Genomic DNA, 72,089 nt, shown 5'->3' on the forward strand with positions numbered 1-72,089 from the left:
AATACGGACCGACTCGGGGGCTTGGTCGCCCACCCCACGAGCCTGAGAAGGTAAGCCAGAAGCAGCCGAAACAGGGGTTATCATCTTGACGAAAAGAAGAATTCATTCACGAATGTGCCCCCACACCCACCATGGAGCCACAATTAGAGGCAGGACACCCAACAAGAAGCTATCGCCGATCTTGTCGGGGCCTCCTAGGGGTGCGTCGTGAGTATACGCCCCACAAACGCCACCTTAAGAAACCGACAGTCCTTCGAGATCGGGTTCAGTGACGAAAGGGGGATTGACAATAAAAGGTTCCCCTCGCTCTCGACGTCGGGTACTACAGTTCTACGGGTGCAAGAGTATGCCTCCTCAAGCACCCGGGCATCAAAATAGAAGAAGTCCAAGGGAAGAACCAGAATGAGCAAAAGGTCAGCAGGAAACGGCAAGCAGATAGGAGAAGAGGGGGGAGAAAAACGAAACAGAAGGAAAAGGAAAAGATGACCAGCAGAATTGGAGAGGACGGCAGCAGGAGCACAAGGCTAGAAAAGGACAGAGGACTGTCCCAAGGAGCATCAAACTCTGGCAGCCGCCCACTAAGCCCCCACACGGCGACAACGAGCTGAGCGGGGAGGGGGTTGACAAAAAGAGCTTATTGATTACTGATACTTTAATACGTGAATTTCTCTAAAGTGATAATTTAAATACAAGGAGAAGCTGGTGATCCTTGCTTACACACCTCTGCTCTAATCTCCTGCGATGAACCCTACCCGACTTTCCAAGGTAGAACTACCACTCCACTGCATGTTTTTGTAACACTGTAAAAGGTGTTTGGTTTAGCTGTATTTAAAATACATAGAGATACATGAGTCACAGACAGGGATTTGAGAAGGCGCCAGTTTGTCGGCTGGAAAGTCATACCTCTAAGCGTTAATGACCACCAAGTGACCTGAGGTCAGATCATGCGAATTTCACCTTGCTTCTGCTAATCTTATAATTGGAGCCTGGTAGCCTTCAAACATGCCGATGTTTAAGGAGTGGCTTGGTAGAGTGCCTGAGGCTATCTATTTGTGGGCGGAGTTAGTTACTAGGTTCCCCAATATATACTCGGAGAGCTATCGATTCGAGAGCATTAGAAGAACAGGAGCCAGCAGAGCAGAAAAGACGGCCTAGCAGGGAGGCTGTCGGCCGGCAGGGCGGGACAGTCTCTGTCAGCTACAGACCCTCCCCCCCCCCCTCTATCCAGCTATAGGCAGACACTTGGTGAGTTGAACATTAAGGTGACTTGGTCGTGTTTACATATGTTGTGTGATGATCAGGGGCAGTCAGTTGTAGGGTTCTCAAATTCTTGGATGATGGTTCACTTTGAATATTAATCTTTAACATTTTAATTGGATTGCTTAAGTTATGATACTTATCATGAAAAATATAATTGTTGAATTTATTATTTAAATGGACTTTACTTTGTTCCCTAGAGTTTTTGAGTTGAGGTAGAAAGTCTCTGTGGTTACTGGATTCATGATATTAATGAGTACAAGTTTGGAGTTAATACATGGTAATAACATCTTTCGGGAATATTGTGATACAGACAAATTCCATTCCTTGTCTCGTATGTAATGGTCTTGAATGGATGGTGGCAGCATTTCTTCTTCTACTATCTTCTCTTCTACTTCTACTATCTACTCTTCTACTTCTACCTATCTATTCCTCTCCCTCCACCCCTCTCCGAACTTTCTCTTTCAGCTAATGACCCTCCTCGCTCCTCCCACCTCTCTACCTCTCTCACCCCAAACCCTCACTAATTACTTCACTAGTCTTCTCTTTCCTTTCGTGTCTCTTATACGTTTGTGGCAGTGAAATGTATTCTAGAGTTCTCTCTAGGGTTTCGGGTAGCTGATCAAGTTATGGCGCCTTGTAGTCTTAGCACCTAGGTAGTCAAATACCTAGGTTACAAGGTGTTGATCGAAAGAGGTTGCCTTAGGAACTCTGGAGGTGTTCTAGAATAGTTAGCAAACTGGAGACGGGATAACGGACTAGAGAGAGCTGTTTCCCCCGGCCTCGTTAGTTAACTGGGGGGGTGGAATAATGGACAAGATAGAGCTATTTCCCCCACCCCCCGTTAAATTTGTACAAAGGCGTATTCACATTACCTTCAATACAAGCCACGTATCTAAACGTCTTAGACTGATAAAAGAACGACAACACGCAGCGATGGTGTTACTAGGCTGGGTTTTACTGCCCCAAGTAAGTAATTATCAAAAGAAGGAACCAAAACCGGAAGGCTATGTAGCACCATCAAATATGCGGAATAATCAGAGGGCGCTAAATATCACCAAGGATGCCAATACGAGAACAAAAACGCATAAGGCGAACGATATCAAAATTATCCGAGTCACCAAGAATTCCATTGAGGGACAGGCGACCGCGAGGGGCGGTCGGAAAGCGGGACACAAGCTCGTCCTGGAAGTCAGGACATTCAAGGACATGCATGACCGTAAGAGGGACAATGCAATTAGGACAATAAGGAGCAGGGCAGCGCTCCATCATGTGACCATGGGTTAAGCAAGTATGGCAAATACGCAACCTCGCCAGAGCTGTTTCCCATCACCGGTTACGGTGGCAGGAGGACGGCCACGAGGAAACACAACATTTAAGAGTACGAAGTTTGTTACCAGTAACAGACGACCAAGAAGCCTGCCAACGGGTAAGAATGGAGGAATAGATAACCAGGTAAAAGTCGGAATATGGAATACCTATACGAGAGATGGGACAGGAGCGGACAGCTTCCTTGGCGGCAGCATCCACACGCTCATTTAAAGACACACCAATATGGCTGGGAACCCAACAAAACTCAACCGACTTAAATTTACTGCGGACAAGAAACAGCCAACGCTGGATCTCGACAACTACTGGATGAACCGGATTAAAGGACCCGAGAGCCATGAGGGCACTACGCCAGTCAACAACAACTACAAAGGAAGACTGACAACGAGAAAGCAGGAAAAGAAGAGCGTAGAGAATAGCATAAAGCTCCGCTGTAAAGATGCTAGTCTCCGGAGGTAAGCGACACATATAAGTGCGATCAGGAAAAACAACAGAGGAGCCAACACCGTCCGCAGACTTAGAACCATCAGTGAAGACAGAAACGGAGTGGGAGTGAGAAGAAAAGTGCTCAAGGAAAAGGCGTTTTAGAACCATAGGAGGGGTAAAAGCTTTAGTGATGCGGGTCAATGATGTACAAAACTGCGGAAGGGGGACTCTCCACGGGGGCAAAGAACAACAACACGAGGAGAAACATTAGAAACACGAACGGAAAGAGAATCCTGTAAGCGAGATAACCGGACAGAAAGAGGGAGGTGGTGAAGAGGAACAGGAACCGCAGGAGGGGTAAAAGTTAAAGCACGACAGAGGGGAGAGGAAGGATGTTGTAAGGATCGCGCAAGATTGCAAAGACAGTAGCGATCACGGCGGTCCTGGAGAGACAGGAAGCCAGTGACAACATACAAGCTAAGGACGGGAGTCGAACGAAAGGCACCAGAACTGAGGCGCAACCCAGTATGGTGCAAAGCATCAAGACGGCGAAGAGTAGAAGGAGAAGCAGATGAGTAAGCAGGGCAACCATAATCGAGCTTAGACAGGCCGAGAGAGTAATGTAAAGCAAGGAGAGTGCGCCTATCCGCTCCCCAAGAAGTATGGGACAATACCCGAAGGAGGGCAAGGGCCTTAGAGCGCTCAACACGGAGGTAAGAGATATGGGGAGACCAAGACAAACGAGTGTCAAGGAATAACCCCAAAAGCTTTGCAGAATCTTTGTACTCAAGGGGATGACCATAAAGTGACAAAGAGGGACGAAGAACAACCCGTTTCCGAGTAAAAGACATGGCACATGTCTTTGAAATAGAGAACTTGAAGCCATGATCAGTGGCCCAAGACGACACGACATCAATCGCAAGTTGAAGCTGGCGCTGAAGGAGAGGCGAATCATCACCCTGACAGCAAAGGGTAAGATCATCGACATAGAGTGCGGAGAAGACACCAGAAGAAAGAGAGGAAAGAAGACCATTGAGGGCAAGCAGAAAAAGAGTAGTGCTCAGAACACTACCCTGGGGCACACCTTCGTATTGCTGAAAAGAGGCAGAGAGAGTGGTACCAAGGCGCACCCGAAAGGAACGACGAGAGAGGAAGCTGCGGAGAAAGAGAGGGAGATGACCACAAAGACCAAAAGAATGATGCTGGGATATAATATGATAAAGCCAAATGGTGTCTTAAGCCTTTTCCAGGTCAAAAAGGACGGCAACAACGGAGGTCCTCGCAGCAAAAACAGTACGAATATTAACCTCCAAGTTCACCAGGACATCTGTCGTGCTGCGGCACTTGCAGAAACCAAATTGAGAAGGGGAGAGGAGGTGATGGTGTTCCAGGAACCACATCAGACGAACGTTAACCATACGTTCAAAGAGTTTGCAGACAACTTGTGAGGGCAATAGGGCGAAAGTCCTTAGGGGAAGTTCCCAGAGACCCTGGTTTGCAAACAGGAAAGACAATGGCATCGAGCCACTCCTCAGGGACTGACGACGACTCCCAGATCCGATTACACAGACTCAGTAAATACCAAGACGTGCATGAAGGGAGATGGCGAAGCATCTCTTAATGAATGCTATCGGAGCCCGCCACAGTAGAACCGCAGAGGGCCAGGGCAGACCGAAGTTCAAAGAGAGATAAGGGATCGTTAAAGGGAAGTCGAAGATGAGTGCAGAAATCTAGAGGAGGAGATTCAAGGACAGGTTTACGAAGAAGGAAAGATTGGGGAAGATGAAACCAGAGCTACCAGAAGAAAAGTGGGAACCCAGTTCGGTAGCGACCTGCAACGGGTCCGCCACAAGAGTACCACAGAGTTAAAAGACCGGTGAGACATCGGGAACGAACTTACCCGCTATCTTGCGGATATGCTTCCAGATCTGTGGCAAAGGAGTGTCGGATGTAATGGAGGAAACATAAGATGCCCAACATTCACGTTTAGCCGTACGGATGTCCCTACGGGCCACCGCACTCGCCTTCCGAAATAAAAGAAAAGAATCGGCCGTCTGCTGGTGGTGGTCTCTCTTCCAGGCTGCACGCTTACAGCGGACAGCCCGAGCTCATTCTGCATTCCACCAGGGAACGCATTTCCGTGGTCCCCGAGAGGAAGAGCAAGGAACAGAGCAGAGGGGCAGCGTCGAAGACGGTGTTATATAAAAGGAGGAGAGAGCGAATGAGAGGCAGAAAGGAGAGGTCAGAGGGCAGCACTGAGGGTAAATAGGTTCCAGTCTGCCTTAGCAAACTGCCACCTAGGGAAGGCGTAGGGAGGGTGAAAAGAGAAAAAGGTAACAAGGATGGGGAAATGGTTACTGCCATAGAGTTCGTCTAGAACCTGCCACATGAAATCTAAGAAAAGAGAAGATGAGCAAAGAGAAAGATCAAGACAGAAAAGGGTGGGAGTCCGTGAGTCCAAATGCGTGGGCTCTCCAGAATTCAGAAGAGACAGGGAAGAAGAGAGGATGAACGGCTCAAGAAGGCGACCCCAGTTGTTCATCAGAACATCACCCCAAAGGGAACGACGACTATTGAAATCACCAAGCAGGAGCACAGGCTCCGGCAGAGAGTCCAGGTGTTGTTTCAGATCGGGAAGAGAAAGAGGGACACTCGGGGGGAGATAAAGGGAACAAACTGTGTACCATTTCCTCAAAGATGCGAGCAGCAGAACAATGGAGAGGCGAAGGAAAAAGTAAGGGGACAAAGGGAACATCAGAGCGAATCAAGATAGAAGAAGAGTTTGGAACCCCAGTTGTTGCGTGGTGGGGGGGGGAGAGAAAGGAATAGCCACAAAAGCGACCAGGACGAGCACCAAGCATCGGTTCCTGGAGACACACACAAAGGGGAGAAAACCGCGAAATCAGAAGCTGGAGTTCAAGGAAATTGGTGTAATAACCACGAGTGTTCCATTGAAGAATAGACATAACCGAGAAGAGGAAGGACAGCAACAGAGAACAACGAAGAAACAAAGGCGAAAAGGGAACACAGAACGTTAAAGAAGCGCAGGATCAGGGTCAGCGAAGTCACGGGGCATGTGTAAACTGAGTAAAGAAGGAGGGAAGGTGGCTAGGGGGCCGACCAGGGGCGGACGAGCAGGATCCGGTGGAGGAAGAGGGGAGGATAACCGAGGGTCAAGGACAGGAGCAGGAGGGGCTGAAACCAGGGGATGCACCTCAGCAAGGGCACCAACCGAGAGGGGAGCACGGACCAAATATCCAACGTAGAAAGAGAACGCAGACGACACTATAAACACAGGAAAAAAATAACGGAACTGCTTATGCAGACACGAATTTCCCGTCAAAGAAGGAATAATTTAAATCGGGAGATTGAAGAAATCGAGAGGAAATTAAAACACTAATATGAAATTAAAGAAAGGAAGTTAGAACAGAAAGCAATTCAGGAAATAAAGAAAAATCCAAAATATTTCTTCACATATGCGAAATCAAAAGCAAAAACCACTGTCAGTATTGGACCTATTCGTACAAGTGATGGTTCATACACGGAGGATGACAAAGAAATTAGTGAAATCCTAAAAAAGCAGTATAAGGACATGTTTAGCACTCCAATAAACAACATGAAAGTGGAAGATCCAGACAATTTCTTTATGCGGGATATTTAAACCCCTGTAAATATAACTGACATCAACACGAGCGCACTAAATTTTGAAAGAGAAATTGAAAACATGCCCATGCACTCGGCCCCAGGTCCAGATTCATGGAATTCCAATATTTATAAAGAAATGCAAAGTGCCGGTAGCACAGGCACTCAGTGTAGTGTGAAGAAAGAGCTTGGACACGGGGGAGATACCAGATGCACTTAAAGTAGCAGACATAGCCCCTCTACACAAGGGAGGGAGCAAAGCATTGACAAAGAATTATAGACCAGTTGCACTAACATCGCACATCATAAAAGTATTTGAGAGAGTGATTAGGAGTCAGGTCACCAATTTCATGGAGACCAATGACCTTCACAACCCAGGCCAACATGGATTTCGAGCGGGAAGATCGTGCCTCTCACAGCTACTTGAGCACTACAACAAAGTCACTGAGGCATTAGAAGAAAAACAAAATGCTGATGTGATATACACGGACTTCGCAAAGGCTTTCGATAAATGTGACCATGGCGTGATAGCACACAAAATGAAGTCAATGGGAATAACCGGTAAAGTAGGACGCTGGATACTCAGTTTTCTGTCAAACAGGACTCGGCGAGTAACGATCAACCACATAAAATCTAGTCCAAGTGCAGTTAAAAGCTCTGTACCTCAGGGTACAATCCTTGCACCGCTGCTTTTCCTTATTCTCATATCAGATATAGACAAAAAAACAAGTCACAGCTTCGTATCATCCTTTGCAGATGACACAAAAATCAGTATGAAAATTATCTCGGCTGAAGACACTGAAAAACTTCAAGCTGATATTAATAAAGTTTTCGACTGGGCATCAGAAAATAACATGATGTTTAACAGTGATTAATTCCAGGTACTCAGGTACGGTAAAAATGAGGACCTTAAACATAATACTGAGTACAAAACACAATCAAATGTACCCATAGTAGGAAAATAGCATGTAAAGGATTTGGGAATAATAATGTTTGACGACCTAACGTTTAAGGAGCATAACCAAGCAAATATTGCGACAGCCAGAAAAATGATAGGATGGATTACGAGAACTTTCAAATCCAGGGATCCCATCACAATGGTTGTACTCTTCAAGTCACTTGTCTTGTCCCGTCTTGAGTACTGCTCAGTACTCACTTCCCCCTTCAGAGCAGGAGAGATTGCTGAAATAGAGGGAATACAGAAAACATATACGGCACGCATAGACGCAATAAAGCACCTAAATTATTGGGATCGTCTCAAAGCCCTCCAAATGTACTCACTAGAAAGAAGACGAGAGAGATATCAAATAATATACACCTGGAAGATACTGGAGGGCCAAGTACCAAGTCTACACAGTAAAATAACAATGCACTGGAGTGAACGATATGGAAGAAAATGCAGAATAGAACCAGTGAAGAGCAGGAGTGCCATAGGCACAATCAGAGAACACTGTATAAACATCAGAGGTCCGCGGTTGTTCATCGTCCTCCCAGCAAGCATAAGAAATATTACCGGAACAACCATGGACATCTTCAAGAGGAAACTAGATTTATTCCTCCAAGGAGTGCCGGACCAACCGGGCTGTGGTGGGTATGTGGGCCTGCGGGCTGCTCCAAGCAACAGCCTAGTGGACCAAACTCTCACAAGTCAAGCCTGGCCTCGGGCTGGGCTTGGGGAGTAGAAGAACTCCCAGAACCCCATCAACCAGGTATCAAAGAGACCTCCATAGCAGGAACACGAGGTGTAACCACCGAAACGGGAGGGGACGGAGCGAGAGAGTCAGAAGTAGGGGGCGAGGAAGAAAAGGAAGCCTTTTTACCTGCCAGGGAGGAGGAAGGAGAGGAGCCAGGCTTACACTTCTGACTCAAAGAGGCAGGTGTCTCAGCAACTACGTACTCGGCAATGCATTCCAGCGTCTCAACAAGAGAAGCAGAACGAGAGTATACACGATGGCCGTTGGAGAGCGATGGACATCAGCCCGTACTGACAGGTGATGTGGAGAGCCAATAGATGGAGGAGAAGGATGGGAAGGAGATCGGAAGGAGACGAGGAAAAAGACACAGGAGACATGACAGACCGGGCAGAAAGAAGGGAAACCCCAGACAGTGGACCAGGAGGGGGTTCCCTTCGGGACATAACTCAAAGGAACAGAGGTGGGGGTGGTGGGCATATCAGGGTCCAAGGCCTGGAAACGGTTGTGAGTCTGAGGAAGGTGGGAAGGACGAGAGGAAGAGCGCAACACACGAGCGTAAGAGACGTTAGCGTAAGGTGGGAGCCGGCGGACTTGGCGCCTCACCTCAGGAAAAGAAATGCTCCCGATGCTTCAAGTTGAGGACGGCTGCCTCAAGCTTGTAATGGATACAGGCGCGGGAGAAGGTAGGGTGGGCCTCACTGCAGTTGAGGCAGCCAACCTGGGGAGAAGTGCACTCCGACTTAGAGTGACCTTCGCCCCCAACACAAGGACAGAGAGAGACAGTTTCAGAGCAGCTGAGGGCACCATGCCCAAACCTCCAGCACTTATTACCGGGCCGAGGAGAAGGAATGGACTCCTGGGCAGAGCAGCTGGCACCAGCCAGAATGACATAGGGCACAAGGGTCCTACCATCAAAGGTAATCTTCACAACTCGAAGGGGTTGATGGCGACGACCAAGAGGGGGACGAGTAAACGAGTCTACCTGGAGGACAGAATGGCCCTGGGCATCAAGGATAGGACATATCTTCGTGGCAGTCCTGGAGATTCCGAACACCGGTAGCAACATGAGGTGGTAGGAGAATATTGCCAACACTGGCATTCAACCGAGCGTTCTTGGAGACCCGAACAGGGGTCTCGCCAAGGCAAGACAAGGCGGCCAAGTGGGACGCTGCATCCTGATAAGGCGCAGCAACGACACTTGTACCAAGATGGAGAGTAATGGGTGGGAAATGGGAAACCAAGATGGGTGGAAAGTAACAGAGGCATCTACAGAATCAACAAGGTGCCTATGGAGGGCGAAATCATCAGGAGGTGAAGAATCAAGAGGGAGGAGATCAAAGTATTTGGCCCACGAAGCGGGACCAAACAAGGCTTGATATGCATCAGTATGGGAAGGAATCTAGCGAGTGCGGATGGCGTTGAGAACCCTCAGAGAGAGAAAGGGGGTTAAAAGGTGCAGAAGTCACAACTAGAGACTGAGCCGTGCCAGGGGACGAGGTGGTCACCACTGGGGGCTTGGGGCTAGACCCAACCACAGAGGAGGGAGGGGAACCGAGGGGAGTAGTCAGAAGGGTCAAAGGAGGAGCAAGGTCGGGGCCCAATGCAGCGGGAGCTACAGAGCCCGGTCTTCCAATACAGTCCGACTCGGGGGCTTGGTCACCCACCGCACGAGCCTTGAGAGGGTACAAGAGGAACATTTACAGACATATAGACGAGATGAAACACTTTCATTCACCAATGTGCCCCCACATCCACCATGGAGCCCCAATTAGAGGAAGGACACCCAACAAGAAGCAATCGCCGATCATGTCGGGGCCCCCTAGGGGTGCATCGTCAGTATACGCCCTACAAATGCCACCTTAAGAACCATCAGTCCGTCGAGATCGGGTTCAGTGACGAAAGGAGGATTGACAATAAAAGGTTCCCATCGCTCTCGACGTTGGGTACTACAGTTCTACAGGTGCAAGTGTATGCCTCCCCAAGCACCCGGGCGTGAAAATAGAAGAAGTCCAAAAGAATAACCAAAACAAGCAAAAGGTCACCAGGAAAAGACAAGCAGATAAGAGAGGGGGGGGGGAGAAAAACGAAACATAAGGAAAAGGAAAAACGATCTGGCACAATTGGAGAAGACAGCAGCAGGAGCATAAGGCCACAAAAGCACAGAGGACTGTCCCATAAAACATCACACTTCGTCAGCCGACCACCAATCCCCCTCACGGCGCCAATGTGCGGGATGAGGAGGGGGATAAACCTCTAAAATGGATCCCCAGTTATCGGAAAAGGAGGGATAAGATTTACGTTAAGTGTGGAAATTATATCTAAGTAAAAAGAGATTATCTGCAAAATTAAATCAATGCTTGCAGGCTAGTAGAGGATGCTCAGTCTTAGACATGGGGCTTGAGCCCATCAACAAATTATAAAATACACGTTGAGGGGACATTCCACTAAATACCATAAATTCTATAAACGATTTATTAAGTCAAAGGTTATAAAATAAAAATTAATAAAGCCCAATCGGAACACTTCCTACTGAATAATTTCCTAACTGAGGCAATAGGTAAATTAACTTCAATAATTAATGTGGATTTCTACACTATACTAAAACTTCAGATACAGATACCTTAAAATATCACGGTAGAACAGTTGTTCAGTCTTGCCCTTAGAGATATTGACCCCAGGATGTCTTCAACACACACTGACAAGACAGACAACATGGCGGAAGCATAGATATAACTCTGGGTTTGTTGGAAAACTCCAGAGCAAGGTGAAGTCTGCTATCCGAGTTAAGCACAGTTAAGAAATCCACATCATTGCCTCTACAGGAAAATCTAATGAATTCCAAATTATACTAACTAAGGGAGTTACTTTAACCTTTACTGTACAGTGAGAGATCTTATTACCATGGGGGTGACGAGAGTGCACTTGACTACTGATGAGAGATGACAGAGGGTCATTCTCCCCATCTGACTCGTAACTTGAGTTATCAGTCAGCTCCGGTTGGTCAGGAATTAGACTTGCTGAAGGCAATTCTAGTTCTTCCCTAGCATGATATATCTTCAACTTACTAATGTGGACAGTTCTTTCCACCTGATCCTCAAATACTTCCATTATGGCAAAATTGACAGGGCCTGCTTTCATGATCACTGTATGCCCCCCCCCCCCCCGCCATCTAGAAGCTAGTTTCCTACTCTGATTGGCGGGTGCAGCTTCATTGATTCTCAAGACAAGGCTACCCTCCTTCAATTCCAGAGGTCGTACATTCCTGTCATAATAGTAAGCATATCTACCCCATGCTTTTCTTGAAGCCTCCGCTGCAATTCTCCAAACATTCCTCATTTTATTGAGAACTTCTGAAGGATAGTCCTCTCCATATGCAACATGTGTCTGTTAAGCTGACCTCATAGGAAATTGCACGATTGACCAGTGAACAATAGCAGGGGTTGAGTATTAATAGACTGGTGGATAGCAGTATTCAGAGCCAGCTGAACATAGGGCAGGTGTTCGTCTCACGAGTTTGCATCGTGTTCAGCAAGGATTGCAAGCATATCCTTATGATTGGTCCGTTCTGTCATCCCGTTTGCCTGAGGGTGGTAAGCTGTTGTAAAGGCTGAAGTTGTCTCCAAGATCTTACAAACTTCCTTAAATATATGCCCATTAAATTCCTGACCTCGGTCCAAAACAAATACTTTAGGAGGCCCAAAGACAAACCTATGAAAAAATTCTCGGACAACAGTACGAGACTCCTTTTGAGGGATGGCTATCAAAGTGGTGTATCTGGACAAATGGTCCACTAATACCAACACGTACTGATTGCCTGAATGGCTGCAATGTAGATCAATTAAATCGGCCCCCACTCTATCTAGCGGTTCTGAAATCTCTGGAAATTCCTGAAGTGGGGCTTGTACCTTAAGGGCACCTTTTCTCCTCTGGCAACTGAAGCAAGTCTTGACGTACTTAATTACTTCTGACAACATACCTGGGAAATAAAAAGAGAGACTTTGCTTTTAATCGAGTTTTAAAGATACTTGGGTGACCTGCAACCTTAGATGCATGTGCCAGCTTTAATGCTGCCGATCTTAATATATCTGGAATAACTAGCTGGAATACTGCTCTATCTGCCTGACTATTTACATAATATAGGACTCCCTGCTTTAACTCGAATTCATGTATTGGCAATTTACGATTTTTGGACGAATAATTTCCCCCTTCCAAATATTCAATAATATCTTTCCACCTAGGCTCATTCATTTGGAATTCTCTCATCTTAACATTGGAAATAATTTCGATATTATATTTACGTTAATAGCAGCAATGTTTCTGCTTAAAGTATCCGGCACTACATGTGACGGCACAGGCTTGTAAAGGATCTGGAATAAGTGTGCAGACAATTTGTGAGACCAGGGTGACATCCGTGGGCATTTTGTACGTTTCTTAAAAATGTGCGTTAATGCTCTGTGATCAGTGTAGATTACAAAATGGCGATGAAAAGATAAGGTTCAAAATATCTGACTACCAATGCGAGCGCCTCCCAATCCGTTGCCAAATAACGAACCTCTGGTCCCTTGACCTTTCTACTGAAATAGGCCACTGGATGGGGTATATTTTGACTGGCATCAAGTGAAAATTTGCATCAAAGATCCACCAATAGCGATACCACTGGTGTCTGTATGTACTTCCCACTCTATCAAAATCAGGCACCGCCAATACTGGTGTTGTACTGAGTTGACTTTTCATTTTGGCATAAGCTACATCATGTTATGGCTTCCAAATAAACTTTACATTTTTCCTTGTTAAATTGGTCAGAGGTGCTGATGTTCTTGCAAAACCCTCAACGTGACGACGAAAGTATCCGGCTGCACCCAGAAACCTGCGCACGTCCTTTGCTGTTCTTGGAGTTGGCATTTCAGCAATGGCGCGGCAAGAGTCAGGGTCAGGCCTGATACCGTCTGTGCTCACCTGGAATCCCAGAAATTTGATTTTCTGAGCAGCCAGTGTGCACTTCTGTACACCTAATTTAAAACCCGCTCGATCTAACAAGGTCAAAGTCTCAGTCAAGTCTCGTAAGTGCTCATCGAACGTCCTGGAATAGATTACTACATCATCCAGGTACGCTAACTTCTTTTTTGCCTTCCCAAAACTGAGCTGAGGATAAAGTTAATGGCCCTCTGAAATGACGAACGAACTGTCTTAAGGTCAAAAGGCATCCTACAAAATTGGTAAGTATGCCTGCCATCAGAGAATGCTGTTTTCTCCCCATCTTTTTCAGCTTCCAGTATCGCCCAATATGCCGACTTAGCATCGAGAATTGAAAAATACTTAGCAGCCCCAAATTTATCTTATAATCTCCTGAATTCGGGGCAAATGATACACATCCCCCTTAGTTATTTCGTTTACCTTCCGGTAGTCCACACAAAAGCGATAACTACCATCTGGTTTACGAACTATCACAACAGGAGACAGCCAAGGCGATGTGCTAGGTTCGATCACATCCTGTCTCAACATTTTTTGGCACTCATCCCTAATAGTTTTCTTAGCCTGTTCTGGCAACTTCCACTGCCTTGTATACACAGGTACGTGATCACCTGTTGGAATTGTGTGCTCAATCCTATCAAGGAGACCAATCTGGTCATCCTCGGTTGCAAACAATTTTGGGAATTTATGTAAAATCCATCTCAGCAGTTTTCTATCAGTCAGCGGGACATGTTGTAAATCGAGTGCCGAGATCAACTTATCAAAATCTTGTATGTTACTCGAAACATCTGTCTCATTCTTCATCTTTGATGGTTTATTGTTGTCTATCATATTTAAATCACTACATTGTGCTGTGACAGGTGGCATCTCAGCTGACTCATGGTGAAAAATTTCTGTCATTCACCATAGTTCCCTGAGATACCGTATCACCCGTCCTAAAACGAAAAGTCTTATGTGAGAGATTGACGATTGGAATGAGTGCCCCTTTATCAAGCACCACAATTAGACGATGGGGAACTAATAACCTGTCGCATCTTCCAGCCATCTGAAGGGTGGTACCTGGTAGGATGTGCCGGCCCACAGCTACTTTAATGAATTTAACAGAATGTGGTGGGGCAACTTTGCTTGGTCAATGGATATAAACCGCATGACCTACTCACTGTATCTGGAAGAGACTTAAAATCAATTTTGGGTAGTGTGCGTTATATTTCTGATTCCTCTTTATTGAAGCCACAACTGGAGGATGTTCGATCATCTCCACTGGGTAGGAAACCTGTCCCAACTGCAATCTGCAGTTCATTGCCCCTTTCTGTGCAGACAAGGCATAATTAAACCGATACAGAAAATCAGTTCCCATGAGGATGTCTCCAGGAAAATCAAGATTCTTAACGATCGTACATGTATGGGGTTGCAATTCCCCCTTAATTTCAAAGTTAATGGTACTTTGACCCAAGATATCAATCTTTTCCCCATTTACAGCCGTTAATTTTTTTTCCACTGTGCATATTTAAATTTGCTGTAGGCTGACTTTTTAATTAGAATTGCTTGACTTCCGGGGTCCACAAAAACTGTGAATCTCACACCTTCCACCTCTACTTCAAAAGTAGGCCTACCATCACTAGGGGCAACCTTTCATTCCTTTGTTTTTACATCCGAACAATCCATCTGTACGTGTCCGCGCTTTCCACACGAATAACTCGTCCACGGTTACCAGTTGGCACCCCGTGCAGGGTGGCTCGAACGTGCAACCGTGGTCGGTTTCTTACCTGACGAACCCACTATAGTCATTCGTCTTCCCTGCCCCCTCTTCTTTTCGCAACGCCTCAACATATGGGGACGACTGAGCCCAGTACTCTCCGTTCTCATTCCTATGTCCCATACTGAGGCGGCGTGTTGGACGAATTCCTTGAAACTCAATAATGCCCCTTCCGCAGAGATGAACGGGCCCATGGTAGTAGGCAAAACCCTACAGAACAAGTGTTTAGCTAGGCGTTCCTCCTGACCCTTATCGTACCCAAGTTCCTTGGTAAGGTCGTCAACCCTACTCATTATCAGGGTACCAAAATCCTTTAATGTACCACAGTTGTCCCTCTTAAGGGACAAAGTATACTGGAGCCTCATCAGCCGTCACTTTCTCTTCATACTTGTCCCTAATCACCTGGACAAACTGAGGCCACGTCGTCAGGTGCCGAAATTCTTTCAGCCTCGTCAGTGGACCGGCTATGTCCACGCAAACCCCAGTGGCGAGGATAATTTTCAGACCATCATTTGGGATGGCTTCCAGCATTGCACTCATTTTCCACAACCAGTCCTCCACTCGGCGGTTGCCTTCCACCTTGTTGAACAGCAACTCCGTACCTATGAGTGTCGGTAGGGTCATCTTCGGAATCGGACTCATAATCCTTGCTAGGACCAAGAAGGGTTTGTTAAGTGTGGGATATACCCCAGGTTCAGCTAGGAATGGGGTGGTTTGGGGTTGAAGTAGGTATTGCATTACCTGGGATTGAGGTTGGAAATGGGTGGCTTGGGGTTGGTATAGGAATTGAGGGTGGAGCTGGGTTGCCTGGGGTTGGGGTATGGTGTGGGTGGCTTGGGGTTGGAGTAGGTATTGGGTGGTTTGGGTTTGGTGTTGGGGGTTGAGGTTGGGTGGCCTAGGGTTAGTATACAGGTTGAGGTTGAGATTGGTATAGGGGTTGGGGTTGGGTGGCCTGGAGTTGGTATAGGAGTTTAGGTTGGGTTTGGGTTGCCTGGGGTTGGGGGTATGGTGCGAATGGCTTGGGGGTTTGGTGTTGGGGTTGGATGGCTTGGGGTTGGCATATGAGCTGAGGTTGGGGTTGGGTGGCCTGCTGTTGTTATTGTTGTTGTTGAGATTGAGGTTGGGGATTGGCTCCCTGGGGTTAGGGTATGGTGTGGGTGGCTTGGAGAAGGTATTGGGTGGTCTGGGTTTGGAGTTGGGGTTGGGCGGCTTGGGGTTGGCATAGGGGTTGAAGCTGGAGTTGGGTGACCTGGGATTGGTATAGGAATTAAGGTTGGCTCTGGGTTGCCTGGGGTTGGGGTATGGCGTGAGTTGCTTAGGGTTGGAGTAGGTATTGGATGGTCTGAGTTTGGTGTTGAGGTTGAGGTTGGGTGGCCTGGGGTTGGTATAGGAGTTGAGGTTGGGATTGGGTGACCTGGGGTTGGCTGGCCTTGAGTTGGTGTTGGGGTTGGGTGGCCTGGGGTTGGTATAGGGGCAGAGGTTGGGGTTGGGTGGCCTGGGGGATGGCATAAGGGTTAAGGTTGGGATTGGGTGGCCTGGGGTTGGTATAGTGGTTGGGGTTGGGTGGTCTGGGATTGGCATAGGGGTGGAGGTTGGGGTTGGCATAGAGGTGGATGTTGGGGTTGGCATAGAGGTGGATGTTGGGGTTGGCACAGAGGTGGAGGTTGGGGTTGGCATAGAGGTGGAGGTTGGAGTTGGCATAGGGGTGGAGGTTGGGTAGCCTGGGGTTGGTATAGGGGTTGGGGTTGGGTGGCCTGGGGTTGAGGTCGGGACTGGGTGTTCTGGGGATGGTATAGGGGTTGAGGTTTGGGCAGCCTGGGGTTGGTATAGGGGTTGGGGGTTGGGTGGACTGTGGTTGGCATAGAGGTTGAGGTTGGGGCTGGGTGATCTGGGGTTGGGGGAAGACTGAGGTTGATGTTGTGGTGATGGTTGGGGTTGAATTTGAGGTTGTAGTTGTGGATGAAGTTGATGTTCTGGTAGTGGTGTTACCTGAGGTTGTGTCTGCTGTGAGTCTGGTGCATGTTCTAAATGTACTGGTTGTTGGTGGTGTTCCCCACTTAGCCGAGAGGGACGCCATACCACGCAAAACGACGCCCTCTGCCCATCACCCTGTAACCCCTATTGGAATGGTGTCGATGTTGTGGGTGGGGGACCCCGAGACGGCTCTCCCCAATCTTGGGACGAATCCCCCTAAGGATTCCCAACTCATATCCACCACCGTGTCATTACTGGGACGTGAAGGTACCCCAGACTCCCCAGTCATACTCAGAACAAGTGGTGCCATCTCCCCAGCTCCACTGAATCCACCTGTAACTCCAGCTAGGCTGCCTGAGCGGTCAATCCGGCCCCCGTAGTACCAGAAGGGGTGCTCTCCACTAAGCGTGCACCCCTTATGACCCCTACTGACTGGTTCCTGCCCGGGTTAAAAATCCTCTGTATTTCCCGGTGCGCCATGCCTCTTGTAACCACCATACACCTCACACACGACCCGGGTTCCCACTACAAATGAGATTTTCACAAATACTACTCAGAATTTTCAGCTCAATTTTCGAAAGAAAAAATATCTTAATTCCTAAAAATAAAAATTACATTGATTATTTGAGAGAATCGCTCAAGTTAAACCAATTGATGAAGGAGCATGCACTGCACTAGTACCAGATTGTGAAGGAATCCGCGGTCGTTTGACTTGAAACTGAGATGCGAACTCTCAATAAGAATTAAAGAATCCTATTTCCGTAAAAAATAAACAAAACTAAATTTACTATCGTGCAGGACTCGTGATGGACTAATAATGAAGATATTGCACTCGTATACTAGATGAAATTGAAGGGAACAGAGTGGCCACTGACTTTGGATAGAGCGTTCAGCCTCGCTAAAAACACAAGTCCTGTGTTTTTTCGCTTAAACGCTTAAAAATCAAATTGGTATCTCCGAAGTAGAAAACAAGGTTTACGTTAATAGCACGCTCTAATAAATAAAACAGACACCCCGGGACATGCACTCGTCTTACCAATTCGAATTACCACCAAAAACTGCGGTTTCTCACAAACTGGACTCTGAACAATTTTCTAACACAAAATCTTCGAAATATCCCTTAACTGGCCAAAAATCTAATTACAAATTCCTGATGTTAAGACAATCATTATGTTACTTGCGTGCTCTAGAGAATAATACTAGTCCTGGCACATTAAATTGACATGAAAATTTGAATTTTCACCAAAACTGCATTTTCTCAAACTGGATTTTTTTTTTTTTAACAAAATATTGCAAACTCTTACTTCGACCAAAATCAAATTTTGCTTCCCCGATATAAGCACACTATTTCTTATAACGGGCGAGGTTCACAGAACAACACTGACCCCTTGGTCGTTCTCAATACTCTTGAATTCGAATTTTCGTAAAAATCTGAGGTTTTCACCCAAACGACTGAAAAATTCTATCACCAATCGTGAAAACTCGCTTAAATTGCCAAAAATCTATTTTCTCATCACTGATGTTAACACAAAAATTCTGACTGGCAAGGTCGATGGTCTAGCACTTATATCTCGTACGTTCACTTTACCCACGAAATCGAATTTTCAACAAAATCCGAGTTTCCAGATGACTGGACTGAAAATTTTTCCGTCACGAAAATATAGAAATCGCGTTTAAATCGACAAAGACGAATTTTTCTCTACCGTGATGAAAACAAAATTTCCTCTAACTGGCAAAGCCTACAGAACAACCCTGAACTAATGGACATTTATTTCACCCACAATTCGAATTTCTCAAAATCTGTGATTCTAGTACAACACTGGACTTAGAATTTTCCACAACACAATTTTCCTCGAAATATCTCTTAACTGGGCAAAATTCTAATTACAAATTCCGGATGTTTAGACCATAATTACTTGCGTGCTCCAGAGAATAATACTGGCCCTGGAACACTTACTAAACATGAAAATTTTGATTTTCACCAAAAACTGCATTATTCCACAAACTGGACTCTGAAAATTTTCCTATTACCAATTCTTCGAAAATTCGCCTAAGTCGGCAAAATTCACCTCATGATTTCTTGATGGGAATACAATAATTATATTACTGAAGCGGTCGAAGGGATAATAGGGATAATTTGGCCGTTGGACGGCCAAAATCCGTGGTTCTGCCCCAAACTGGACTTAGAAAATTTATCCAATCAAAATTTTCCGAAAACTTATTTAATTCTAAAATATTGAATTCTACATTCCTAACGTTAAAACTAGAATACCTTGAATACATTACTACCACCGACTAAGGAATCCTAATTATATCCGGATCTTACCCTTAACCCACAAATTTGAATTAACCTCAGTTAACCCAATTTAACCAAGTGGACTGACAAAATTCCATCACAAAATTTTTGTTGAAATTTTCCACCAAGTCTTTCAAACTTTTTCGACAAAAACACTATCACTTAATTCAATAAATTCACTCTTCGTACAGTTACTAACCGGACAGGAAGTACTAAGCCCAGAGGATTAACCAACTTCTGAAACTTCACCTCTGACTTTGACATTGGGACATAGAAATTTATATTGGGACATAGAAATAAAATTTGTGGACATCGACTATTTTCAGGGGGAATACTTAACACTCTAAATTGGGGGGAAATATATAATACCTAGAACAACACAACCAGGGGAGGGGGGGGGGGAATACTTTATATAAATTTGACTAAACCTAATCCAAAGAATCACTACTTAATCCTATAATCGCCCCTACTGGCTCGCATTACCGCACCTAGTCTAGAGGGCCGCGACCACCTAGATTCCAACAGAACGGCACGCTGCTTTCGGCAACAATTAGACTAGATACGACACAACCTCTACTAAATGTGCGATCACTTAAGTCATTGAATCGGTGCTAAGTAGTTTACTAGCCCATCCCTCAGTAGCTGCAACTACCTTCATTAATTTTACGTTTTTCTCTGCGGTTTGGGTCGTCTAACAACGACCTCGGATAAATCCCCTGGCGTCCCACAGATTAATCCGCCCAGACAGGCCACAAGCAACTGCTGTTGAGAATATGGTGGCTCCTAACACCATATAACACCTAACACCTCCGAACCAACTGAAAAGAGTCGAGTAAGGTACCCAGTTCAATTAATTCAAAGCGGTCTCCTTACCCAATACAATCTTAACAGCCTAAACGTAACCACCAAATTCTTAATACTATTAGCCCCTCACCACCCCAAAAGTTTGCAAGCTCCACTCAATCGCTACTGTTGTGGGGTGAACTGCTAATTCTGGTTCGTGGGCCCTCGGCTGACCTCCCTAACCCCTACACACGTGACCAAATAGCTAAGACTCATGAGCTTTCAGCAATTTTTAAACAAAATTGGTGAAACCACCGCTGTGCACCATTGTAACGGGGGCCAACCTTTAAACTCACTTACTGGTTAAATGCTGGTCGTTATTAAACTAGAGTTCTACTGTATAACCTTCAGTTCATCTCCTCAAGACCTAAACGTTTGATCGTTTAGATGTCACGAGTCGAGAATACTGTACCCTTCTATGTTACACTGCAACTCTGAATTACGCTGCCACCACCTGCTACCCACTGAGTAATTTCCTCAATTGACGGTGGAGCAGGATACCCTCAACTAGGTATAAACCCCGAAAAAGGATCAAGTTATCGGAAAAGGATGGATAAAATTTACGTTTAGAGTGGAAATTAAATCAAAGTAAAAAGGGATTATCTGCGAAATTAAATAAATGCTTGCAGGCTTGTAGAGGATGCTCAGTCTCAAACATGGGGCTTGAGCACATCAACAAATTATAAAAAAACACGTTGGGGGGAAATTCCACTAAACACAATAAATTCTATAAACGATTTATTAAGTCAAAGGTTATCAAATAAAAATAAACATTAATAAAGCTCTGTCAGAACACTTCCAACTGAATAATTTCCTAACTGAGGCAATGGGTAAATTTACTACAACAATACATGTGTATTTCTACACTGTACTAAAACGTCAGATACAGATACCTTAAAATATCACAGGCAGACCAGTTGTTCAGTCTTGCCCTCTGAGAGATGTTGACCCCAGGATGTCTTCAACAAATACTGACTAACCTCTTCACACTGACCTCGTGAATGGCTGACCCTAGCTCAGTTGCCAGATTAATCTTTGAAAATTACAAATTAAATTCCAGTATTTGTCACTGAAAGTGACTTCTAATTCCAAAACAAAGGGGAATTATCTAGATACTCGAGTCAGGCTAATTACAACATTCAGTAGCACTTGTATTTTACTAATTTACCTGATGTAACAACCATAATAGGTACCTTATTATGGTTGTTATCGGTACCAACCACAAATTGGTACCTATTTTCCAGTGACAAAATATGTTTTACCTATTTCAGATCTTACTGAAGTCAAATGCTTCTTTGCTAACATTCAAGACTTATTCATTAATGTCAAATGTCGTTAATTTTAACGTAAGACCTTAACCATGATTGATAATTCCTACTAATTCTGAAATACATTTCGTTATATTCCTAGTTTGATGACTTGTCACGGGAGGTGAGTGGCGCCACCGTTTCCTTCTCTATGAGCTCACATTCCTCTTTGACCCTCCCTAGTCAGTCAGGTCACTACCACTCCCTACCAACTGTTGATGTTAAATCTATGGTGTTTCTATATTTACAGTACTACTGTTACAATCCCATGTAGACTTTACTTAGTACATTCACTTTTATTTTACCTATGTGTTTATGTTATTGTTTTCATCTCTTGAGTAATTAGTTGAGCATTTGAATTGTTGCACAATACACTCTATCAAGGTGTTCTATGCTAGAAATTGAGGATAATACCATTGAGATCAGTGTTACTGGATCAGATGAGTAGGAGGACCCAACTAGCGATCTTGTTAGCTTTATACGTCAGTACTGGTGAGTGGTTATATCAAGCTGTAGAGTATATCAACCTGTTGGGCATATTGTTTATGTCGGGCAATTTCGGACGTGATCGAACGCATCTCTGTGTTAACCAACACACTAGGAAAGGAGGCTGAGGAGGTTGAACTTACCTCACTCGGTACGGGTGCAAGGCCGGGTTTCTGGAAGGAACCCCAGCCCGTAGTAGATTTAGGTGCTCCCATGGTTGTCAGTAGCACCCAGGACCAGAAGAGCGAAGACCTGAGCAACATAAAGTGGCAACCTTGACAGGATTGCGAGTGCAGTGACAATGTGACAGGGTACGTGCTACTGGACCAGTACAACTTTGTGCAATTAATCGCTCCGGTAGCCTAAGAAATGAAGGATAGTAAAACAGATGAGTTTATGGATTCGAGGGATGAAAGTGTACTGGAGGGTTGCATGAAGGATCATCTAAATAGTGGCGAACCACTTTGGAAAAAGGTTGAGGTCATCGAGGGGTGGCGGAGAGATGGCTGCAGATTGTTGTTCAGCTCAGGGTACGAGAAGAGGCTACTGGGGGTGAACCATCTCAGGAACCTACCAGTGTTGGGAATGCCCAAAGCGATGGAGGAAGCAAGGGTGGCTTCAGTGGAACCCGAAGGAGTGGGAAGCTGGAAATGTTGAAATTGCAGCTGGAGGCTCAGAGAGAAGAACGTGAGTGTGAGGCACAGCAGAGATGGGAAGAGTGCGAGTGGCAGCGGCAGCTTGAGGAGCGAGCTGCCCAACTTAAACGGGAAGAAGGGGAGAGCGAGAGTGCGTCGCACAGCTGCAACGTGAGGAGTGAGCTGCCCAACTGAAACAGGAAGAAGGGGAGCAAGAGCACGACGCCAACTGCAACGTGAGGAGCCAGCCACCAAACTGAAATGGGAAAAAGAGGAGCGAGAACATGAAGCGCGGCTGAAATGGGAAGAGCGGGAGGCCCAGATACAGCTTCAGAAGGAGGAAACCAAGAGATTGGAGATAGAGGCAAGCAAGAAGATTGAACTGAGGCGTATTGAACGTGTGACGGTACGACTTTCTAGTCAACAGGACGACCACCACGGGAAGGAACGTGATTTACCAGTGTTTGTACCACAAGAGGCGGAGAGTTTCTTCGGCCATTTTGAGAGGGTCGCGATCTTGATAAGATAGCCGGAGTATGGGCGGAATTGATTCAGAGTAAGCTGACTGGTGAAGCCAGGGAGGCTTACAACATGCTGGACGTCGAGGAATGTATAAGTTATGAGGCAATGAAGAATGCGGTGCTGTGTTCTTTCCGGTTGACTCCGGAGTTGTACCGAAAGAGGGTTCGAAAGTGCACTAGAGCGCTAAGGCAGCCTCAAGCATTTGAAGGCCTCGACAGACAGGGCAGATATGTTAGAAGAATCATTATGCCCTAGGGGGAAAGGTCTGTCCAAACAACCTGCATACCCAAAGTTCGATCGTAACTTCAGAAGCATGGGAGAAGTGAAGACTGGGGTGGATCCTCCCAGATCTAGGGGTCAAGGAGTTTCAAAGAGCCGGCGAGGAAGCCTCAAGGTAGTAACATTGGGTCGAGCTCTGGAGCAGGGGCGGAAAGCTCAACAAAGATACATGGATCCTCGTCCTCCGAAGATGTGGCCAAGGTGACTGGTGGGGAACCTTCCAGAGTGGGACGGTGTTTCAGTTGTAGAGTAAAGGGACACTTTGCTTAGAAGTGTTGTAGCCCCAGGAAGAATGGGAATGTGGCTTTGGTCAGGATGGTGGACCAATAAGCAGAGGACGTTTTAAGAAAGGCCCCAATTGAAAGAGGGAAAAGGATCCACCCTTTCATTTGTGAAGGTACAATAAGAATTGGGGAAGCGGATCCTGTCCTGGTGAAAATGTTAAGGCATACTGGGGCGGATTTGACCCGAGGAATGGCAAAATGGTGACGGGTGGGGAGACGCCTAGCATCTCATCGCCTGGAAATTTCGACAGTGTCGAGGAACTTGGAAACTTGCCGGCACCAGGGACAAAATCGGATAAAGATAGTTCCCCATGCGTGCAGGAGGATCAAGAAGGCCCCTTCCTGGACAGCAGATATCACAGTAAGGCTAACTAACAAGAGGTGGACCGCCGCCACTACCGGGAGGTAAACAATGGTCAACACGGTCCCTCATGGTCTGATGACAAACATCAACTAAACCAAGGTAGGCCAAATTCTTCTTGCTTGAAAACTATATAATTTCATTGGGTGGCCACGCAACTGTGAATAGGAGTGTTTTCGATAACGTTAGAACACAGAGTATAATTTTCAATGACATTCCTAAAATTTTGAAGATTAAGGCGCACGATATCAGGCCAAACAAGCAAAAGAACTTAATTGCTGTGAACTACAACCCCGACAAGGAACTGGAGCTCTCTACAATTACTGAGATCTGGGGATATAAAGTACATTGCTATGGACCGTTAGGTGATAGATTAAATAAATGTATCGTCAAACATGTCTTCGACATTAGCGAAGAAGACATCAAAAAGCAACTGCTGACAGATGAAATCAAGTCTATGGAGTAAAAAAGTTCATGCATAGAATTTATGGAGAGCTGGTTGATACAGACACAGCATTGCTTACGTTCCCAGACACCCCTCCACCTGATCGGGACTGGAGAAATGGCTATTACCACGAACTAGAGGCATACATTCCACGACCATCTCAATGCTTCAAATGTAACGAATTTAACCATACTTCGCAAGGATACACTAATGACTCTGCTCTGGTGCCCATCCCATGAAATCATGTGATTTACAAACAATTAAATGCTCAAATTGTGGAAAAGCCCATGACATTAGATCAAAACAGTGCCCTTCACCGATACCTGCCAAGACTCTATTCAGCACAAACATGTAATACAGTAGCATACTCAAACAACATAACACCATCCTTACCCAACAACTTCCACACACCACTCAACAAATTTCACATGTTCCAAATGTCCCTGTCACTACCTATCCACCACATCCAGGCAGCACTACACCTCTGGGCAACACTACACTTCCAGGCAACACAACACCCCCACCAAACTCACAACTCAATACAGACCTCATTCAAACACTTCTTGCAGGCATTGGAAATATAATAGAAAAACTCTGGACCGATTCTTCAATAAACTCATGACACTGCTAGTCCAACCCATCCCCGGTGTTGACACCACAGGCTCCACATCCTCGGATACAGACAGTGACACACAACACACCCAATCATAGGAAGCATACAAAGGACAGTGGAACAGATCATAGAAAACTCATTCAGTAAATATCTAGGAAACACTCAAACCACCCCTCCTGTTGACTAAAACACAACGATGCTCACTAAAGGAAAAAACAACAGTTGGTGGAACAACCCCCCAACACTCCAGCACTCAGGTTGACAGACCACATAAACACAATCTCCCACAACGCAGCCCCCCATCCACATCCAGGTATTTAACATGGAATATTGGCACACCAAGGAAACCAAACGCATCTATAACCCAAACATCCTAAATAGCTCCCCTAACCTTCATGACTTGGAATGCAAAAAGCATTAAAACATCCCTCACAGAACTTAAACAATTCCCTTACTCATCATAACCGAATTTAGCTTTCATAACCGAATCCTGGCTCACTCCCAGACATAATCCTATTTTTAAAATCTTTCAGATGCAGAGACTGGACAGACCCAATCGTATAAGGGGTGGTATTTTCCTCTTAACACGAAGTAATATGATATGTAATCCTGTAACACTGTGATAGGAGGTGTGGGGTGGCAGTGGTAGGGGATGGTCTGGGGGCCGATGGTAGGGGGTGGTGTGGATGGCAGTGGTAGGGGATGGTGTGGGTGACTGTGATAGTGAGAGGTGTAGGGGGCGGTGGTATGGGTGGCAGTGATTGTGGGTTGTGTGGGTAGTGGGAGTAGGGGGGGTGTGGAGGGTGGGTGGTGTGGGTGGCAGTGGTAGGGGGTGGTGAGGATTACGGTGGTAGGGGGGTGGTGTGATATATTAGACATATTGTGGTAAGGCATCGAGCCTAAATAAGAGGACAGAGATGACAGAGACAGCTGGAGGGACAAGCAGCACATCCTCTCCCGTCGACCTCCTGGAGCCAACTGACCAGCTGGGGTGGAGGACAGCTCCCAGAGGAAGGAGCCGCCTGCCTGCAGGGCGGAGGATGGACGCACCCAAAGGTAGGGGGAGTCTCCTAACAGCATGTGGACAGCAGAGAGATGTGGGGTTATCTTATCTTGAGGTTATCTTGAGATGATTTCGGGGCTTTAGTGTCCCCGCGGCCCGGTCCTCGACTAGGCCTCCACCCCCAGGAAGCAGCCCGTGACAGCTGACTAACACCCAGGTACCTATTTTACTGCTAGGTAACAGGGTCATAGGGTGAAAGAATCTTCTGCCCATTGTTTCTCGCCGGCGCCTGGGATCAAACCCAGGACCTCAGGATCACAAGTCCAGCGTGCTGTCCGCTCGGCCGACCGGCTCTCCCGGGTGGAAACATTTATTGTGGGGTTTATTTTGTTTATATTTTTATAGGGAAACAGTTTTATTGGCGTGTCAATGGGTTGCAGGTTTGTCTGAGGAAGGAGTTGATGGGGAGAACGTTGAGGCCAGAGAAGTTAATAAGTGGAACTTCAAGGCTGCAGGAGTGGATGTTGAAGCCCTGTGGAAGAGCAGGACCCCCATAGTGAGGAGATGGATCTCAAACTGTGGGAAGAGGAGCAGTGAAGTGAAGATTCACATGCTTCTATGGAATCAGTGGTGGAGTACCACTGGAGTCCAAGGAAAACTTCATGGTGCAGAAGCCTGGAAGAGTTGTAGAGGATCCTGGTAGATAAACTTGGAAGAACCGGATGATGTCAGGGTAGTGGACTTCCAGATGTGGAAAGAAAGTTCTTTTTGACTACTTGTAGGAAGTTGGTAGAGTGCGTGTTTGTCATTAGCGTGAAAGATGCAGTGAAAGGTGGGTAATTGGTTAATATTTTTGTATCAAGGGATACTTATACTGATGTTTATAGAGTTACAGCTATAGGTGGAATTACCTGCAGATGTTTTTGTATATATTCTAGGGTTGATAGAGCCACGTTGTATAACAAGATTTAACCTACTTGTTAAGGTTGGTTGCATAAGTGGTGAGCCAGGAGTTGGGCTACCACTGGATATAAATGGCAGATAGAATCTGATGGTACTGGACTGCAGCCAGACTATAATGTCATAATGTGTTGAAATTGATATACTTACATATTATATGTGAGTGCTTTGTATATGTGATGTTATTAAATGCTTGTAATGAGCAGGGGTTCGCCCCTGTCCTAGTGAGGCTTCCTAGAAAGTAGGAGAGAGAGAAGGAACCATAGCTTCTAGACAGGGTGGCACAGAGTTATAATTCAAATGAAAGGGGGATTGAGGAGGTCATACCAAGTAAGGAGAGAGTGGGGAGTCACAGCAGCTCGATTTGGGTGTGTACACGTGACAATGAGGCCATTGTTGGAGCTGTATCCCCCCCCCACCCCCACCCCCTTGAATATGTGACGCTGAGCCCCTTCACCAAGAACATGAAGCGTACAGGGTTATCTCCTGATCAAAGACAAGCACTCCACGGATTTTGGATTGGTTTGTCCATAAAGGACGGATAACCAACCACGATTACGACAACAACACCTTCGTAATATTTGAGGGCCTGTCCGGGAGAGCGAACTGACAAACCCACACTCTGTCCGAGAGTGGATTCGTACACCCTTTGTGTTAATACATAGACTGTTTAACCGCAGGTGTATATTCTCTCTCTTGGGAAGACTCACAGGACAAGATAGATAAGGTGCAAGCATTTGTGGAGTCAGGCAAGCCTGAGGATTTGGAAGGTTGCACCAGGGAACAATTGAAACAGCGGAAAAATGTGGCATCAGGATGAAGGCATCCAAAGTAGCTGGGATGAAGGATGAGATCCTGAGGCAGTTGAGAGCCAAGAGTGAAGCAGCAGAACAAGGAGCCCAGAAAGGAGCTGAAAGTGGAAAGGAAGATGATGAGCAGGATGACGTGAGGTCCCAGGGATCGAGTAGGAGCAGTAAGAGTAGCAGTAATAGCAGGAACAGGAGTTTGGAGAGGTTCCAGTTAGAGCTCCAGCTCCAGATGCAGCCTAAATGTGAGGACAAAGAGAGACAATTCCAAATGGAGAAGTTGAAGTTAGAACTACAGATGAAGAAAGAGGTAGAGAAAAAAGAAAACTAGACTGGAGGTAGAAAAATGAGAAAACTAGACTGGAGGTAGAAAAATGAGAAAACCAGACTGGAGGAAAAAAAAGAGAAAACCAGAAAAAGAGAGCTGGAGTTAGAGCAGGAGAAAGAAAAAGAGAAGACTAAAGAAATGCAAATAGAAGCAAATAGAACTTTGGCTGAACGAAGGATTGAACATGGGTTGCCAGAGAGCACCACCCAGGTATCACACCCACATGATAGTAAAGTCAGAGAAAAGGACATTCTCCTGTTTGTGCCCAAGGTGGGCAATATTAAGGAGTGGCCAAAGGAAGATTGGGCCCAACTGGTGCAGTTAAGATTGACCGGTGCAGCCAGAGAGGCATACACCCAATTGTCACTGGAAGAATGCCAGGATTATGCCACAGTAAAGAGCAGCATACTGCGCTCATTTCAGCTAACCATAGAAGCTTATAGGAGACGCTTCAGAGAGATGGTGAAGGTTGGAGTAAGCACGTTTGCTGAGACAGCAAGGGATCTGGAAAGGCGATTCCAGAAGTGGATTGAGGCTGCTGGAGTTGAATCTCATACTGATCTAAAACAGCTAATGATAATGGAAAAGTTACTGCAAGTGATGCTCCCCAAGACAAAGTTCAAGATCCAAGAAGCAGGGGTGAAGAAAGTGAGTTATGCCGCAGACAGGGCGAATATGATTACGGAAGCATAGAAGAGCTTAAGGGAGAACAGAGTGAGGAATGAGGCGAGATGCAGCGATGACAGACCCAGTGGAGTCTGGGGAGGAAGAAGTTTTGGGGGACAGACAAGCAGACCGGCTAACTTCAAACCCCAGGAAGGAAAGTGGCCAACTCCACCTGCTGGAAGCCAGCAGGAAAATAAATATGTGACGAGGAGTCAAGAGTCCAGTCAAGTCCCACAGAGTACGAGTAGTGCATCTAGCTCGAGGAACTCCAATACGAGTGGGCAGAGTCAGAGCCATTCAGGGGCGTATAGGAGAGATTTCTCCCGAATGAGGTGTTACAAGTGCAACAGATCGGATCACATGATAAGAGATTGTCGGCAGGGCAAGAAAGTTGTGACCCTGACCATGTGTGATCCCCAGAAGAAGTATATTGATGTACTACAGGATAAACCACAGAAAATGGACTTGATGAACGAGCGATATAGGCCGTTCATTAGTAAAGGTTGGGTCAGTATAGAGGGCCGACCTGAGGTGGAGGTTAATATCCTCAGGGATTCTGGGGGTAATCAGAGTTTGATTCTGAGAGGACTGATTGGAAATGATCGACTGTTAGCTGGCAGTAGGAGGATGAGGGTTCATGGGTTGTTGTCTGAGAGTGACATCCCAGCAAACACAAATTATCTACACAACGTTCGCCTATCTCTTCCCATAGGTGTGGGAATGATTTGCATTGAGAATGGTGCAGGAGAGCCTTTGAGAAACTTTTACTCAAAAAATCCAAACACAAAGGTTTAATTATAAATTGTTTTTCTACAATTATTTTCCTCCAAATGTAAAACAAATAGTTTTTACATGTTTAAATATAAAATTTATGGTGTTTTTTGTAAAAGTCATTAATAAATTGTGAATGATATATATTGGCTGAGTGAAACCTTTAAAATCCATTTAGTTATAATATGAACAGAAAAAAGTAGTTTTCCAAATTTTCTAAAAATCGCTCTTTTTAACACAATTTGACTCCTTATGCATTCCACTAAACACTAATATCATGTTTAAATATATAATTTATGTATTATTCCCTAAAATAATTTATATAAATTATAAAAGTTGCTGGAAAGTGGTGAGAAAGAATCTGAAAACGTTTTGTTGTCTTATATTGGCGTGTTCTTATTAACTAGAGTGAGTAAGAGTGAGCGAGAGTGGGTAAGAGTGAGTAAGAGTGACTGAAGGTGAGTGAGAGTGCCAGAGAGTGTGTAAGTGTGAGTAAGAGTGAGTATAAGTAAGAGTGACTGAGAGTAAGAGTGACAGAGTGAGTAAGGGTGACAGAATGAGTAAGAGTGAGAGTAAAGTGATTGAGAGTAAGGGTGAGTATGAGAGTAAGAGTGATTGAGAGTTAGAGTGAGAGTAAGAGTGATTGAGAGTTAGTGAGAGTAAGAGTGATTGAGAGTAAGAGTGATTGAGAGTAAGAGTGATTGGGAGTAAGAGTTGATTGAGAGTAAGAGTGATTGGGAGTAAGAGTGATTGGGAGTAGGAGTTAGAGTGAGAGTAGGAGTAAGAATGAGTATAAGAGTGAGTAAGAGTAAGAATGAGAGTAAGAGTGATTGAGAGTAAGAGTGATTGAGAGTAAGAGTGATTGAGAGTAAGAGTGATTGGGAGTAAGAGTGATTGGGAGTAAGAGTAAGAGTGAGAGTAAGAGTAAGAATGAGAATAAGAGTGATTGAGAGTAAGAGTGATTGGGAGTAAGAGTAAGAGTAAGAATGAGAGTAGGAGTGATTGAGAGTAGGAGTGATTGGGAGTAGGAGTGATTGGGAGTAAGAGTGATTGAGAGTAAGAGTAATTGAGAGTAAGAGTATGAGAGTAAGAGTGAGAGAGTGAGTATGAATGGGTAAGGGTGACTGAGAGTGAGTAAGAGTGACAGAGTAAGAATGACAGAGTAAGAGTGATAGAGAGTAAGAGTGACAGAGAGTAAGAGTGACAGAGAGTAAGAGTGACAGAGTAAGAGTGGCAGAGAGTAAGAGTGACAGAGAGTAAGAGTGACAGAGAGTAAGAGTGACAGAGAGTAAGAGTGACAGAGTAAGAGTGAGTATGAGAGTGAGTGAGGATGACTGAGAGAAAGAGTGAGTAATAGTGCATAAGAGTGATTGAAAGTTAGAGTGAGAGTAAGAGTGATTGAGAGTTAGTGAGAGTAAGAGTGATTGAGAGTAAGAGTGATTGAGAGTAAGAGTGATTGAGAGTAAGAGTGATTGAGAGTAAAAGTGATTGAGAGTAAAAGTGATTGAGAGTAAGAGTGATTGGGAGAAAGAGTGATTGAGAGTAAGAGTGATTGGGAGTAAGAGTGATTGAGAGTAGGAGTAAGAATGAGAATAAGAGTGATTGAGAGTAAGAGTGAGTAAGAGTAAGAATGAGAGTAAGAGTGATTGAGAGTAAGAGTGATTGAGAGTAAGAGTGATTGAGAGTAAGAGTGATTGGGAGTAAGAGTGATTGAGAGTAAGAGTGATTGGGAGTAAGAGTGATTGGGAGTAGGAGTAAGAATGAGAATAAGAGTGATTGAGAGTAAGAGTGAGTAAGAGTAAGAATGAGAGTAAGAGTGATTGAGAGTAAGAGTGAATGAGAGTAAGAGTGATTGAGAGTAAGAGTGATTGGGAGTAAGAGTGATTGGGAGTAAGAGTAAGAGTGAGAGTAAGAGTAAGAATGAGAATAAGAGTGATTGAGAGTAAGAGTGATTGGGAGTAAGAGTAAGAATGAGAGTAGGAGTGATTGAGAGTAGGAGTGATTGGGAGTAGGAGTGATTGGGAGTAGGAGTGATTGAGAGTAAGAGTAATTGAGAGTAAGAGTATGAGAGTAAGAGTGAGAGAATGAGTATGAATGGGTAAGGGTGACTGAGAGTGAGTAAGAATGACAGAGTAAGAGTGACAGAGAGTAAGAGTGACAGAGAGTAAGAGTGACAGAGAGTAAGAGTGACAGAGTAAGAGTGACAGAGAGTAAGAGTGACAGAGTAAGAGTGACAGAGAGTAAGAGTGACAGAGAGTAAGAGTGACAGAGTAAGAGTGACAGAGAGTAAGAGTGACAGAGAGTAAGAGTGACAGAGAGTAAGAGTGACAGAGTGTAAGAGTGACAGAGTAAGAGTGACAGAGAGTAAGAGTGACAGAGAGTAAGAGTGACAGAGAGTAAGAGTGACAGAGAGTAAGAGTGACAGAGAGTAAGAGTGACAGAGAGTAAGAGTGACAGAGAGTAAGAGTGACAGAGTAAGAGTGACAGAGAGTAAGAGTGACAGAGAGTAAGAGTGACAGAGAGTAAGAGTGACAGAGTAAGAGTGACAGAGAGTAAGAGTGACAGAGTAAGAGTGACAGAGTAAGAGTGACAGAGAGTAAGAGTGACAGAGTAAGAGTGACAGAGTAAGAGAGTGAGAGTGATTATGAGAGAGTTAAGAGTGTGAGGTGTGAGAGGGTAGCAGGCCAGGGAGGCAGGATGTGTGGTCACAGGCGAGGCCTAGGCCTCGTGATCTCTAATCTTGGTTTTTATATATATGTGGGATTTTTTGTCCTGTTTCAAATTATAATTATTTAGCAGGAATGTAATAAGATATTGCACAGTATTAATGTGACAATAATATATGCATTATTTCCTTGATAATCAAACTTGTTGTTCAAAGATAATATACAATCTTTGAAGGAAACATTTTGAGAGCGCGAGCTGGCAACACTGGGCTGGTGGGTGAGAGAGACATATGGTTAGTTGTACTCAGACCTTCAGTGGTGAAGGGTGTGTCCCAGCTGGCCGCCACCAGCCGCCACCCGCCGCCACCCGCCGCCCACCACCAGCCGCCACCCGCCACCACCCACCACCAGCCGCCACCCACCACCAGCCGCCACCACCCACCACCTGCCACCACCCACCACCAGCCGCCACCCGCCACCAGCCGCCACCCGCCACCACCCACCACCTGCCACCACCCACCACCAGCCGCCACCCGCCGCCACCCGCCACCCACCACCAGCCGCCACCCGCCGCCACCCGCCACCAGCCGCCACCCGCCGCCACCCACCACCAGCCGCCACCCACCACCAGCCGCCACCACCCACCACCAGCCTCCACCCGCCACCACCCACCACCAGCCGCCACCCGCCACCAGCCACCGCCACCCACCACCGCCACTCACCACCCGCCGCCACCACCCACCACCCGCCGCCACCACCCACCACCCGCCGCCACCCGCCACCCACCACCAGCCGCCACCCGCCACCACCCATCACCAGCCGCCACCCGCCACCAGCCACCGCCACCCACCACCGCCACCACCACCCACCACCACCAGCCGCCGCCGCCACCACCACCCACCACCACCGCCGCCACCACCCATCACCGCCGCCGCCACCACCACCCACCACCACCGCCGCCGCCACCACCCATCACCGCCGCCGCCGCCACCACCCACCACAGCCGCCGCCGACACCACCGCCACCACCCACCACAGCCGCCACCACCACCCACCACCACCACAACCACCCACCACCGCCGCCACCACCAGCCGCCACAAGCCGCCACTGCCCGCCACCGCCCGCCAGCAGCCGCCATCACCACCACCACCAGCCGCCATCACCGCCACCAGCTGCCACCACCACCAGCCGCCACCACCACCACCACCAGCCGCCATCACCGCCACCAGCTGCCACCACCACCAGCCGCCACCCGCCGCCACCCGCCGCCCACCACCAGCCGCCACCCGCCACCACCCACCACCAGCCGCCACCCACCACCAGCCGCCACCACCCACCACCTGCCACCACCCACCACCAGCCGCCACCCGCCACCAGCCGCCACCCGCCACCACCCACCACCTGCCACCACCCACCACCAGCCGCCACCCGCCGCCACCCGCCACCCACCGCCACCCACCACCAGCCGCCACCCGCCGCCACCCGCCACCAGCCGCCACCCGCCGCCACCCGCCACCCACCACCAGCCGCCACCCACCACCAGCCGCCACCACCCACCACCAGCCTCCACCCGCCACCACCCACCACCAGCCGCCACCCGCCACCAGCCACCGCCACCCACCACCGCCACTCACCACCCGCCGCCACCACCCACCACCCGCCGCCACCACCCACCACCCGCCGCCACCCGCCACCCACCACCAGCCGCCACCCGCCACCACCCATCACCAGCCGCCACCCGCCACCAGCCACCGCCACCCACCACCGCCACCCGCCGCCACCACCACCCACCACCACCAGCCGCCGCCGCCACCACCACCCACCACCACCGCCGCCACCACCCATCACCGCCGCCGCCACCACCACCCACCACCACCGCCGCCGCCACCACCCATCACCGCCGCCGCCGCCACCACCCACCACAGCCGCCGCCGACACCACCGCCACCACCCACCACAGCCGCCACCACCACCCACCACAGCCGCCACCACCACCCACCACCGCCGCCACCACCAGCCGCCACAAGCCGCCACTGCCCGCCACCGCCCGCCAGCAGCCGCCATCACCACCACCACCAGCCGCCATCACCGCCACCAGCTGCCACCACCACCAGCCGCCACCACCACCACCACCAGCCGCCATCACCGCCACCAGCTGCCACCACCACCAGCCGCCATCACCGCCACCAGCTGCCACCACCACCAGCCGCCACCACCGCCACCACCACCTGCCACCAGCCGCCACCACCGCCCGCTATCAGCCGTCACCGCCCGTTGCCACAGTCGCCACCGCAAGCCGCCACCAGCCAGCCGCCACCAGCCCCCCCCACCGCCGATCGTCACCACCCACCACAGCCGCCGCCGCCCGCCACCGCCCGCCACAGCCGCCACCACCCGCCGCCACCACCCACCACCACCAGCCGCCGCCGCCACCCACCACCCGCCGCCACCACCCACCACCACCAGCCGCCGCCGCCACCACCACCCACCACCACCGCCGCCACCACCCACCACCACCAGCCGCCGCCGCCACCACCACCCACCACCACCGCCGCCACCACCCACCACCACCAGCCGCCGCCGCCACCACCACCACCACCGCCGCCACCACCCACCACCGCCAGCCGCCACTACTCATCACAGACGCCGCCACCCGCCACCGCCCGCCACCACCGCCAGACACAGCCGCCAGTGTCCGCCACCGCCGCCACTGTCCGCCCGCCGCCTCCACTGTCCGCCCGCCGCCTCCACTGTCCGCCCGCCGCCGCCACTGTCCGCCCGCCGCCGCCACTGTCCGCCCGCCGCCGCCACTGTCCGACCGCCGCCACTGTCCACCACCGCCGCCACGGTCTGCCCGCCGCCGCCACTGTCCGCCCGCCGCCACTGTCCGCCCGCCGCCACTATCCGCCACCGCCGCCACTGTCCGCCACAGCCGCCACTCTCCGCCGTACAGCCTCCCCTCTCTCCGTTAGTAAATAATTATAATTGTTAGTAAATAATAAAAGAAATATAAATTATTAGATTTTTTTTACCCTTATATTGGTTTTAATATTTAAATTGAAAATAATAATATAATATAAAATATAATAAAAATAATATAATATAAAATATAATAAAAATAATATAATATAAAATATAATAAAAATAATATAATATAAAATATAATTTAATTTCAAGAAATTTAACTTTAAACACAAAGATGTGAAAAGGGTTCAGATTATTGGCTCAAACCTTTCATAAGACATTCATATTGGTATATGAATGGATTATGAATGACTCATGTTAGGAGTGTAAAGTTGCCACAACATCTCAAATTAGTGTTAGATACATATGTCTTGGTTATAAGTTTTGGAAACCTATTTAAGTCCACACACAATATCGTATCTGATACGATAAAACAAACGTTTCCAATACTTTCAAATACTTTCCAGATATGTTGTGGCAACCTAAAATTGTTTGCTGGGCATGCCCGTGTGTCACTGTCTGTCTGTCCAGATAAAGTCAGATTATTTGTCGGCTGAGGTGATGCTGGGAGTGTGCCCCAACATACCTGTTCCAGGAGTTCAATTAAGTGATCCTGGGGAATGACTTGTGCGGGTCCAAGGTGTTGCCAGAACTGATAGTGAAAGCTGTGTCAGAGGAATACCAGAAGGACCATGGTATGGATGGAACACAAGACAAAGTAGATCTAGCTAGCATCATCGAAGATGAAGCAGAGGACAGTCAAGTCATTGTATACCCGGCCTGTGTAGTGACAGGGTCGGATGTAGCCACCGAGGTTAACACTGAAAATGATGTGGCAGTGTCGACTCCACCAAGGGAGGAGGTCAACGTGGATGTGTCAGGGCTGTTCGATGAAGATTTAGCTCAGAAGAATGAAGATTCGGTGAGACAGGAAGTGAAGATGATCCAACCTGAATGGTTCAACGTGAACCGAGCAGACCTGATTAGGGCACACAATGAGGAATTCATAGATCTAATTAGGGAGGCAAAGGGGGAAACTCATGCCCGGAGTCCCCCGTGCATTACTACTTGGACGATGATATACTAATGAGGAAGTGGTGACTGGATACAGCCGGCGCAGATAATGTATGGTTAGAGAGGCACCAAGTGTTAGTGCCGAAGGAGTTTAGGGTGGTAGTGCTAGAACTAACCCACTCCGTGGATATGGCAGGGCACTTGGGTGTTAAAAAGACCTTCCATAAAGTGCAGGAGCATTTTTATTGGCCATACATATGGAAAGATGTATAAAAATATTGCAGGACATGTTTGGCATGCCAACGAGCAGGTAAGACGGCTCCGGCTATACTGAAGGCACCTTTGAGGCCCATACCAGCGTTTGGTGAGCCTTTCGAGAGGGTCTTGATAGACTGTATAGATCCATTGCCAAGGACCAGAAAAGGCCACGAGTATTTACTGACCATAATGTGCACAGCCACCCGGTTCCCCCGAAGCGATCTCCTGAGAAAAGTGACGTCACAAGCCGTTTTGGATAGATTACAGAACTACATGGCATGGGTAGGCATGCCCAAGATTATTTAGACGGACCAGGGAGCGTCTTTCAAAGTTGCTTAGGGGAAACTGTGAGAGGATGGAGGGTAGAACAAGTGTGCTTGTCACTGTATCACCCTCAGTCGCAGGGGGCGTTGGAGCGTTTCCATGGAAAACTGAAGAGTTTGTTGAGGATATACTTCACTGAGGAAGGGAGAAAGTGGGACGAGACATTACTATCCGTGTTGTTCGCCATCAGGGATGCGGTGGTGGAATCGCTCGGATTCACCCCCATTACAACTGGTGTACAGACACTCAATAAGTGCGTTGAAAGAGCAGCTCACTGAGGATAGGCCGAAGGTGGATGTGGGACAGTATGTGAAGACTCTTAGAGAGCGATTCTCTAGGGCCAGAGAGTTGGCCAAGGAAAATTTAAGAACGTCCTAGGCAGAGATGGTCAGATATCACGACAGAAAGGCGAAAGACAGATTTCAAAAAGGAGATCAGGTGTTGGTCCTCCTGTCAGTGAAAGGAAGTATATACGAGTCAAGATTTTGTGGACCATATGCCATCCAGAAGGTGCTAGTGATGTGAATTATGTAATAAATATGCCAGATCGTCCGAAGAAGTCACAGGTTTGCCACGTGAACATGATAAAGAAGTATTATGATAGAGATAAAAGTCGAGGCGGAGACGAGCAGATAGGAGCCTCGCCCAGATGGCTGTGCTTTGTGTGGGAGACAACAAAGGAATAGAGGAAGAGAACTGTAAGTTAGAGAGTGCCGATGTGAGGTTAGCGATAGCGACTAGAGCTCGCCGTGTCTCCTCATGAAGAAGAACGATGGCACTTATCGGTTCTGTACTGATTACAGAAAAGTGAAGCAGTCGCCGACTCATTCCAGATACCACACATTGATGATTGTATAGACCGGATTTGAAGTGCGCGGTATGTGTCGAAAATAGACCTGTTGAAAGGATACTACCAGAATTCCCTGTCCAAGGAAGCCAAGAGGATTTCAGCGTTTGTGACGCCCGACGGTTTGTACGAATATAAAGTGGTGCCGTTTGGGATGAAGAATAGTGGGAGTTGTTTTCAGCTGGTAATGAATCAGGTGTTACATGGAGCGACCAGATGTGTGGTGAGCATCGATGACATTATAGTGTTCGCAGATTCCTGAAAGGATCACGTGAATTGACTTCTAGATTTGTTCAATCGGTTAGAGAAGGCCAACATGACGGTTAACTTAGCAAAAAGCGAGTTCGGGAGAGCCCACCTAGAGTTCCTTGGATATATAGTAGGGCAAAGTGAAATTGCACCGGTAAGTACAAAAGTAAAGACCATCGACAACTTCCCGGTACCCAGAAGTAAGAAAGAGTTGTTAAGATGATTGGGTATTACCGGAAGTTCTGTGAGAATTTCTCTACTGTAGCCGCTCCTATAAGGAGTCTGTTATCGAAGAGCAAGAAGTGGGAGTGGAACACTATGCACAAGAAGCATTTGGAAAGACCAAAAGATTATTAACTGTGGCGTTGCCCAATTTTGGAGCACCGTTCACGCTATTCATAGATGCCAGTGATAATGGGGCTGGAGCTGTATTGACGCAGCAGAATGATGGACTTTATCGCCCCATTTCCTTTTTCTCGAAGAAGTTTGTTAAACACCAGAGGTCGTACAGTACTGTCGAGAAAGAGACTTTGGCCCTGGTGATGGCATTAAAACATTTTGAAGTATATATGAGTGGGGGAGGACACCCAGTGACTGTGTATACAGACCATAATCCCCTAGTTTTCTTGAGTAAAATGAAGCATGCAAACCAGAGGTTAAACAGTTGGTTTTTATTGCTTGAAGAGTATGACCTGGTAATAAAGCACATATGAGGACGAGACAATGAAGTGGCTGATGCATTATCCCGAGCCAAGTCACTGGAATAACTCTCAAAAATAAGGGGAGGGGACTGTTATGATCTCAGGCTACCTGAGAAACGAGTTTACCCTCTGAGAGTTATTCTGCAATATCTGACCTATCTAAGAGGTCAAGGAGATATAGACTTGGATATAAGTATAGTGATTACTGAAACAGTGAAGATATAACAGGATATAAGTATAGTGATATAGTGAAACACGTGATTAATTATGGGCAGTGAACCACAAGACGCCTGAGTGCCTATGAGTCAGAGTGTGGGGAGAGTGAGTGAGAGTGTGGGGAGAGTGAGTGAGAGTGTGGGAGAGTGCATGAGAGTAAGTGACAGTGTGGTAAAGAGAGTGAGAGTGACTGTGGGAGAGTGAGTGAGAGTGTGTGAGAGTGTATGAGAGTGAGTGAGAGTGTGGGGTGAGTGTGTCAGAGTAGAGGCCTGGGCCGGCCAAGGCAGGATGTGTGCGGTCACAGGCCTTGCCCTGTGGCAGCGGTAAGGATCTCTAATTTTCGTTTTTAAATATATGTTGAATTTTTTGTCCTGTTTTATCTTATAATTATTTGGCAGGAATGTAATAAGATATTGCACAGTGTTAATGTGACAATAATATATGCATTATTTCCGTGAAAATCAAACTTGTTGTTCAAAGCTAATATACACTCTTTGAAACAAAATATTTTGAGAGGGAATATCTGGGTGAGCTGGCAACTCTGGGCTGATGATCGACACAAGTGTATTTTATCTAGGCTAATGCCTTCAGTGGTGTAGTCTGTCTTCCAGCTGGCTGCCCCAGCCGCCACTACTCGCCACCGCCCGGCATCACCCGTCATCAGCCGCCACAACCCACCACTGCTCGCCACCACCCGCCATTGTCACCACCGCCCACCACAGCCTGCCACCGCCTGCCACCACCGCCCGTTAACGCCTGCCACCGCCCGCCACCGGCGCCACAGCCTCCAGCGCCCCCCAAAGCCGCCACCGCCTGCCACCACCTGCCACCACCGCCCACAGCCCTCTCTCTCTCTCTCTCTCTCTCTCTCTCTCTCTCTCTCTCTCTCTCTCTCTTCTTTGTATCTCTTCTCTCTTCTTCATTTCCTCTCTCTCTCTCTCTCTCTCTCTCTCTCTCTCTCTCTCTCTCTCTCTCTCTCTCTCTCTCTCTCTCTCTCTCTCTCTCTCTCTCTCTTTCTATCTCTCTCTCTCTTTCTCTCTCTCTCTTTCTCCCTCTCTCTTTCTCTCTCTCTTCTTCTCACCCTCTCTTCTCTCTCCCTCTTCCTTTCCTTTCTCTTGTACATACCTCTCTGTCTCTTCTTTTACTCTCTCTCAATTCTTCTCTTCTTTTCTCTCTCTTCTCCCTCTCTGCTCTCTCTTTTCTTCTCTCTCTCTGCTCTCTCTTATATTCTTCGCTCTATTTTTTTCTCTCTTTCTCTTCTCTCTCTCTCCCTTTCTCTTCGTCTCTCTCTGCTCTCTCTTTCACTTCTTCCTCTATGTCTATTCTCTCCCTTTTTCTTCTTCTATTTGCTCTCTCTTCTTTTTCTTCTTCTCTCTCTTCTCTCTCCTCTCTCTTATTCTTCTCTCTCTCTCTCTTCTTCTCTCTCTTTTCTCTCTCTCTCTCTTCTCTCTCTCTCTCTTTTCTCTCTCTCTCTTCCTCTGCTCTCTTCTCTTTTTCTCTTCTCTCTCTCTCTTCTCCCTCTCTTCTTTCTCTCTCTCTTGCCTTCTATCTCTCTTCCTTTATCTCTCTCAACTTCTCTCTCTAGTTCTCTCTCTCTTCTCTTTTTCTTTCTTCTGTCTCTCTCTCTATTTATTCCAACGAACACTTAACACAGTCCCAAACCGTTCAAAACAGGAGGTTAAAAGATCGTCCTAAAATTCGAAGGGGGCACCATGCACCACCACATACGCTAAGGCGACACTAAGATTCACCACTTTAACTGAACCGATGGTATCAGGGAGAGAGTAAACACGCCCCTCACACCGCCCTAGAAATGCCTGAAAGGCAGCCTGGTGGTGGAACTTGACCACAGCACGGTTGCTCTGAAGCAGCTGGACGCCCACTAATTCCGACAGCTGCACATGTAGCACGTCAACCCCGGCGACACCAACCAACTGATGGTCCAACGGCACCGTAAACGCCAGACCAGTCGACAAAGTCCTCTTCACTGGAGGGCGAGAAGTCCCCATGACAAATCCAAACGTCACACTGTCCGTGGCAAACCACCACCAGCAGGGCAACCAGCAATCACCCAACGTAAACACTAGCCAGGAGCGGAGAGACCTCAGGAGCGTCCGACCTGGACGGCGGTTCACTCCCACTACGGCCACCCTCCACTACTGCCACCCTCCACTACTGCCACCCTCCACTACTGCCACCCTTCACTACTGCCACCCTCCACTACTGCCACACTCCACTACTGCCACCCTCCACTACTGCCACCCTCCACTACTGCCACCCTCCACTACTGCCACCCTCCACTACTGCCACACTTCACTACTGCCACCCTCCACTACTGCCACCCTCCACTACTGCCACCCTCCACTACTGCCACCCTCCACTACTGCCACCCTCCACTACTGCCACCCTTCACTACTGCCACCCTCCACTACTGCCACCCTCCACTACTGCCACCCTTCACTACTGCCACCCTCCACTACTGCCACCCTCCACTACTGCCACCCTCCACTACTGCCACCCTCCACTACTGCCACCCTTCACTACTGCCACCCTTCACTACTGCCACCCTCCACTACTGCCACCCTCCACTACCGCCACCCTCCACTACTGCCACCCTCCACTACTGCCACCCTTCACTACTGCCACCCTTCACTACCGCCACCCTCCACTACTGACACCCCTCCACTACTGCCACCCTTCACTACTGACACCCTCCACTACTGCCACCCTCCACTACTGCCACCCTCCACTACTGCCACCCTCCACTACTGCCACCCTCCACTACTGCCACCCTCCACTACTGCCACCCTTCACTACTGCCACCCTCCACTACCGCCACCCTCCACTACCGCCACCCTCCACTACCGCCACCCTCCACTACTGCCACCCTCCACTACTGCCACCCTTCACTACTGCCACCCTTCACTACCACCACCCTCCACTACTGACACCCCTCCACTACTGCCACCCTTCACTACTGACACCCTCCACTACTGCACCCTCCACTTCTGCCACCCTCCACTACTGCCACCCTCCACTACTTCACCCTTCACTTCTGCCACCCTCCACTACTACCACCCTCTAACCCGCCACCCTCCACTACTGCCACCCTCCATTACTGCCACCCTCAATTACTGCCACCCTCCACTACTGCCACCCTCCATTACTGCCACCCACCATTACTGCCACCCTCCATTACTGCCACCCTCCACTACTGCCACCCTCCACTACTGCCACCCTCCACTACTGCCACCCTCCACTACCGCCACCCTCCACTACTGCCACCCTCCACTACTGCCACCCTCCACTACTGCCACCCTCCATTACTGCCACCCTCCACTACTGCCACCCTCCATTACTGCCACCCTCCATTACTGCCACCCTCCACTACTGCCACCCTCCATTACTGCCAACCTCCATTACTGCCACCCTCCACTACTGCCACCCACCATTACTGCCACCCTCCATTACTGCCACCCTCCACTACTGCCACCCTCCACTACTGCCACCCTCCATTACTGCCACCCTCCACTACTGCCACCCTCCATTACTGCCACCCTCAATTACTGCCACCCTCCACTACTGCCACCCTCCACTACTGCCACCCTCCATTACTGCCACCCTCCACTACTGCCACCCACCATTACTGCCACCCTCCATTACTGCCACCCTCCACTACTGCCACCCTCCATTACTGCCACCTTCAATTACTGCCACCCTCCACTACTGCCACCCTCCATTACTGCCACCCTCAATTACTGCCACCCTCCACTACTGCCACCCTCCATTACTGCCACCTTCCATTACTGCCACCCTCCACTACTGCCACCCTCCATTACTGCCACCCTCCATTACTGCCACCCTCCATTACTGCCACCCTCCACTACTGCCACCCTCCACTACTGCCACCCTCCATTACTGCCACCCTCCACTACTGCCACCCGCCATTACTGCCACCCTCAATTACTGCCACCCTCCACTACTGCCACCCTCCATTACTGCCACCTTCCATTACTGCCACCCTCCACTACTGCCACCCTCCATTACTGCCACCCTCCACTACTGCCACCCACCATTACTGCCACCCTCCATTACTGCCACCCTCCACTACTGCCACCCTCCATTACTGCCACCCTCCACTACTGCCACCCTCCACTACTGCCACCCTCCATTACTGCCACCCTCCACTACTGCCACCCTCCATTACTGCCACCCTCAATTACTGCCACCCTCCACTACTGCCACCCTCCATTACTGCCACCTTCCATTACTGCCACCCTCCACTACTGCCACCCTCCATTACTGCCACCCTCCACTACTGCCACCCACCATTACTGCCACCCTCCATTACTGCCACCCTCCACTACTGCCACCCTCCATTACTGCCACCCTCAATTACTGCCACCCTCCACTACTGCCACCCTCCATTACTGCCACCCTCAATTACTGCCACCCTCCACTACTGCCACCCTCCATTACTGCCACCTTCCATTACTGCCACCCTCCACTACTGCCACCCTCCATTACTGCCACCCTCCATTACTGCCACCCTCCACTACTGCCACCCACCATTACTGCCACCCTCCATTACTGCCACCCTCCACTACTGCCACCCTCCATTACTGCCACCCTCAATTACTGCCACCCTCCATTACTGCCACCCTCCATTACTGCCACCCTCCACTACTGCCACCCTCCATTACTGCTACCCTCCATTACTGCCACCTTCCACTACTGCCACCCTCCATTACTGCCACCCTCCACTACTGCCACCCTCCACTACTGCCACCCTCCATTACTGCCACCCTCCATTACTACCCACCTCTATTACTGCCACCCACCATTACTACCACTCTCAATTACTACCCCTCTCCAATACTGCCACCCTCCACTACTGCCACCCTCCATTACCGCCACCCTCCACTACCGCCACTTTCCACTACCGAAACCCTCCACTACCGCCACCCTCCACTACCGCCACCCTCCTCTACTGCCACCCTCCACTACTGCCACCCTCCACTACTGCCACCCTCCACTACCGCCACCCTCCACTACCGCCACCCTCCACTACCGCCACCCTCCACTACTGCCACCCTCCACTACTGCCACCCTTCACTACTGCCACCCTTCACTACCACCACCCTCCACTACTGACACCCCTCCACTACTGCCACCCTTCACTACTGACACCCTCCACTACTGCACCCTCCACTTCTGCCACCCTCCACTACTGCCACCCTCCACTACTTCACCCTTCACTTCTGCCACCCTCCACTACTACCACCCTCTAACCCGCCACCCTCCACTACTGCCACCCTCCATTACTGCCACCCTCAATTACTGCCACCCTCCACTACTGCCACCCTCCATTACTGCCACCCACCATTACTGCCACCCTCCATTACTGCCACCCTCCACTACTGCCACCCTCCACTACTGCCACCCTCCACTACTGCCACCCTCCACTACCGCCACCCTCCACTACTGCCACCCTCCACTACTGCCACCCTCCACTACTGCCACCCTCCATTACTGCCACCCTCCACTACTGCCACCCTCCATTACTGCCACCCTCCATTACTGCCACCCTCCACTACTGCCACCCTCCATTACTGCCAACCTCCATTACTGCCACCCTCCACTACTGCCACCCACCATTACTGCCACCCTCCATTACTGCCACCCTCCACTACTGCCACCCTCCACTACTGCCACCCTCCATTACTGCCACCCTCCACTACTGCCACCCTCCATTACTGCCACCCTCAATTACTGCCACCCTCCACTACTGCCACCCTCCACTACTGCCACCCTCCATTACTGCCACCCTCCACTACTGCCACCCACCATTACTGCCACCCTCCATTACTGCCACCCTCCACTACTGCCACCCTCCATTACTGCCACCTTCAATTACTGCCACCCTCCACTACTGCCACCCTCCATTACTGCCACCCTCAATTACTGCCACCCTCCACTACTGCCACCCTCCATTACTGCCACCTTCCATTACTGCCACCCTCCACTACTGCCACCCTCCATTACTGCCACCCTCCATTACTGCCACCCTCCATTACTGCCACCCTCCACTACTGCCACCCTCCACTACTGCCACCCTCCATTACTGCCACCCTCCACTACTGCCACCCTCCATTACTGCCACCCTCAATTACTGCCACCCTCCACTACTGCCACCCTCCATTACTGCCACCTTCCATTACTGCCACCCTCCACTACTGCCACCCTCCATTACTGCCACCCTCCACTACTGCCACCCACCATTACTGCCACCCTCCATTACTGCCACCCTCCACTACTGCCACCCTCCATTACTGCCACCCTCCACTACTGCCACCCTCCACTACTGCCACCCTCCATTACTGCCACCCTCCACTACTGCCACCCTCCATTACTGCCACCCTCAATTACTGCCACCCTCCACTACTGCCACCCTCCATTACTGCCACCTTCCATTACTGCCACCCTCCACTACTGCCACCCTCCATTACTGCCACCCTCCACTACTGCCACCCACCATTACTGCCACCCTCCATTACTGCCACCCTCCACTACTGCCACCCTCCATTACTGCCACCCTCAATTACTGCCACCCTCCACTACTGCCACCCTCCATTACTGCCACCCTCAATTACTGCCACCCTCCACTACTGCCACCCTCCATTACTGCCACCTTCCATTACTGCCACCCTCCACTACTGCCACCCTCCATTACTGCCACCCTCCATTACTGCCACCCTCCACTACTGCCACCCACCATTACTGCCACCCTCCATTACTGCCACCCTCCACTACTGCCACCCTCCATTACTGCCACCCTCAATTACTGCCACCCTCCATTACTGCCACCCTCCATTACTGCCACCCTCCACTACTGCCACCCTCCATTACTGCTACCCTCCATTACTGCCACCTTCCACTACTGCCACCCTCCATTACTGCCACCCTCCACTACTGCCACCCTCCACTACTGCCACCCTCCATTACTGCCACCCTCCATTACTACCCACCTCTATTACTGCCACCCACCATTACTACCACTCTCAATTACTACCCCTCTCCAATACTGCCACCCTCCACTACTGCCACCCTCCATTACCGCCACCCTCCACTACCGCCACTTTCCACTACCGAAACCCTCCACTACCGCCACCCTCCACTACCGCCACCCTCCTCTACTGCCACCCTCCACTACTGCCACCCTCCACTACTGCCACCCTCCACTACCGCCACCCTCCACTACCGAAGCCCTCCACTACTGCCACCCTCCACTACCGCCACCCTCCACTACTGCAACCCTCCAATACTGCCACCCTCCACAACTGCCACCCTCCACTACTGCCACCCTCCACTACTGCCACCCTCCACTACCGCCACCCTCCATTACTACCCCCCTCTATTACTGCCACTCTCCATTACTGCCACCCTCCATTACTGCCACCCTCCACTACTGCCACCCTCCATTACTGCCACCCTCCATTACTGCCACCCTCCACTACTGCCACCCTCAATTACTACCACCCTCCATTACCGCCACCATCCACTGCTGCAACCCTACACTACTGCCACCCTCTATTACTGCCACCCTCCATTACTGCCACCCTCCATTACTGCCACCCTCCATTACTGCCACCCTCCACTACTGCCACCCTCCATTACTGCCACCCTCCATTACTGCCACCCTCCACTACTGCCACCCTCAATTACTACCACCCTCCATTACCGCCACCCTCCACTACCGAAACCCTCCATTACCGCCACCCTCCACTACCACCACCCTCCACTACCGAAACCCTCCACTACTGCCACCCTCCACTTCCGCCACCCTCCACTACCGCCACCCTCCACTACTGACACCCTCCACTACTGCCACCCTCCACTACTGCCACCCTCCACTACTGACACCCTCCACTACCGCCACCACCGAAACCCTCCACTACTGCCACCCTCCACTAACGAAACCATCCACTACTGCCACCCTCCACTACCGCCACCCTCTACTACTGCCACCCTCCACTACTGCCACCCTCCACTACTGCCACCCTCCACTACTGCCACCTTCCACCCTCCACTACTGCCACCCTCCACTACTGCCACCTTCCACTACTGCCACACTCCACTACTGCCACCCTCCACTACTGCCACACTCCACTACTGCCACCCTCCACTACTGCCACCCTCCACTACTGCCACCCTCCACTACCGCCACCCTCCACTACCGCCACCCTCCACTACCGCCACCCTCCACTACTGCCGCCCTCCGCTACTGCCGCCCTCCACTACCGCCACCCTCCACTACCGCCACCCTCCACTACCGCCACCCTCCACTACCGCCACCCTCCACTACCGCCACCCTCCACTACCGCCACCCTCAACTACCGCCACCCTCAACTACCGCCACCCTCCACTACCGCCACCTGGATTCGCTCACTGGCCGCCAGAGGGCCAGGACGTGCTCGTTTGACCTGCCAGTTGTCGCCTGGTGCTGAGTGGAGGCGGGTGTGGGTTGTGGTGTGGTGCGCCCGCTGGCCTGAAGGCCCGGCTGGTGGTATGGTGGTTGGTGGTGTGTCCCGCGTACGGCGGGTGGACACGGCGTGCCTTGTCTTCTCAGGGGATGTGGACTGGGCGATTGTAGAAGTTGCTGTCGTCGATGTGCTTCAAGCGGATGTCCAGGATTTGATAGGGCTGGAAAAGCTTTCCCCTACGCGAGTGGCGATGACCTTCTGCAGGAGCTCGCTGTACAAGGAGTTTGTGGCGCGTTGGGCCGGCCACTCTGTTCCAGTCACCGACACGGCTGTGTCTGTGGCCGTTTCGGATCCCTGGGGGTCCGTGCAGTACGTGAGTGTGCATGGTGTACCGGTGACGTTCTCTGAGGATGAGCTGCGGGTTGTGTTTGGAAAATATGGAGAGGTGCAGTTTCATCGTTTCAACCATCTGCGTACAGGTCGGCTGAGCGGGCTGCGTACGGGCATTCGTACGCTAGGTATGAAGATTACGTCACCGGTACCATCTCGTCTTCTGTATCGTGGGCTCTCGCTCAGAGTATTCTATCAGGGACAGACTCGTACTTGTTTCCGGTGTGGTGCTGAGGGCCATGTGGCAGCGAGCTGTGATGCTCCTCGGGCTGAGGCTCCCTCCGTTTTCTTGGAGGGTGACTTCCCCCCTTTGGAGTCGCGGGGGGCTTCCTCATCGCTTTCTCGCCCTGGCGAGGTGCCTGGGGTGGTTCCTGCGGCGGGTTCAGCGAGTGCTCCCTCGGTCCCTGTTTGGTCGGGACATAGTACGTCTGCTTCCCCAGTGTGCTCTGTGGGAACGGGAGCTCCTACCTCGGGGGTTCCTCGTTCGGTGGTGGCGGAGGTGCATCCACGGCCGGAGGCTTCTGTGCGGTCCTCGGCTGCTGCTGTTGGTGTGGTGCCTGCTTCCCCTGCTGAAGATTGTCTGCTGCCCGGGGATGCTGGGGTGGTGGGGTGTGTGTCCTCCTCCCTGCCCTCTGACGCTGCGTCGACTCCCTCGTCGTCTACGAAGGTCGCCTTATCCAGTGGTTCGTCAGCTGCGATTGCCTCGGCGTCCGTGGTGGATGCCCCCTGTGAGCTGGAGTGTGCTCTCCCGCTTTCTGGACCTGCTCCTTCTGCTCCGGTCTCCGGGCGTGGTGGTAAGCTGTGGCCCCATGCTGTGGAGGTTGCTGCTGTGTGTGCCCGTGCTGCTTCGGCTTTGGGCCCGCCCGCGTCGGGTTCTTCTGGAGCACCCCTTGCTGGGGGTCGTTGTACCGACGATCAGCAGCCTCATGTGAAGCGCCGTCGTTCGGCTCAGGATACATCGCCTCGTCGGTTGTGGGCGGAGGGCGGTGTTGCGATGGAGGTTGCGGGCGAGGACATCGAGGAGGTTTCTTCTGTGGTGCCTCCAGTGACAGCAGCTGCGCCTCCTGATGGTGGCACCTCTGGGTGGGTGGCTCATCGCGGTGACCGGGACCTGGTGGTCGTGTTGTCTAAGAGTACCTGTCGGGGGTCTTCGGCCCTTGTTCCGGTTGGTGGGGGCTCTGCAGATCCGGCAGAGGGCTCGTCCGTGGGGCTGGGTACGGCGACTGACGGTGTTCATTGTGATCGCCCTGGGGTCCGGGATGAAGTGCGGCCTGTGTGTCGCGACGGGTTGGGGGTGTCCTGAGGTTGTTCCGATGGCGCCCTCTGTAGTTTGTGCGTCCTTGAATGTTCGGGGTTTGAATGCTCTTGGGGTCCAGTTGGGCCTGTTGGATGTTTTGCAGGAGCAACGTGTGGATGTGGCTCTCATACAGGAGCATAATGTGCATGATGTGTCTGTGTTGCAGTGTCTAAGCGTGCATTATCATGTGGTGCTCAACTCGCCGAGGACGCCTTTCGGGGGGACCCTTATGTTATTCTCTCGTAAAGCCTCCTTCTCCGTGCTTCACACGGAGTTGGACGAGGATGGGCGGGTGTTGTTTGTGCGGGTGGAGTTTTTGGGGGTCGTGATTCCGTTTTTGACGGTGTACGCCCCCTCGGGTGCAGCGCGTCGTCGGGAGAGGGAGGAGTTTTTTCGGGTGGGGCTTCTTCCTTTCTTGCGCCATATTACGCGGGGCATGATTTTTGGAGGGGACTTCAATTGTGTGACGAGTGCGCGGGATTGTTGTAGCGCCCGTCCGCAGAATGTCTCGGGTGCGCTGCTGGAGGTGGTGCGTTCATGTGGTTTCCGGGACGCTGCCGTGCTCTTTGGTGGAGGGTTGTTGTTTACTTTTGCTGCACGTGGGGTGCGTTCGCGCATCGATAGGGTGTATGTCAATGGTGGGGAATGTATGGTGTATGATTTTCGCATGATTTTCCACTACCGCCACCCTCCACTACCGCCACCCTCCACTACTGCCGCCCTCCGCTACTGCCGCCCTCCACTACCGCCACCCTCCACTACCGCCACGCTCCACTACCGCCACCCTCCACTACCGCCACCCTCCACTACCGCCACCCTCAACTACCGCCACCCTCCACTACCGCCACCTCCATGACGTCAGAGGCCTACTTGCCTGTGATTGGTTATATTCCAACTGACATAGAATTTGAGTATAACACCGCTCGGACACGCTACCAAGTCGACGTCCCTTGTCAACAAGCTCTGGCTATCTATATAGTTACAATGATACTGAAGGACCTCGGTGGCATTCAATAATGGCTTACATGTGAAATTTGCATAATAAAACATCGAAAGAAGATCAGGTGTGCGTAATACTAACAACTCGGCATATGCACAAAAAAAAATTCATCATAATAGGTGAAAATCATGGTAACAATGCTTTGATTAAACCAGAGTATTAAGAACATGTGGATGTCTACTGATCAGATATGAACAATACAACTCAAGGTATTGCCTAAACAGAATTATTAACATGTGTCAATGGCATGTGCTTGAAAACCATACAAAATTAAACAATTATTACATTAATGGAACAAAGTTCTGACCTAACAACCACAAATGAATTTTAAGATTAGATAATGTGGATTTTTTTTCTCTGAAATATACAATATATTTACAAGACCAATGTACAATATATTTAATGTTCAATATATTTACAAGCTATATACAAGACCTGAATCAAGAAGACTAACATCTTCGTGATAGCAGTCAGGATTCACTGGCCACAATGTGGTTGGTAGAACATTAATAACTCTTATGACAAGCACTGTAAAAATACAAATGATAGTAGACTTAACAATGGCATCTAATTTATAACAAAATAAAGTTCAGAAAAACTATACATTATATATAATGGTAATAATAAGACACATGTGGTAGAAATACTGCAAATGAATTATTTTTTTTTTCAAAACAAAACAGAATAACTGCAGAGTGCACTCAATTATAAATTCTGCAGATATCTACACCTAGCTCATCCAGAGCACTATACAACTCTGGCTCTGACTGAAGGTCCAGAACAGATGAAACTTCATGTGACAAACTATCATCTTGAGAGATATCCTCGTTAACATCTAGCCATTGGACATGTGGTTAATGCACAGTTGAAACGAGAGGTCTAGATCTAAGATTATAGTTGCTAGTATGGGGTTGCTGAACATCAAGTGGTCTGTCAACCACAGAAGGTGGTGTCCCAATAAGAGTATCTGTCTGGGTAAGTTCATTGTCATCTTCCTCATCAGTCTCGTCAACAGTCATTTTAGCTAACTTCATGTGGTCTAAATGTTCATTTATATACTCTCCTGTTAACAAGTTCCTTAGTCTGTATTTGTTACCTTTAATAAGCTCGATTACCTTATATGGACCCAAAAATTTCTTAGTTAACTTATACATAGGACCAGACCTGTGTTGGTTAAGTATCATTACTACAGATCCAATAGTTATTTTACTGGGTTTAGCTCGTGCATTCCTTGCTAGAGTGAACTCGGCTGTTGCTTTGGACAGTTGTTCTCGTATTTTCTTGAATACTAATTGCATCTGTCTACGCTTCACTTGAACAAAATCATCTACGTTATATAAGGGAGTAGGAGGTACATTAATCAATTCATTAGGGAGGATCTTATCTGTACCATAAAGAATAGCGTGAGGTGTGTCACCTGTAGAAACATTAATTGAAGAATTTATAGCACACTGAATTAAGGGTATAAAATCATCCCAAATGTTGTTATCAAAATTCAACGTGACTCTCAAGGCATCTAACACTTTCCTGTTAGTACGTTCGGCTAGTCCATTACTTGCTGGATTGTAAGGCATGATGCTACATTTTTTGATGTTATATAAATCACACAAGCTACTATTACTGAATTCTGGACCATTATCTGAAAGGATTACTTTAGGCATACTATATCTACAAATTATTTGGTCATGGAATGCGCTGGCTATAGTTTCTGCTGTTTTGTTTGGGATAGGAACTAGTTCGCAAAACCGTGAAAAATTATCGACCATTACAAGCAAATGCTTGTTCCCTTTCTCTGTTTCCGCAAAATTTGTCAATAAATCCATCGATACTCGTTCCCAAAGAACTTTAGTTGCTGGGTACACCTGAATTGGATTAGGTCCTGAAACATGTCCCTTGTGCTGTAAACAAGTTAAACATCTGTCAACATAATGAGCAATCTCCTTAGCCATTTTTGGCCAAAAATACTTCAATCGACCTTGTTGGAGTGTACGATCCTTTCCTGGATGTGCACTTGCAGGAGCATCATGGATAATTTTTAACACAGTTGGTACCAAGACAGCTGGAACAACTAACTGACAACATTTCCTCGGGGCTGTCCCTAGCTTTACACAGTAAAGTAACACAGTAAATTGTCCAACATAATTGTTCTTTCAATGGTACTGGCGGTTTATGAATCGGGCGAGTGTCTTGCTTAGTCAAAAATTTAATGACGGGTGCCCAAATGGGGTCTTGTCTTCGTTCCATTTCTACTACTGTAGCATCTAATACTGGGTAATTTAACTGAATCGCAGCTACATGTCGAGAAAACGCATCGGCTACAACATTTTGCTTCCCTGGAATATATCCAAATGTGGGATTGAATTCTTGAATTGTGAGCAAATATCTAACAAACTTTCCAACTGGATTCTTATTGTTGAACAATGGAATTAATGGTTGGTGATCTGTAAGAACATGAACTGGGTAATTATAAATTGTATCCTTGAAATGTTTAAGTTCCCAGACAACTGCCAAGGCTTCTCGTTCTGTTGCACTATAATTTTTCTCTTCTTTAGATAATGTGTGGCTAGCATAAGCTATTGCGTGATCTCTGTGACCTTCTGTTTGAAGTAATGCAGCACCTAGACCTATGTCACTAGCACTGTATCTGTATCATCTAGCATCTGTAACCAACGTAAAAGGTTTAGAAAAATCTGGGTACCTAAGGACAGGTGTCGAAATCAAGGCTGCTTTGAGTTTTTTGAATGACTGATCCTGGGCCTCACCCCAAACAAAGGGTTCATCTTTTCTTTGCAACATGTAAAGCGGAGCGGCTATAATAGAGAATCCAGCAATAAATGAACGATAAAATCCTACAAGACCTGTGAACTGTCTTACGGCTTTTGCGGTACGAGGTGTTGGAAAATCACGGGCAGCAATAATTTTTTATTCATTCAATGTAATACCTGAAGGTGTAACTGTATGACCTAGGAAATTAATCTTCTGCTTTAAAAATGAACATTTTGCAAGCTTTATTTTTAAATTAGCTTCAGCGAGCTTTGCAAGTACTTTCTCAAGGTTCTGGAAATGAGTCTGAACATCTTGCGACATGATTATGAGATCATCAAGGTAAACTAGAAGCATACTTCCTACCAATCTACGAAATAGATTTGTCATGAGCCGTGAAAAGGTTATTGTACTACTGCGCAAACCAAACGGCATTCTTTTGAAATGAAAATAACCATTGGGAGTACTAAAGGCTGTCAATTGTTTACTTTCCTCATCAAGGGGGATTTGCAAGAATCCCTGCAACAAATCTAACGTTGAGAATACTTTGTTTCGGCCAATACTTTGCAACAAATCATTTAGAACTGGAGTGGGAAACGATCAGGTATTGTTACTCTGTTAAGCTTGCGATAATCTATTACAGGTCTCCAAGTCCCATCTCGCTTTGGTACAAGATTCAATGGAGCGTTCCATGGCGAATTACTCGATTCAATTACATCACTCTGTAACATTTCCTCTACAAGTCTATCTGCTTCTGCTCTCTGAGAATGGGGAAGACGGTAAGCTGGTACATAAATAGGCGTAGTTCCTTGTTCAAGGGGAATTTTATGTGTAATAAGAGGAATGAGACCTAACTTTTCTCCTGGTAGAGCAACTACAGCTCTATTCCTGTTCAAAGTTTCCAAAAGCTGAGCCACAGAGTCAGGAAAATCAGTAGGACTGAGGTGTTGCGCTTGCACCTCTGGCTGAGATCCCTGTTCTCCTGGTGTGAGTGTACAAACAGTATGATCCATGGAGACATCATCCACAACTCGCACCGGTAATGAGTAATGGGCAAAATCTACAACATGGGTACCAGATTGGAGATAGATGTCGGCATTACTAGTGTTTGCAATAAATAATGTAACAGTACCATCCTGCACTGTGTGCCAGGAGGGTTCAACAAATGTACCATTCACTTTACATGTTTCACTTTCCGCAATCACATCCAACAACTCAGGCACTCCCTGAACCTTAGCTCTTATTCTGGTGAGAGAATGAGGGTGTAGCACAGTGTCAGTAGCCGTGGAACCACTGACTTCAGAGATGGAAGCTGCCTGGCGAGCGAGACAACGAGAATCCGTTAGGGCGTCCCCTTCCAGAAAGTCCCGATACTCATTCTCCTTAACAACTGCACAACTACTATGCTTCAATCGAGTGCCTGTTTTCTCGGGTATGCTACCACGACAATGATCTGACAAACCTACGCTAGCAAGGCGGGTGTCAACAAAATTAACGTAATCTGATTGAAGGTTGAATTCGTGGCCCTGTCGATACATGCTAAACAAGGGTATGACGTGGTCTTTGATACTTATGTTCCAACGATGGGGAAACAATGCAATATTTTCATCAATCATGGTGTACAGACCTAAGAGAATGTCTCCAGGAAAATGAATAATGTCAACAACTAAACATGATATAGACAATGTGACATCATTGAACTTGAGTGGGAGGTCAATTTCACCCTGAACTTTTACTTTATTTCCTGAAATACCACTTAGAAAAGGTATGTGTGACTGTTTTAAAGTAGTAGGGTGCTTACTTTCAATGTCTCTAAGAGCTGAGGGCTTGACAATATTAATTTTTGCACCTGAGTCAAGAAAAACTTTTAAAGCTCTACCATGTAGAATGGCTGATACAAGGGGACCATCACTTGAGACTGGACAAGTTACTACTTTTGACTTACGTTGTCTGGGATATCTGCGTCTTGTTTGTGTCAAATTTACTCTGGATCCGTCAACATCTACAACTGGTCTAGAGTCAGTGTCCTCCTCTGTCAAGTGTCCAAATCTATTTTGGGTAGCTACTGAATACACAGGGAGGGCACTAGGATTGGCTAGCTTGAATTGGTTAGCGGATGGCCTTGGGGGTTTCCCGACGACATGGAGTGAACATTCTGAGCTCCATCATTCTGTGACTGAGCATTATAATTTGAAGTTGCATTATAGCTGGGCTGGGAGTTGTAATTACGTGGGTTCTGATAAAGTCTTGGACGCTGTGCGCCTCGCCAAGACTGATCGTGGGAGTTACGATGAGGAGATGTCCTTTGCCTAGCTCTACAATCCGCAGTGTGGTGACCAACTTGTTTATGGTACGTGCAATATGGGAGCCTAGAATGATTAGATTGACGAGGGGACCGAGAGAATTGTCTAGGAGGTGATGATCTAGAGGTGGACCAACAGTCCCTTGCAAGGTAGTTACTCTTACCCCAATGCCAACATGAGGGAGTGGATGGTTGTGGACTATGGCGTTTCGGCAATTTATGAGGCGGCGAATTTGACTGGGGGCTACGAGCATTGTTACGCTTCTGTGACCAAGAGTTTTGAGAGTTTGTGGGAGGATGCTGAGAGCTTGTTACTACATTTACAGTATCTGAGGGTGGCAACAGTTGAGCACTTCGGGGAGCTAGTTTATCGGCGGCATTGTTAATGGCCTCAAATACTTCACCAATTTCATGTTTAACACCAAAATTTTGTTGCTCAATGATTGGTTTAGTATGCTCTGGGGCAAAATGCATTAAAGTCTCAAATGCTATCATCTTCGCCATAGCCTCAGAGTACAGATTATTGTCTTTATCTAACCAAGTCGAATTATTCATAGCAGAAACTAAGGCATACAGATACTGATCGAGACGGCTAGTAAACGCATTGAACGATTCACCAGGCTGCATGGTGGCATTGGCAATTTTCTTAACTAACCTATACGGGTCAAGATCTCCTTTGTTAACAAAGCGACGGCGAAAGAAATCCTTAAATTCGGGCCAAGACTGGAGGCTAACAATGGCTTTCTCGTCAACATCAATACGTGCATCACCTTTGGTTGTGTCCACAGCTGACCGTGCAGTTGCTAAGTATTAGGCATCAGTAGGCTTAGAAAAACGTGCAACTGTTTTCGCTTCAACCTTACTAAACCATGACTCTAATAAGCGGGAATCACCAGCAAAAAGAGGAATAGCCATTTCCTGAGCTGATCTCTGGCCATTGGGACGAGCAACTGTTCCCATTGAGTCTGAGGGGGTTTCAACAGTGGTAGGCATTGCCACAGCCATGGAAGGAATATTTGAACGCAGATTATAATTAAGTGCACCTGGCATCAGAAATAGTATACACAAAAATAAACACACAAAAAAATATCAACTTGGCTAAAGTAAGAAAAAATGGCACAAATAAAATTATTAAATTGGGCTAGGCAACAAATAATTAAGAACAAGAAAAGTGTGAATTAAATTAGCACAAATAATTAAGAACTAGCAAAATTGTGAATTAAATTAGCAATCTGGTATGAATATAGCTGGGATTAGAAGCATGCAAATTAATTAAACCAGGCTAAGCACAGCAATTTAGAATAAAAACTGTAAAATGCAATTGCAAAATTTCATTAAAAAGATTCAACACAACAAGTGGCAAATGCAAGAAATATGGATGTAGCACATAAACTGGATACAGGAATGTATATAACTGCTATGGTAAAAATTTAAAATAAAATGCTTAAAGGATAAATTTCAAGTTAGGTCTGGAGAAATATAAAAAAATTTCTGTTCTATTGTCTATGGAAATCTCAAAAACAAATTTCTATTATGCAAAATAAACTGCTAGAAACAATTATTTCTTACTTCTCTCACCTTTGAATTCACTAATAACACTTGTAACAATTAATGAATAATGGAATCAATGCAGGGAATATTGAAATGTCTCAGAGAAACTGTGGGCCTGGAGTACTAAACCGGCTCCAATATTTAACAAGTCACTGAAAGGTTAATTCATAAGATATTTTGGATATATTTACGTTAAACCTCATTAAATCATAGCACACGATATCTTAGCTCATAATTACTTAACTCAGGGCTGCAGGATTTGCAATATAACAGTGGCCAAAACGAAAAACGGTGACGAGACGTGTGAAGAGGCCCATTTGAGGACTTGTTTACAAACTGGTGCGATGGCAGCGCTCCTGGCGGCGGTGGCGCGAAGCTCCGTGGACCCCACACTCTGTTGATGTTGGGAGTGCGAAGATAAATTCTGACGACGACGATATTGCGACGATGGCGGTGGGGAAAGCACGATAGGGAGGCAGGAGTTCACACAAAATGATGTAGCAGGGGCTGGTGGCGATGATGAGAGGTGGCGAGGTGTCTATGTGGCAACGAGGCGAGGTGTGTGAGCTTGGGAGGGAGGCAAGGTGGCGACACTAGTCAAACAATTGTAGTCTTTTTTTTTCACCAATTCCTCTTGAATAACTGTACAACACCCACAATAATCAGTTGATAGTTGCGACGATGACTGACCACGATTTCAGTACCTTGAACACTCACAAAGCTTAGATACTGTCAGCTTGGGTGGCGGTGGTGGTGGTGGGTGCAGGTTCCCACGTGGTGGCACGAGATTCAAAAATGGCTGGCGCAGAAGCTTTCTTCCTCCTCACTGATGAATTAACGTTCAAACAGGAAATTATTGACCCTTACTGCTGAGACGTTGGCCTGGAGTAGTGGTTGATGGCAGGACCCCGGTCTGGCACAATATTTGATGCGTGGGTGGCAGGATGGCGGCTATGGAGGCGGCTGATTGCGGTGGCAGCGGTGGCGGCTGTACTGTGAACACAAGGCGATGCTGGGTACTTGAATTTTCGTTTCCAGAAAAAAATTTCTGGGTCCCACTGCTACTACCAGTATTCGTTTGCCTTGTTCGGGTTGAATGTAAACACAGTAGTCGCTTCTGTATATTTATTGACCGAGACAACAAGGAATATATCTGGCCAGCCGAGGTCCACCTACTCTGAGTCAGTGAGGAGAACTGAGGCTGCTGGAAGCATGGCTGATGCTCCTCTGTCTGGCATGATGTCAGAGGCCTACTTGCCTGTGATTGGTTATATTCCAACTGACATAGAATTTGAGTATAACACATTACTGCCACCCTCCACTTCTGCCACCCGGCACTACTGCCACCCTCTACTACTGCCACCCTTCACTACTGCCACCCTCCACTACTGCCACCCTCCACTACTGCCACCCTCCACTACTGCCACCCTCCACTACTGCCACCCTCCACTACAGCCACCCTCCACTACAGCCACCCTCCACTACTGCCACCCTCCACTACTGCCACCATCCACTACTGCCACCCTCCACTACCGCCACCCTCCACTACTGCCACCCTCCACTACCGTCACCCTCTACTACTGCCACCCTCCACTACTGCCACCCTCCACTACTGCCACCCTCCACTACGGCCACCCTCCACTACTGCCACCCTCCACTACTGCCACCATCCACTACTGCCACCCTCCACTACTGCCACCCTCCACTATTGCCACCCTCCATTACTGCCACCCTCCACTACTGCCACCCTCCACTACTGCCACCCTCTACTACTGCCACCCTCCACTACTGCCACCCTCTACTACTGCCACCCTCCATTACTGCCACCCTCCACTACTGCCACCCTCCATTACTGCCACCCTCTACTACTGCCACCCTGCACTACTGCCACCCTCTACTACTGCCACCCTCTACTACTGCCACCCTCCACTACTGCCACCCTCTACTACTGCCACCCTCCATTACTGCCACCCTTCATTACTGCCACCCTCCACTTCTGCCACCCTGCACTACTGCCACCCTCTATTACTGCCACCCTCTACTACTGCCACCCTCCACTACTGCCACCCTCTACTACTGCCACCCTCCACTACTGCCACCCTCCACCTCAGCCACCCTCTACTACTGCCACCCTCTACTACTGCCACCCTCCATTACTGCCACCCTCCATTACTGCCACCCTCCACTTCTGCCACCCTGCACTACTGCCACCCTCTATTACTGCCACCCTCTACTACTGCCACCCTCTACTACTGCCACCCTCCACTACTGCCACCCTCCACTACTGCCACCCTCTACTACTGCCACCCTCCATTACTGCCACCCTCCATTACTGCCACCCTCTACTACTGCCACCCTCTACTACTGCCACCCTCCATTACTGCCACCCTCTACTACTGCCACCCTCCATTACTGCCACCCTCCACTACTGCCACCCTCCACTACTGCCACCCTCCACTTCTGCCACCCTCTACTACTGCCACTCTCCATTACTGCCACCCTTCATTACTGCCACTCTCCATTATTGCCACCCTCTACTACTGCCACCCTCCATTACTGCCACCCTCCACTACTGCCACCCTCTACTACTGCCACCCTCCATTACTGCCACCCTCCACTATTGCCACTCTCCACTACTGCCACCCTCTACTACTGCCACCCTCCACTACCGCCACCCTCCACTACTGCCACCCTCCACTACCGTCACCCTCTACTACTGCCACCCTCCACTACTGCCACCCTACACTACTGCCACCCTCCACTACTGCCACCCTCCACTACTGCCACCCTCCACTACGGCCACCCTCCACTACTGCCACCCTCCACTACTGCCACCATCCACTACTGCCACCCTCCACTACTGCCACCCTCCACTATTGCCACACTCCATTACTGCTACCCTCCACTACTGCCACCCTCCACTACTGCCACCCTCTACTACTGCCACCCTCCACTACTGCCACCCTCTACTACTGCCACCGTCCATTACTGCCACCCTTCATTACTGCCACTCTCCATTACTGCCACCCTCTACTACTGCCACCCTGCACTACTGCCACCCTCTACTACTGCCACCCTCTACTACTGCCACCCTCCACTACTGCCACCCTCTACTACTGCCACCCTCCATTACTGCCACCCTTCATTACTGCCACCCTCCACTTCTGCCACCCTGCACTACTGCCACCCTCTATTACTGCCACCCTCTACTACTGCCACCCTCCACTACTGCCACCCTCTACTACTGCCACCTTCCACTACTGCCACCCTCCACTTCTGCCACCCTCTACTACTGCCACCCTCTACTACTGCCACCCTCCATTACTGCCACCCTCCATTACTGCCACCCTCCACTTCTGCCACCCTGCACTACTGCCACCCTCTACTACTGCCACCCTCTACTACTGCCACCCTCCATTACTGCCACCCTTCATTACTGCCACCCTCCATTACTGCCACCCTCTACTACTGCCACCCTCCATTACTGCCACCCTCCACTACTGCCACCCTCCACTACTGCCACCCTCCACTACTGCCACCCTCCACTACTGCCACCCTCCACTTCTGCCACCCTCTACTACTGCCACTCTCCATTACTGCCACCCTTCATTACTGCCACCCTCCATTACTGCCACCCTCTACTACTGCCACCCTCTACTACTGCCACCCTCCATTACTGCCACCCTCCACTACTGCCACTCTCCACTACTGCCACCCTCTACTACTGCCACCCTCCACTACTGCCACCCTCCACTACTGCCACTCTCCACTACTGCCACCCTCTACTACTGCCACCCTCTACTACTGCCACCCTCCACTACTGCCACCCTCCACTATTGCCACCCTCCACTACTGCCACCCTCCACTACTGCCACCCTCCACTACTGCCACCCTCTACTACTGCCACCCTCCACTACTGCCAACCTCTACTACTGCCACCCTCCACTACTGCCACCCTCTACTACTGACACCCTCCACTACTGCCACCCTCTACTACTGCCACCCTCCACTACTGCCACCCTTCATTACTGCCACCCTCCACTACTGCCACCCTCCACTACTGCCACCCTCCACTACTGCCACCCTCCACTACTGCCACCCTTCACTACTGCCACCCTCCACTACTGCCACCCTCCACTACTGCCACCCTCCACTACTGCCACCCTCCACTACTGCCACCCTTCATTACCGCCACCCTAAACTACTGCCACCCTCTACTACTGCCACCCTCCACTACTGCCACCCTCCACTACTGCCACCCTCCACTACTGCCACCCTCTACTACTGCCACCCTCCACTACTGCCACCCTCCACTTCTGCCACCCTCTACTACTGCCACCCTCTACTACTGCCACCCTTCATTACTGCCACCCTCCATTACTGCCACCCTCTACTACTGCCACCCTCCATTACTGCCACCCTCCACTACTGCCACCCTCTACTACTGCCACCCTCCACTACTGCCACCCTCTACTACTGACACCCTCCACTACTGCCACCCTCTACTACTGCCACCCTCCACTACTGCCACCCTTCATTACTGCCACCCTCCACTACTGCCACCCTCCACTACTGCCACCCTCCACTACTGCCACCCTCCACTACTGCCACCCTTCACTACTGCCACCCTCCACTACTGCCACCCTCCACTACTGCCACCCTCCACTACTGCCACCCTCCACTACTGCCACCCTTCATTACCGCCACCCTAAACTACTGCCACCCTCTACTACTGCCACCCTCCACTACTGCCACCCTCCACTACTGCCACCCTCCACTACTGCCACCCTCTACTACTGCCACCCTCCACTACTGCCACCCTCCACTTCTGCCACCCTCTACTACTGCCACTCTCCATTACTGCCACCCTTCATTACTGCCACCCTCCATTACTGCCACCCTCTACTACTGCCACCCTCCATTACTGCCACCCTCCACTACTGCCACCCTCTACTACTGCCACCCTCCATTACTGCCACCCTCCACTACTGCCACTCTCCACTACTGCCGCCCTCTACTACTGCCACCTTCCACTACTGCCACCCTCCACTACTGCCACTCTCCACTACTGCCACCCTCCACTACTGCCACTCTCCACTACTGCCACCCTCTACTACTGCCACCCTCCACTACTGCCACCCTCCACTACTGCCACCCTCCACTACTGCCACCCTAAACTACTGCCACCCTCCACTACTGCCACCCTCTACTACTGCCACCCTCCACTACTGCCACCCTCTACTACTGCCACCCTCCACTACTGCCACCCTCTACTACTGCCACCCTCCACTACTGCCACCCTCTACTACTGCCACCCTCCACTACTGCCACCCTTCATTACTGCCACCCTCCACTACTGCCACCCTCTACTACTGCCACCCTCCACTACTGCCACCCTCCACTACTGCCACCCTTCACTACTGCCACCCTCCACTACTGCCACCCTCCACTACTGCCACCCTCCACTACTGCCACCCTTCATTACTGCCACCCTCCACTACTGCCACCCTCTACTACTGCCACCCTTCACTACTGCCACCCTCCACTACTGCCACCCTCCACTACTGCCACCCTCTACTACTGCCACCCTCCACTACTGCCACCCTCCACTACTGCCACCCTCTACTACTGCCACCCTCCACTACCGCCACCCTCCACTACTGCCACCCTCTACTACTGCCACCCTTCATTACTGCCACCCTCCACTACTGCCACCCTCTACTACAGCCACCCTCCACTACTGCCACCCTTCATTACTGCCACCCTCCACTACTGCCACCCTCCATTACTGTCACCCTCCACTACTGCCACCCTCCACTACTGCCACCCTCCACTACTGCCACCCTCCACTACTGCCACCCTTCAATACTGCCAACCTCCACTACTGCCACCCTCCACTACTGCCACCCTCTACTACTGCCACCCTCCACTTCTGCCACCCTCTACTACTGGCACCCTCCACTACTGCCACCCTTCATTACTGCCACCCTTCATTACTGCCACCCTCCACTTCTGCCACCCTCTACTTCTGCCACCCTCCACTATTGCCACCCTTCATTACTGCCACCCTCCACTACTGCCACCCTCTACTACTGCCACCCTCCACTACTGCCACCCTTCATTACTGCCACCCTCCACTACTGCCACCCTCCACTACCGCCACCCTCCACTACCGCCACCCTCCACTACCGTCTCCCTCTACTACTGCCACCCTCCACTACTGCCACCCTCCACTACTGCCACCCTCCACTACTGCCACCCTCCATTACTGCCACCTCCCACTACTGCCACCCTCCACTACTGCTACCCTCCACTACTGCCACCCTCCATTACTGCCACCCTCCATTACTGCCACCTCCCACTACTGCCACCCTCCACTACTGCCACCCTCCATTACTGCCACTCTCCATTACTGCCACCCTCCACTACTGGATTGTATTCTGATATTAAATGGTCTAATAGCCCTCTTTTGAACTGATAGTCCGGGGTCGTGTAACCAGCATGTAGACTGATTCCGGATAGTCTTTCAACCCGCTTGTAGACTAATAAGCCATGGTCTTGTAAGCCACTTGAAGACTGAGAGGCCATGATTTTGAAACCCGCTTGTAGACTGATTGTTCATCGTCTTGTAACCCTCCTGTAGACTTGTGGGCCACAGTCTTGTTACCCGCTTGTAGATTTATTCACTATAATCGTGTAACCCGCCTGTAAACTGATAGGCATTGGTTTTGTAACCTGCTTGTCGACTGATAAGCTATGGTCATGTGACCTACTTGTACAATGACAGGCCATCGTCTTGTAACCCGCTTGTAGACTGATAGACCAAGTTCTTGTAACCAGCTTGTAGACTGATTTCAGATAGTCTAATAGGCTTGTAGACTAATAGGCCATGGTCTTGAAAGCCACTTGAAGATTGAGAGGTCATGATTTTCAAACCTGCTTGTAGATTAATAGGTCAGTCTTATAACCCGCTTGTAGACTGATAGTCCATGGTCTTGTTACCCGGTTGTAAACTGATAGGCTATGGTCTTCAAACCAGCTTGTATACAAACGAGCCATGTTCTTGTAACCCGCTTGTAGACTGATATGCCTTGGTCTTGTAACCCGCCAATGACTGATAACCAATTGTCTTCTAACGTACTTGTTGACTGATAGACTATGATCTTGTAACCAGCTTGTAGACTGATATACTGATAGCGGGTCTTGTAACCTGCTTGTAGACTGATAGGTCATTGTCTTGTAGACCGCTTGGAGAATGATCGACCGTTGTCTTGTAGACCACTTGTAGACTGAAAGGCCATCGTCTTGTAACCCACTTGTAGACCAATAGATCATGATCTTGTTACCCGCTTGTAAACTTATAGGTCATCATCTTGTAACCCGCTTCTAGATTGATATCCGATAGTCTTTTAACCCCCCTTGTAGACTTATAGACCATGCATGGTCTTGTAACCCGCTTGCAGCTTGACAAGTCATGGTAGTGTAACTCGCTTGTAGACTGATATGCTATGATCATGTAACCCGATTGTAGACTGATAGGACATGGTCTAGTAACCCACTTGTTAACTGATAGGTTATGGTCTTGTAACCTGCTTGTAGAATGTTAGGGATGATCTCGCAATACGCTTGTAGACTGACAGGCCTTGGACTTGTAACCTGCTTGTAGACTGATAGTCCATGGTCTTGTGACCCGCTTGTAGATTGATAAGCAATGGTCTTCTAACCTGCTTGTAGACTGAGTCACTATGGTCTTGTAACCCACTTGTATACTGATAGGCCTTGGTATTGTAACCCATTTGTAAACTGGTAGGTCATGGTCTTGTATCCCGCTTGTATTCACATAGACCATGGTCGTATAACCCACTTGTAGACTGATAGACAACGGTCTTGTAACCCGCTTGTAGTTTTATTGTGACTTACAACGGTCTTGTAACCCGCTTGTAGTTTTATTGTGACCGTAATATTGACCATCGCCACTTGTAGATTTGAAAACTTCTATACCTTAGTCTTGTAACCTTCATGTAGAGTAGTAGTCCATAATCTTTTACCCCACTGAAAGACAAATAAACCAAAGTCATGCAACCTGCAAGTAGACCAATAGAGTAACCTTTCAACTCCCACTGACTAACAGACAATAGTCTGGAATTATTCACTATAACCCGACTTTGTCTGGTGTCTCTCTCTCTCTCTCTCTCTCTTGGCTGGCAACACAATATTACTCCTCTCATACCAATACACTTTGAGGCACTCATTTTTTTCTCATTGCACTCATAAGTTAGTTTTGTGTTGCATTTCGAGTTTGACTGCTTTCTAACTAGTCAGTTGCACGACTCAACCGACGATTGAATCCAATGCACTGCTGTATTAGCATCTGCACATGATTTAAGCTCTAATAACAGTTCCACCAACGTCTTAAGGATATAAAACTGTTCTGCTCTGCAAATCATGCTCTGATTTGCTACAGAAATGCTCTGCAAATCAAGGGACTCAGAATTTGTAATGACCATCCCAATAACATCAAAGGCTGTACCTCACTCAACCAGTTTAAGAGAAAAACTAAGTACTACCTCGTAAATGTCAACCAATGTCTTTCTATTTTCAAACATTATTGATTAGTGATCAAATTTTTTAACTGCTGATATCTGCCATGTATAATCTTAAAGAAAATTGTGATCTTCTGTTTATTTAGTAGAAATTCCTTTTGCAGTTCTGTTGCATTTTTTGCTGTTCTATCCATCATATATTTATTATCATTATCTTTTTCTTTTTTTTTCTTTCCTTTTAAATTCAATTTATGCTTTTGATCTCAATTAGTATTAAGTTTTAGTCTAAGTTTTTTCCCCACACCTTGCCTGAAGCGCTCTACGTATTAGTGGCTTCAGGCATTGTATGTACTAGCTCTATCTGTTAATCCGACATAATGTTTGTAACTCATTTTCAATGTATGTTCCTTTACCTGAACAAATATCTTATTTTATCTTTTCTTATCTAACCTATCAGTGGTGGCCAGACTTGCCGCTTCCGCCCCTTCCATCTTGAACAAACTTTCCCGAACTTTCCTGTGAGGTGCAAGGTGCCATCTCAACACTCTTCTTCTCGCAGTAACTTTACCCAAACGTAAACTTCAATTTTGAAAGTTTGTAAGAGATGAGAGCAGGCGAGAAATATTGTCGAAACTCGATATTTGTGCTTGAAGGCCCAGCAGGGTAAGTGAGGGCACAAGTTAGCACAAACTAATATAACGTAACTAATATATATAATAGAAAGTCGATTGTGGATAATTAATATCATATTAAAATTAAAAATAAAATATGTATGGTGGAATTGAACTATATGTGATTATAATTCAAGATGGGATCAATCAGAGAATAATATTAAATAAAGGGATGTTGCCGGATTATAAAATAAAAAGCTGTCTGTTTTTTTCCTTTATTGACAACAGAAGGAAGTATCTGGTAATAAAGTAGTATCGACGACAGAAATAATAACGTCTGCTGATACATTATTGACAGCAGGATGAGGAGAGACTGGAGAAGCAGCAATATTGAAAACAGTAGGAATAGTTTCTGACGATGCATTATTATCAATAGAATGAATAGTGCCTTGCATAAAGTAGTATTAACAACACGATGATCTGCGCCTGGTGATGCAGCACTTGTGACAACGGGAAGAAAAATGCGTAGAATTAAAAAATCAGTGACTACAGACTAGTGAGGTGTAGCTCTCTGTGTTCTGCCAGTTAGTTTTATACAGTCGACGAAAAGTATTCCTTTATTCCTCAAATCCGTGGAATATGCAAAATGGTAACGCCGCATTTGTTGTTGTCGTAATCAAAACACCACACACCGGTTTATATAATTAACACTGCTATCGAAAGGAATACTGAGTAGAGCAGTGAATATAAACGAATAAATTGTAGATTAATGAAAAAGAAGAAGGTTCTCCTTTTGTGCTGAAGAGTTTACCTTTTATGTAAACGACATAATGTGTGATAAATTTAAGTATTGACTTTTTTGTTTTATAAAATAACATATAAATACAATTAAAAGGCAAGGATGGAAGCATGGAAGCACCATAACAGTGTCGAACACCGCAGGACACATAACTAATAACAGAGCACCATACCAATATAAAACAAAATACCAAACAAATACAGAAATATAAAAACATCAATATATAAAATACAAACACCAATACATAATATACAAACACCAATACATAAACATACAAACATCAATACATAAACATAAAAACTCCAGTGTAATACACAGACACGCACCAGGGTACAAACCGATATGCGCACAAAGGGAACATAAATACACAAATGAAAACAATATATTCATGATGCTAATACATGGACCCAGGGCACAGCGCATAGACGCGCGCACCATATGGACAACACCACACAATCGGAACACCGATAAGGTATCGCAAATACTAATCACACACAGCACAGAACAATAATGCAGAAATACATAAGATATAAGAACATATAAAATGGACCTCAACAAATGGAGGCCGTTAGCACCACCAATATGATTAGATGCAAGTACTAGAAGGCAATACCAGGGTAGCCTTCGACCCCGAAACATACAGCCATCCACAGATAAACAGGACAATAGAAGGGAACACGGTCAAATGAAAGGCCAGACACAAGACCTGAATTAACAACAAATATGAAAAACGCACCGGACCCATCACACAACACACACCCAGAACAATCCGCACAAGCAAGGAGGGGAGATACCTCCAAATCTCGCTACAAGGCACGCACACAAAGAAAGTCCACAAAAACAGTAGAGGTCAAAGCACAAAGGCAACACATGAAAAAACATTAACCTGCATTTAACCATCACACAAGACATACGAATTAAACAACCAAACGTCAAGAAACACACACAAGCATGCCTAAGCAGAGTCGCAGCTCCTGCCCACAAAACATTAACACCAACAGTAATTGGACAGGTAATTGTTCAATAATTCTGGATATTCCCTCGGAAAAACACTCACACACCTCCGAGGAGCAGGAGGGCTCGAAGAAGAGAAAACCACTAAAGGAGGGGCGACAGTCCCTGGTATCTTCAATACCAACTGCAAATCACTTCCTTCTCGCCCACTGGCACCAAGGTCCACTAACCCCCCCCCCCCCCCCCATCGAACCACCTGCACTGGGGGGTTCCAGAGGCTGGGACTGGCGAGAAAGTAACTTCACCACAACCCGGCTCCTCGATATCCACCGCCTCATGCACCACATGCACCGTAGGTATGATAGAGCCCAGTAGGCTCAGGAATCTGTACACCAGTTGATTGACAGTTGAGAGGCGGGACCAAAGAGCCAAAGCTCAACCCCCGCAAGCACAATTAGGTGAGTACACCCACACTATCCTTCATTTTCTCCAGCGATTCCTCACCACCAAGGGGCTGTAACCTGGGAGCGCCCTACCATATTTTCAGTTTAGGGACAAGCTCAGCCATATGCGATGCTTCTAGAGTCCGTTGAGGGGGACGAACACCTTCCATCGAAGTGTCAGCTGGAAGAGCCACATGGGAAAAGGGGGCAATCCCCACCTCAAGTGGCTCCACAGGGGGAGCAACCACACTAGACCTGCACACTACAGCAGAAGGGGACACATTTAAAGGAGGCACCTCCACCACCATCACCTTCGCCACCACGTGAACCTCCACCTGCCCACTTGGCTTGACACACGGCCCGTCTGGCTCAGCAACATCTAAACACACCGGCGGGCAGGCGACCCCCTGTGCTACAGGCCGTTCCACGCCTCCTCGCTCATCTCTGGCACACCTACACACACAGGCCCATCGTCCAGATTGCTAGGGGGCAAGACAACACCCCAAGACAACATCCCCACTGGGTCTTCCTGGGTTGGAATAGCGGAAAATCACGTTCTCTAAAAATAGTGATACGGTCAGCTCCACCTATTACACACGTCGCCGCCGGGTGATCCGTACTTCCACATCTATAACACATACGGGGCTGGTCAGTATACTGACATGGGAGAGTAAACCCCAACAGGGAAATCGACGAGGGTATATTCCACAACAGGAACATTGTCAGAGTCCTGGTGCCAGCAAGCATTCCTTTACATTACCCAGCTTTATTCCACTGAACTCTCAATACCTTCCAAAACAGCCCAAACAGCCGGGTCAAAAGCCCATCCGTCATTTCAAAAGAGGCACCATGTACTGCCATATGCATCAAAGTCATACTTAAGTTTACTACCTGTACTGTGTCTATATCATCAGGCATAGAGAAAGAACACACCCTCACACTGCTCGAGAAAATTCTGGAACAAATCTTGGCGGCAAAATTTAGCCACTACACGGCGGTTATGAATGATCTGCACTCCCTCAAATTCTGCCAACTACTGGACACTGAGCACCTCCACGAGCGAAATTCCAACCGCCGTATGATCCACAGGTGTAAAAGACTCGAGTCCAGTTGACAAAGTCCACATCAGTGGAAGCAATTACAACCTCTTCCCGGAGCATGCATACCCAGCCCCAGCTGGGTACCACACAATGCACGGAACAGGCACCCAACCACCGACTCCAAGCCTCGCTTGTCAACTGAGAATTAGACGGTAACACGTCCGCTCCCTCTGGCAACCAGTTAACGAATCCCGTATTGAAAAATTTGACTGTTGAGGCAGATGACGGGACAACACGCACAAAGCTCTACCTCGATCGTTGTCACCCATCAATCAATAACAGCAATGCACGAATGTTGTTTTCGTAATAAGAGTATATTGCAAACATTTAAATTAGCGAATATTGTATATATAAATTATTCAAAAAATGTTTTCAGGAAGTAATTACACATCAGTACAGAAATAGACAGTAGAATCCGAAAGTATTATTATGAATTATCATTTAATATTACTGACAGATGAAAGACAAAGTAAAATTAATAGGGACTGTGTGACGTGTATTTCATTCCTGAGAACAACTATTATTGAATTAGTTAATTTGGTAATTAATACAAAACGTTATAGTATGAATAGTTGACCAAATAATTACGCGAGACGCAGAATTAGGCAGAGACAGAGACACACAGACACACAAACACATAGACACAGGATGTACAGGAACTCGTGACTGAGTGGACAGGGCTTGGGGGGTCATAGTCGTAAGGGCCCGGGTTCGATTCCCGTCCAAGGCAGAAAGAAATGGGCAGAGTTTCTTTTCATCCAGATGCCCTTTTTCACCTAGCAGTAAATAGGTACCTGGGAGTTAGACAGCTGCTGCGGGCTGCTTCCTTGGTGTGTGTGTTAGAGAAATATATGTAGTAGACAATAGAGAAAAATGTATTGGTTAGAATGGTTGGGTGTAAGAGATTATAGCACGATTCTGCAGGCACAAATAGTAAATACACTGAGATGTACTGGCATAGAGACACTGGCACAGTCACACAGAGACAGACGCACAGAGTCAGATGTGGAGGGAGAAACAAGGGTGGGGACGTCGGCCCGTGAATTAGCATAGAATCTCGGGATATGTACGTGTCAAAGAGCCAAAACATAGTTGTGAGATTTTTTTCTACGCCTACCTCCCTTAGGAGGTGGACTACAAGTTTAAAGGCTGCTCACGGCAGATAAGCATGAGTCCAATAGAAAAAGGAAAAGCGGGAGCAAACCGAAAGGCCTCCACCACTAGGGGTGAAAACCTGTCCACAATAGGCCGCTGGCTCCTCCTAGTTAAACAGGACGTTAAAACTAATAAAGGGTAACCGACGGGTTCTCACAATCAAATATTTATATTTGATGTGGCGCTATGAATTGGATTTCGAATTCCCAAGAACAGCCGTCATATCAAGATCACATCAACATTTAATTGTAATATGCAGAAATATGGTGGAATAATATGGTTGAAGGGTTGACATCAAAGACCGTTTTCTATAACATAACAATTTATTAATAACAAGAGACTAACTACTACATTACCGAGTTTACGATATGTTAATGTCCATCCAGTGGCACGATAACAACCAGCTAAATAGCAACCCTTGCTGTGCGGCTGCATACTTAACTAACCTGAACACAGGTGTGCCCACTGATGACGCAATATTGCAAATCAAAGAAAAATATCACAGACTAAGTTACACCACAGCGAATGGTTACATTATTGTCCATCAAGTGGCATTTGCAACACAGCTATTCAACAGCCCCTCGAGAAGTGACAGCAGGCACCATCTTGCTGACACTTCGGGCTGACAACATGAACTAACTGAACAAATGAAGGATATCCACTGAAGACACAAGCATGCAATCAATAGTGTCTCGGTTTCCCTGACAGCTACTATAATCACAAGCTTAGGGGTCCTCCTGCCCCCCAGGAGTGACCCACGTAACTAGGCGGGTAGTCCAACAGTGACCCCCCTATCACAACCCAGTGTGAACACTCCCTACAAGAAGTTGTAGGGAGTGTTCTTTGCAACTCCCTACAAGAAGTTGCCCTGTAAATAATAACAAAGACAGGCAAGGCGGGATTCTGGGACACAGCTCCACAAATCCCTAGATTACTCTACTCTCGTCACCAGACGACAACAAAAAAAATTGCCTTAAGTGATTAATTTCGTTAATTGACTGATCGCAGCAGTCAGCAGCAAAGTACTACGGTAATCACAAACAATTGTCTCACACTAGACAATAACATGTTGATACTCTACGTTAATCATTAACACTTGTCTCTCTTGTTAACAATAACTCAAACTTATATTACATCACACTTGACTCCTGGCAAGTATTCAGTGAGTAATTCTCAATTAAGGTCAAACGGTCCACTAATTACATCCCCATTGAGTTACGTTAACTAAGCCTACCCTAACTTGGTAGCTTCTCAACAGTCTGTGTCAAAAAATTACTAGTGAGTGTTAATTACCCTAATTAACTCCGAGCCATCAATTAACTGTCACCAGGACCGATAATTAATCATCCATAAATACGTCTCACTCCGCACTGCCTAAGCAGGTCTCATCAAACACTGTGAATTCACGGGAAAGGAGTTAATTACCCCTAATTAACAAGATGTGCCTTTTATCCACTGTCCTCAGACAGGATATGATTAATACAACGATTTATGCTAGCTCCATGACCTCACTTTACCGAGTCATCTGAGCCCTCAGATGTTAATTACGCCACTAATTAACATGAGCTACTAATTGCCATACCCCAGAAAGGTAATTAGTGTCGAGCAAATTACGTTAACACAAATACTGACAGACTGACAGATCCTCTCCCACTACGTGAATTCATGATGAGAAGGCTAATTACATAATTAGCTAGAGTGGTCAATTAGTTGTCACACGGACAATTAATTGCTCCCGAGACGTATCTCACTCAAGCTCAACGCTGTTCTCTCTCATAACAGCCCTCACTCACTCCACAATAAGTG

General features: G+C 48.2%; 2 protein-coding genes across 2 annotated transcripts; one reads left to right on the forward strand and one right to left on the reverse strand.

The window, feature by feature from the left end:
* Positions 1 to 15,411: 15,411 nt before the first annotated feature.
* LOC138350738 (uncharacterized) lies at positions 15,412 to 16,776 on the reverse strand. Its single transcript, XM_069301948.1, has one exon. The coding sequence runs from the start codon at positions 16,774 to 16,776 to the stop codon at positions 15,412 to 15,414; it is 1,365 nt and encodes a 454-aa protein (XP_069158049.1).
* Positions 16,777 to 22,631: 5,855 nt separating this feature from the next.
* Positions 22,632 to 24,528, forward strand: LOC138350739 (ensconsin-like). The gene is made up of 3 exons (XM_069301949.1): positions 22,632 to 22,767; positions 22,817 to 23,124; positions 24,295 to 24,528. Exons 1-3 carry the CDS (start codon positions 22,632 to 22,634, stop codon positions 24,526 to 24,528), a joined length of 678 nt encoding a protein of 225 aa, XP_069158050.1.
* The last annotated feature ends 47,561 nt before the right edge of the window (positions 24,529 to 72,089 follow it).

This window comes from Procambarus clarkii, chromosome 47 (assembly GCF_040958095.1).
Source record: "Procambarus clarkii isolate CNS0578487 chromosome 47, FALCON_Pclarkii_2.0, whole genome shotgun sequence".
Classification (NCBI taxonomy): Eukaryota; Metazoa; Arthropoda; class Malacostraca; order Decapoda; family Cambaridae; genus Procambarus; species Procambarus clarkii.

Excerpts from the sequence above, each read along its gene's own strand:
- LOC138350738 (XM_069301948.1), bottom strand. The coding sequence starts at position 16,776 with ATGCCAACTCCAACCTCCACCTCTATGCCAACCCCAACCTCCACCTCT.
- LOC138350739 (XM_069301949.1), top strand. The coding sequence starts at position 22,632 with ATGTTGAAATTGCAGCTGGAGGCTCAGAGAGAAGAACGTGAGTGTGAG. Across the intron at positions 22,768-22,816 it reads GGAAGAAGGGGAGAGCGAGA|GAAGAAGGGGAGCAAGAGCA; the intron begins GTGCGTCGCACA and ends CAACTGAAACAG. Across the intron at positions 23,125-24,294 it reads TCTTCGGCCATTTTGAGAGG|ATTAAGGCGCACGATATCAG; the intron begins GTCGCGATCTTG and ends AAAATTTTGAAG.